General features: G+C 42.7%; 1 long non-coding RNA gene across 4 annotated transcripts; it reads right to left on the reverse strand.

Moving 5' to 3' along the window:
* Positions 1-18,938: 18,938 nt before the first annotated feature.
* LOC124658478 lies at positions 18,939-24,566 on the reverse strand. Of its 4 annotated transcripts, none has more exons than XR_006989211.1 (3): positions 19,520-24,566; positions 19,242-19,437; positions 18,939-19,109 (listed from the first exon to the last, which is right to left on the reverse strand). It is a non-coding gene; the product is annotated as an uncharacterized LOC124658478 (long non-coding RNA). The 4 variants fall into 4 exon arrangements; XR_006989209.1 differs by lacking the exon at positions 18,939-19,109 and having other exon boundaries at positions 19,116-19,437; positions 19,520-20,194; positions 22,093-24,566; XR_006989212.1 differs by lacking the exon at positions 18,939-19,109 and having other exon boundaries at positions 19,116-19,437; positions 19,520-19,659; positions 20,098-24,566.
* Positions 24,567-72,089: the final 47,523 nt, after the last annotated feature.

Here is a 72,089-nt window from a genome sequence, read left to right on the forward strand (position 1 = left end):
ATGATTCCCCTCTCCGGCAGGGTGCCGGAGGCGATCTCCTCGAATCCCCCGAGATGGGATTGGCGGCGGCGGCGTCTCCGGAAGGTTTTCCGTATCGTGGCTCTCGATGTGGGGGTTTCGCGACGAAGGCTTTAAGTAGGCGGAAGGGTAGGTTTAGGGGCGACGCGAGGGGCCCACACGCTAGGGCGGCGCGGCCCCACCCTTGGCCGCGCGGCCCTGGTGTGGCGGCGCCTCGTCGCCCCACTTCGTTTCCCTTTCGGTCTTCTGGAAGCTTCGTGGAAAAATAAGACCCTGGGCGTTGATTTCGTCTAATTCCGAGAATATTTCCTTTGTATGATTTCTGAAACCAAAAACGACGAAAACAAGAATCGACTCTTCGGCATCTCGTCAATAGGTTAGTGCCGGAAAATGCATAATAATGACATATAATGTGTATAAAACATGTGAGTATCATCATAAAAGTAGCATGGAACATAAGAAATTATAGATACGTTTGAGACGTATCAGGAATAAATAGGCGAAGGGGCAGAGTCAGGGGGCACCCGAGGGGCCCACCCCATATGGCGACGCGGCCAGGGGTGGGGCCGCGCCCCCTATGGTGTGGCCGCCTCGCGTCCCCTCTTCGTCTCCTCTTCGGTGTTCTGGAAGGCTCCGTGGAAAATAAGACCGTGAGCTTTTGTTTCGTCCAATTCCGAGAATATTTCCTGTGTAGGATTTCTGAAACAAAAAACAGCAGAAAACAGGAACTGACGCTTCGGCATCTTGTTAATAGGTTAGTGCCGGAAAATGCATCAAAATGATGTAAAGTGTATATAAAACATGTGAGTATTGTCATATAACAAGCATGGAACATAAGAAATTATAGATACGTTTGAGACGTATCAATGAGAAACTCAATGCTTTCTTTCAAAAAGTGGGTATCACACATCATGTTTCCTGCCCTCATGCACACCAACAAAATGGTTCTGCTGAACAAAAACATCGTCATATAGTGGAAGTTGGTCTTTTCGTACTTGCAAATGCATCCATGCCACTTAAATATTGGGATGAAGCATTCCTTATTGCCACTTTTCTAATCAACTTACTTCCTAGCAAAGTTATTAATCTTGAGACTCCCACTGAGTGCCTACTTCATATTACACCAAACTATGATGCTCTTCGAACTTTTGGGTGTGCTTGGTGGCCCAACCTTCGTCTTTACAACACACGCAAACTTGCTTTTCGTTCCAAAGATGTGTGTTCATGGGTTATAGTACCCGTCACAAAGGTGTTAACTGCCTAGATATTTCCACAGGTTGTGTTTACATATCTAGAGATGTTAGTTTTGATGAGAATGTCTTCCCTTTTGCATCTCTCCATCCAAACGTTGGTCCTCTCCTTAGAAAAAAATTCTCCTTCTCCAAAAATCTCATGCGGGTGCACAATGTTGATGATCATATGACTGTTATTGTGCCTATAACAAATGTGCCGCGGGTTGAGAAAGCTCCTGCTGAAAATGATGCTGGTAACAACTCTAAAAATGAAGTTGAAATCAGTCACAAAATGATGAAACTAACGTTGATTCTAATGATGGTTCGCTGGGATATTCTCCTGGACACAATGATCTCGAGATGCAGGTTCCCGAGGCGGATCCTGCCTCCCCGTCCTCCGCATCGCCTCGTGGCGCCGACAGCGCGATGTCCCCGCATGCGGCCACCACACGCCTCTGACCAGCTCCACGCCTCCTAGCTCTCCCGCTGGATCCCTGTCGGCTACACCCTCCAGCGCCACAGGATCTTCTGTGCTGAGTACTGATGTGGGCGACACTGCTACATCTTCGGAAAATTCTGCACCACTATCAGTGGTTCATCCTCCGTCACCTCCACGTGCTCGCACTCGTCTTCAAAAAGGTATGCGTCATCCTAAAAAGTATACTGATGGCACTTTTTGGTATGTTATGCTTGCTACAACAGGAGAACCAGATAGACTTTCTGAAGCTCTACATGATGAAAATTGGCATGAAGCAATGAACGAAGGATATACTGCTTTATTTGAGAACAAGACCTGGCATCTTGTTCCTCCTAGCAATAACAAAAATAGCATTGATTGCAAGTGGGTATATCATATAAAGAGAAGCGCAGATGGCTCTAGTGATAGATACAAGGAACGGCTGGTTGCAAAAGGTTTCAAGCAAAGGTATATATGGTATTGATTATGAGGACACATTCAGTTCAGTGGTTAAAATTTCTACCATTAGGACTTTGGTTCTCTCTGTCTCTCGTGAATGGAGCTTACAGTAGCTATATGTCAAGAACGCGTTTCTTCATGGTGGTCTGGAAGATGAGGTCTACAAGAGGCAACCTCCAGGTTTTGAAAATCCCCACTCTCAACATCCTATTTGCAGACTTGACAAAGCATTGTATGGTCTAAAACAAGCACCAAGAGCATGGTATTCTAGGCTGAGTTCCAAGCGGTGTGATCTTGGTTTTACAACATCAAAGGCTGACACATCACTGTTTCTCTTCAACAATTCAGGTATAAGTATGTTTGTTCTGGTTCATCTTGATGATATCATAGTGACAAGTTTTTCTGATTATGTTGTGACTGCCCTTGTTCAAGATTTGAATAAGAATTTTGCTACCAAAAATCTAGGTGACTTGCATTTCTTTCTTGGTATTGAAGTAAAAAAGATACTGAATGGGTTACTCGTACGGGTTCACTTGATAAGGTTGGTATGTGCAGCTGTAAGTCTGCTCCAACACCATTGTCTTCCTCGGAACAGTTGTCTCTCAAAGATGGTACACCTCTTAGCTCTAAGGACATCACTCAATTCAGAAGCATTGTTGGAACTCTACAATACTTGACTTTGACACGCCCAAACATGTCCTTCTATATAAACAAGGTATACCAGTATCTTCATGCTCCAACTAGAGAACATTGGACAGCTGCAAAACATATTCTTAGATATGTCAAGAATAATCTGAAACTTGGAATCACTTTTATACAGTCCCTCATCCACTTTTCTTAATGCTTTCTCTGATGCAGATTGGGCAGGCTGTCTTGATGACAAACGTTTCACAGCTGGATTTGCTATATTTGTTTGATCAAACTTAGTCTCGTGGAGTACCAGGAAGCAAGCAACAATGCCTCGATCTAGTACTGAGGCTGAATATAAGGCTCTAACTAATGCCACGACTGAGATGGTTTGGGTTGAGGCTCTTCTCGTTGAAGTTGGTGTCAAGTTGAAGGAAAAACCAAGTCTTTGGTGTGACAACTTGGGTGATACCTATTTATCCGCCAATTCAATATTTCATGCCAGAACTAAGCACATTGAAATTGATTTTTATTTTGTGAGGGAAAGAGTTGCAAATAATCAGTTGGCTATTCGGTTTGTTTCAAGCAATGATCAGGTTGTAGATAGGTTTACAAAAGCACTTCTAGTCAAAAAGCTAGATAAATTCAAGCGTAATCTCAACATGTTTGCAGGCTGAGGCAAACAGGCTGAGATTAAGGGAGGGTTTTAGACAATGTAATAGGTTGTTGGTTTATACCTTTTGTATGCGTATACCATACGCTCTTGTGTATTGGATACGACCTACATACGATGTACTCTCTACACTATATAACATGCAACCCTTACCAGCTCCATGTACGGTTCCCTCACAAACAATAACCGTCCCTTCACTGTCGGAATGGCCACTTGGAAGAGGAGAAGACCCTCAGTTGTCTCCGCAGTCGTGTCTTTCAAATCTCAAACTGACCTGGCAACAGATGCAACACGTAAAAAGAGAGGACACAACCTACGAGGCCCAGGGCGAAGCTCTCCTTTGGGAAAGGAAGGGAAGCCACCCTAAGTTGATTTTTGGTGAATGTATTTAGGTGCACATGTTTTTTCTGAACAATTTAAGTGGTCATACATCGAAAATGAACATCGTATGAAAAAGTTATACATTTTTTAGTAGTGAACATTGCGTAAAACTGATTTCGAACCGAAAAAGAACGTATAAAAAAAATAGGCTCATAGGTTAAGTGTGAATAAGATTGCTTGACTTGCAGGAATTTACAATAAACCTTACTATATATAAGATAACATTGAGCTATTTGTTATTCATACAAGGAGAATGGGCGGCTTAAAGATTTCTGGAGGCACGTTATGTTTCCACTGGTGACATTATCAGCTCATTGAATTAGATTTGCTTTTACCAGTGACCCAGGCTGCGCGTTCGGTTATTATGGTTAATTCGGTTCGGTAAATACGGTTTTACGGTAAAATACAGTTTCTATACTTCGGTAAATACAGTTTCATATAAAAATACGGTTCGGTTTCGGTAATAACTATATTAATTCGGTTCAGTTTTGATAATAACCAAAATAACCAAAGTTGACGCGAATTTTTATATAACACCTATTTTTTATGGACATATATTTCGTTTCTATATTTTTAAAGGCCAAAGTGATTATGTTACAAGAGACAGAAATGATAAATAATGAAAATACGGCCAAAATAAAAAAAATGCTGCACATTACACACTTGAAACAATGAGAATGTGGCCAAATAAAAAAAATGCATATTACAGACTTTAAAAAATGAGAATGCGACCAAATTGAAAAAATGATGCAGGTCAAGTACTTGAACTCAAGACCTGCCAAGCATTTTACGTAAAGTACCACATACAAACCACCACGATGTGGCACCTCTATTATGTATTATGCACTTGTAAACAAATATAAACGTTTTACATGAATTAGGGATGGCCTGCAAAGAAAAATTCATTGTTGGGCTAGGCTGTTCGGTTTTCTTCGGTTAACCGCGGTTGTTCCGGTTTTAAACCGAATTAACCGAGTTGTGTATGGTTATCACTTTTGCTAACTGTAACCTAACCATAAAACCATAAAAACTGAAATTCGGTTTCGGTTAGTTTTTTCGGTTCGGTTTTTGGTTTCAGTTCGGTTATGTGCAGTCGAACCAGTGACGATGATAAGAACTGAGATGTATTTCTCGATGACAAAGATCATCAAGGCTGAGTTACGCATGGATCAAGGGATATTCAGAAGTCCTGATCGGTAGGATTATAGAGGATTTACAAAAAACCATTGAGATTATAATTTGATATGTTGGTAGGTTCTACTTATAATCAAATATATTTTTATTTTTATTGTTCTAAAAGATTGTGTTAGAATCATATATAACATTACATTAATGTTTAACACAGGTAAAAACACGAATCAGAAAAGATATATATGCTATTCAAATTATACCATTGGTTTTCGTAGGTATAATTTTAGTGCCACATATCTCGTATTACAGTATTATATTGACTAAATTATACCATTCTCGCCGTGGGTATTACATAATAAACCGGAGTTAATTCAAAAAGACCCACCATATTACGACACAAAGTTCGCAAACCAACCATTATTCAGCGAAATTGCAAAAAAAAAAAAAAAAACCGGTATCACGAGAATCTGTTGCAATATTCACTGATACGTGTTTTTAGGCATGTTAACCCCAAAACTGACAGCTTGACGTGGCGGAGGATATGACGATCGAGGATGACCAACGTGAGGCATATAGCTTTTAGGAGTTTTTCTGTAATTTTTTTTTGGAACAGGCTCCTCTTTCCTATATTTTCCAATGTACTTTTTATTTTTTTTTAAATTTTTTATTGTTATTTTCGTACCGTCTCCTCTCTTGCTCGTCCTGGAATTCCGGCAGAAAGGCCCGAGCTCACCGCGCACGCCCCGGAGCCGCCGGCCGCCTCCACCGTCACCGCCGCGCCCGCACCTAGGAAACTTGCCCGAGCCCACCCGCCCGCCATCTCTATAACCCTCCCCTGCACCTGCACCTGCCTCTCCCCATCCCCATCTCTGCCGGCAAGTCCAGCAGCATCCGAACCGCCGCGAGCTCGAGTAGTTAGGTGCAATAGCGTCGTCGGCGAGGGCAATGGCGGCGGTCGCGAGATTTCTACTGCTCATCCTCTTGGCGGCGGCCGTGTCCGTGGCCCGCTCTGACGGCGCGCCTCCGCTGCTCCAACTCGCCGAAGCCCGCCCGCGCCAGGCCCCTGCCGGAGCGCGCCGCGCCAGCTCCGCGCGCCCTTCCCGCCCGCCCCAGGCCCCACGCCAGGCCCCTGCCGGAGCGCGCCGCGCCAGCCACTGCCGGAGCGCGCTCGTGGCCGCCATTCCGGACCTCACATGTGGCCAGGATAATAAGTCAATGAGGCAGAGAAAAATAAGATAAACGGAGGGAGAAAGAAGAAGGAGCTGACAAATGGAACCCTTTAATTACAAAAAGTACCCAATAGTTAGATCTGCCTCCGTTGTAAGGCCTCTTCTTTGCCACGTCATCTAGGTCCTGCTGTCAGTTTTTGTCTTAACATGGCTAAAAATGCGAAACAGTGGACATTGCAACAAATTCTCGCAATAGCAGTGTTTTTTTGCAATTTCGTTGAATAATGGTGGGTGTGCGAGTTTCGGGCGGTAATGTGGTGGGTTTTTAACATTAACCGAATGAAATAGTACTTCCTCTGTCTTACAAATATTGTCTTAGATTCGGCCTCCACAAACTGAAAATGCGGGAGATTTTTTTACCCAAATTTAGACAAATTCAAAACAAGTTTAACGGGAGGGTGGGAGTAGAATGGATTGTCCATATCTATGGGATGTATCACCTCCATCCTAAAATTTAAGGCTTATATTATTTTTGGAAAGTCAAACTATGTCAAGTTTGGCTTACATGCAAAATACAAAATTAATATCATTAAATAGATAATAAAATATATTGTGTACTGTACCTATAAAATATTATATTTATTGATGGATTTTTCTAAAAATTTAGTTAAACTTTACTTGGTTGAAGTTTTCAAAAAATATAAGGTTTAAGCTTTAAAATGGAGGTAGTAGTGTAAAAGAGAGTGGGCAGTGCCGGCAGTTAAATTATCACGCACTATATTCAGTAAGTATAAATGGTATTGAAGAGAACGAGCGCACACTTTGCCCCTGCTTGCGGTACGGCCTGCTAATCAGGCTTCGTCAACGTGCTCCAGAGATGGATGGATATACCCCTGTGTAGGAGATGATTGGGTCGCGCGGTCGGGTATCGGCAGTGAGCCATGTTGATCCAAGGATCTTTCTGCTGGCTTTCCGGTGTCAGCGCTGCTCTGGTATCGGCAGTGAGCCATGTTGATCCAAGGATATTTCTGCTGAAGGATCTTTCTGCTGGTTTTCCGGTGTCAGCGCTGCTCTCGTTTCAGGAAAAGGTCAAAGATCATCTGGACCTACCATAGCCAGCTTCCTCTTCGACTATACTGCAAGCAAAGCATGCTAAAGCAGAACATCACAAAAAGAGAAGGAACAGGCACACACACACAACCTACGGGCATCACACACACTAATGTACTTCTTAGTTTCCGCGAAATAAAAAGGATCGACTAGGCTAGGCCATCTCGCTGGTTGATCTAAACGGATGAAGATGATTCAAACGTGTGCGCGCGGACATATAGCATGGCCTAGAGGTACGACCAAAGCTGTCCGAGTGTTGCGGACCAGTCCGCGAGAACCCATTTCCAGCCTAAATTTGGGTTGGAAATAAGGTCGCGCGAGGTCGTATCCGCGCGCACTCCCCTCATGTCATCTTCGGCCCCTCCAGTCACATGCATATAATCCACTCCACTCCCAAATCAACCTCTCCCTCACCATCGCGTTGTTCCACTCCATCGTCGGAGCCGCCCACATCGGACGCTATTTACCGGACGCCAGTCCTCTTGTCGGCATTGCTCATGCGCCCTGGCCCCATCATCGTCCCATGTCTTCATCATGGTCGCCACCACCACCTCAGTCCATGCAGTGGTGGAGCCAGGAATTAAACTTAGCCGGGTCGAACAAATAAGTTCTGGAAAAATTTAGGCACAAAAGCAAGTGTATTCAACAAAAGAAAGGTCCTAACAGATTCAGTTTCATACAATGTTTAGAAAATCGGCAATCGTTAACTGTTCGGTCAGCTTGAGTTTAGGAATTAATCGAAAATCGGCCTATTATCTAATTTAATCGGTAGACTATTAATCAGCGAGGTTTTTTTAAAATTGTACTGTAGGCTCTAAGTATTTAAATATGACATATTACACATGTAAAATTTGTAAAAGAGCACAAGAGCAATATCTAACAGAAGTATTACCTTTATTGTATAAGGGAGCGTGACAAAGCTACAGAACGAAAACCATAAAGATTGAACTACTGGTTTAACATAGACACTAGACAAAAAAAAGCTAGACAATGATCTGCGGACACTAGACTACTAGTTTAATACTACTTGATAATAACCGTGGCGCGGACTGGGTTTAAAACGCTTGAACCACGGAGGTCGGAGGAGTTCCTGGAGGTTTTGCGCCGGACTGCCACTGGATCGACGAGCAAGGAAGCCGACGGAGAGAGGAGGCGCACACGCGGGTGGAGCCTGGCGGGGGCGGGTAGTGGGTTTGCCGGGTGGGCCGTGGCACCGGCCGGCGGGGGCGCGACGAGGACGGCTGGGCGAGATTTGCGGCGGCGCGGCGTGGGGAGTCGGGGAAAAGGAGCCTGGAGGGATTCTTATGCGTCTTTTTTTTCGCTGGGTCAGGACTCAGGAGGGACTCGGCCACTCATCTGCTTTTTTTTTTTTTTTGCCGATCAGGAGCCGGGTCGAACGACTCCCTACTGGCGCCGCCGTTGAGTCCATGCCTTCGTTATGTATGGTTGCCTCTTGCGGCTGTCTTCACAATTCCGACCAGGACATGCCGACTTTATCAGTTGTAGGCTCGAAAGCGCCCAAGATTTGTTTGGCCATTTTCACGGCCGAATTTATGGTACGAACTTGGCCTCTATGTTCGGGCTCATATGTGCCAGCATAGACAATGATCTATTGACCATTTATATGATCATTGTCCTTTATTTTGTACATAGATGGCCTTTAGTAGCTCGATTGAGTTTTTCAAACCTCATTTCATGGATACATCGTCGAACAATGAGCACGACCGTAATATCAGTGTTTTGATGGATGTGGCAACTCTCATCCATGAACACATCGAGAAACAACTGCCAAGGTTCATGGGCTCGATGAGGCCACATAAGAAATTTGAAGCGTAACCGAGAAGCCGGTAATGTCCGACTCTACAACAACTACTCCCATCATACCGACCCACTATTGTTGGAAAACACTTTCTGGTGCCGCTTTTGGATGTTAAGAAAAATTTTTGTGACTATTCTCTATGTCGTGAGGGATAACGATCCGTACATTGAATGCAAGAACGATGCCACCAGTAAGATTGGATTCGCTTCATACCAAAACTACTCTTCATCTACTCGCATGCTTGCATATGTAGTACATGCGCACGAGCAAGACCACATGCCTTGACTCGTTGTACAAGTTCTACAAGACAGTTGTTGAGATGTTCGACAAATTTTACCTGAGAAAACCAAATGTTAATCAGCAAGTCAATATGGTTTCCTTGGATGCTTGGAACCATAGATTGCATGCATTCGGAGACGAAGAACTGCTCTTTTCCTTGGCAGGGGTATACAATCATTGTTGAGGCTGTTACATCCCAAGATCTATGGATCTGTTTCTTCCGTATGGCAAGTTCTAACAATGACATCAACATGCTCTAGTGCTCCCCATATTTCTCTTGGCTTGTGATACTCAATTTTCTAGTGGTTCACTCTGAGATCAATTTTCATGTATACCACAAGAGGTACTATCTAGTTGATGGTATCTATTATGCGGGTATACATTTGGGAAAACAATCTGCAACCCTGGAGAAGAGAAATATCATAGGTCTACGAAAGAACAAGAGGCTTGTATGAAGGATGTGGAGCAGATATTTGGCATTTGGTGTCCTCCAATCTCGGTGGTCTATTGTTCGCCCCCCGAAACATGGCCATGTGGGAGTTGATGACTGCTTTGTGTGTTTATGCACAACATAATCGTTGAGAATAAGCGTGATGATAACCTGTTTGACCAAGCCTAGCAATTTCAGGGTCAATAAGTTGAGCCGACGCCTAGGCTAGCATCGTTTCAATAGTCCCTCCATGTGCATCATGAGATCTGTGATAGGGACACTGGCAATTAATTTCAAGAGGATTTGATTGGGCTTGTGTGGGCTCACGCAGAAAACATCTAGTCATCTCCTCTTTTTTTATTGTATCTGTCTGTAAACTATGTTTGATTATCAACTATGGTAATTAATTGATTGCGAGCTATTAAATTTTTGATTGTAAACTACTCCCTCTGTCCTAGAGTGTAAGTCACATTCCCGTTTTCAGATTGTCCCGCGTATAAGGCAAATAAGGCACAATTTTGCATTAATTGGAGTTAATTAGCGCATGCATGCAGCCCCCACCTTTCTCTCCTCCACATGCAGCCATGCGGGAGACTCACTCTACCATGCATGCAATAATTATGGGGTTGTTTTTATTTTGCAGTTACGAAACATCACAATTCGACCTAATTAGTCACAATTTCTGCCCCAATCACGTTATGCCTTGGGCCAAGAGATTAGATGATTGTGACTTACACTCTAAGACGGAGGGAGTACATTATTATATAGTTAAAATTTTCCAAATGGTGAAATGAGGAGAAATGGTGCAATATGTCTAGCGTGGATAAAATGGGATGCCTTCTGGGTTCACCCGCGAGCCACACAAAGCAGGTGAGGACACGGCCTCTTTTCTGTACGGGGATAACCTTAACGAATGAAATGGACCGGCTTGCTGGAGACGCACTTATAATTAAAATCTTGTACACTTGTGAATTCTATCAAGGGGCAACCCAAATTACAAGTTGGATCTGGTGTCTACTTTCGCCCTCTCGAGAGTCGCTCCGATGTCTTGTTACCCGTCTCCTCGGTCCCTTGTACAATAGTACTCCCTCCGTCCGTTAATAGATGTCCAGTGGTTCGTCTAAATTTAAATGTATCTATGCCTAAAAAATGTCTAGATACATTCGAATTTATACAAATTTTTGACATCTAAAAATGGACAGAGGTATTAGGTTTAGATCTATCAGTAGGCTTCCCTAGTGGAGTTTGGCGGCATGCAAGGGAAGTGGCCATTGGAGCACGCGGGTTGCAGCTGGTGGCTGGTGATTATGCTTCTCCTCGCCATGGTGCTTTAGAGGTTCAAGACGAAGATGGAGGGAGTTATGCTCGTTCCCTTCCCAAAGAATAAGCTCGTGGTTTCAGATCGGAGTTTTTCTTCTTGTTTCCTTGTCTCCTCCTGCCGGTGAGGTGTTAGCCTTGAGGTGACGCCGCAACAGGGCTTGAGGGTCTAGAGAGGCGCCCCTTCGATCTGGGCCTCCTTGCACCGGATCTGGAGTGGATGTAGCAAATCTTTGCACCAATCAGCTATAACAGCTTCTGTGGATTTGAGATTCGCCCAAGAGAGCTTTGGTGATGGATGGTCATCTCCTTTTCTTCTACATCCACGCGATTATGCCAAAACGGAGGTAGGACACCAATGTCCTGACGTTTGCGACTACCTTGGCGTTGGCTTGAGGCGGTCTTGCAGCGGTTGCGGTGAGCCAAGTGGTTTGCCCCCGACATCAACTCAACTGGTTCATGGCAAAAGGTGCATTGAAGACGAAGGATAGATTGTTGTTTACAATCCTTTTTCAGGGTCCTTTGTGTAATGTCTAGGGACCTGTGTGCAATTTTATATTTCTTTGGGGTCTTCCCATGTTGTGTGCAGTTCTTAATGAACGGGTAAGCGGCACCAGGGTTTCAAAATAAAATTGCAAGTTGAAGATAAGACCAGCGGGAGCTGCGTGAAAACTGCTCTCCAACTATTATACTACCTATACGGAGTAGGAGGCTTGTCCAAATTTAAATATATCTAGACGCTCTTTAGTGTATGTAAATATATTCAAATTTAAATAAACTTTAACATTTTTTTAAGTTGGAAGGAGTAGTATTATTATGAGAAGGAGCGTGATTTAACAACAGAAAGGAGTCACAGCAAAGATATTGTGCACGACATATATTTTTTACGAGTTCCTTTATTGGCTTCCCCGCAAAAAAAAGAGTTCCTTTATTGGCCACGCGACGATTTGCACGACTTATTAATTAGGCTAGTCCGATGCAGAGAATGTGACGTTATGTAGGGCCGTGTAGTCAGCCACGGTCCAACTGGCACCGACCTGCGCTGCGCATCCAACACCACGTACTCTTGTCTATGCAGATGTAGGGGCCACCAAATCTATTTCAGTGACGGACCAATAGAAAGAAAGAAAGAGATGCGTTTGGTAAAGCCTAGCTAGAGTCTAGTAGCACTCCTGCAGCGGACAGCTCACCCCTATGAAACTCGCATTTTGCCCGTGTAACTTTCTGTGTTGATCGAGGCTGTAACTGCTTTTTTTTTTGTCACCAACGCGATCGCTTTCTTTGAACTAGCATTTCAGACTTTTCTTATGAACATACAGATCAATTTAAAATGCTAAAAAATCCGAAAAAATCAATATTTTGCGTGCAGTGGCGGAGCCAGAACCAGGGAAGGGAGGTGCTAGCTTATAGCCACATCAGTGCTTCGAATTTAGTATCGGGGCTGCCATTGTAATCTTTGCATTTACATTAAAAATCTAAAATCTAGTACTCCCTTCGTCCGTTAATAGATGTCCAGTGGTTCATCTAAATTTGAATGTATCTATACCTAAAAAATGCCTAGATACATTCGAATTTAGACAAATTTTTAACATCTAAAAATGGACAGACGTAGTACATATTCTGTTTGGCTAGTCAGTTGGACCGGTGCTATAGCCCAGGTAGCACGGGCCGTAGCTCTGCCCCTGTTTTCATGCCCCGTGTGAAAAGGATAAAAAATCGGTACTTAAAAACTCCGGAGGACGTATTTGTTTATCTTTTTTTACACATGGCATAGAAAATGTCGTTTTTCGTGAAACTTGGCGTGAACACATAGAACATCGAGATGTACGGGCGAAAGTTTTGTTCGTTTTTTTAGATGGAAGACTCAAAATGAGCCCGGCTTTGAATTAACGAAGTCATTAACCGGCTAGGAGAATTACAACACACACCTGCTGGGGTTACCAACTACAGAATACAAGCGCATCGAGCAACACAAGGCTACAAAAGGAAAAGAAACAAGCAAAGAAACAAAGGCCATCGCTTGAATCCATCGGGAGGTCCGCGTGTTGGTTGCTCGGGGGCGGCTTCGATATGATCCAAATCAATAGAACTCACTCACACCGCAACTACCTCCATCGGGGTCCCAAGCATGAATAAGAGCCATACATAATGCAAAAGTCTAAATGCAGGGCCTTCACAGGACGCCTCCAAGGACGAACCAAGCTCGTGCAGGGCTTTCGCCCAAGCTCCAAAACACCATCCCCATTTAATTTTTTTTGATATTTTAAAATATGTTTTCCAATGATGGTAGGAGCATATGCACCAAAGATCAAAAGTGGATTTGTGATGGTGGTTTATATGTACTCTAAAGCCTGAAAAGATAATGCTCATTAATTTGGTAGTAGGAGAGTTGTGAGGAGAAACTAGGCACTGAATGCAGCAAAAATAACTATGACACACAAATACGATCGAGTGCTACGGCTATTCGTGTAGAAAAAAGAAGTAAATACGTATATATACCCACCCTGCTCTGTAACACCTGCCACGCAATGCATGGTTCGTACGATCACGAAGCATCGTTTACCCCCGCAAAAAAAAAAACGAAGCATCGTTTACCATAGATAGTCCGATCGAGAGAATGTCGGGTGCTTCGTGCGCAGGAAACGCGAACAAAACTTTCGCCCGAACATGCGCCCACCTGTGCATCTGTCTGACACCACCTACGTACGGTGAAGGGAGAGGCCTCCGTCGTCGCCAGCACGAGCAAAAGAAGGGCCGGCCGGGCCCACAAAATCGCGTAGAAAGAAATTAAGAGAGAGGCAGCAGCAGAACGGCAGAGCCTAGAGCCTAGCCTGACATACCCCCTGGTTTGCAGGCCATGATGCGGCTCCACTTGCTCATGACAACTCACCCGACTTCCTAATTCCTTTGGGCTTCGTACCAACGTGATCACCTTCTGACCTTAACCTTTTGTGTTTTCATCAACACAACTCCACGATGTACCGGAGATCCCTGCATACGCCTTTTAGTTTGCTGTGTTTAAATAACACAAGGTTTGCGTATATATATACTCCTAAGTTCCAAAAAGATGATGTTGATTTTTTTTTTACTTACTTACAAGAGTTGTCATGACAAAACTGATACTAAATGGAGCAAAAGAAAGTACTATAACAACACACATATAGCGTTCTATGTCTAGCCTAAACATGTCAACTGGACCGGAACCACTATATATAGATTGATTAGGCGAAACCAAATATCGGCGCAAACCAAGAGATGTCAAACATAATATAATTTTTAGGGACATGTTTATGAAGATATCTAAGTCACGTGGTCGTTGTTGAATCCAGCAAGGAATCTTCGATCGGATCAGCGTAGACACGTAGTTCACCCTATATATAATGGCCTATGAAAACAAAATCATAGAGTTTCACCTAGAAAAAAGATGCATGTACTCTATGATATAGCCATAACACAACACCTCTGCTCGAATATATCCAACCAATGGACAGGCTAGATTGTTGATGGGGTCCACTGAAATGACTATAAGCACCACTGTGTGTTGTCGCAAATACGTGCCTCTACATGTACTTGCGGCATACAAGTCCAGCCTCAAAATGTGGGATGCACACCATTTAGCAAAATGAGGGAGACAAACATCCTATATATGGCACCCAAATTCGACAGCCATTAGGTCATCACAATCTGGTTACTTATCCAAAGAGCGATGAAAACCAATCAAGTACGACTACCCGGGAAGACCAACCATACCTACTACGTGGCATTCACTGGCGAAGGAGGAAATAAAAGGAAACACGCTAAGAGGGCCGCATGTTCCCCTCCTTCCCCTAGTAACACATTGGACCTTATGGGCGGTGGCGGAGAGGACTAGAGACACAATGAGTCCAACATTAAGGATCCATATTCGATGATAACCGAATTGACGTCGACTTTCAAGTGAGGCTAGACTATCGTTAGCCTATTCCAAAGGGGAATGAGATACTACCATGCATGTAGCCATCTCCAACGGCGGGTTATATATGACCAACCACGGTCCTAAAGAGTGATGCACGTGGCAAAGGAGTCGTCCCTCCTCTGCACATTTGATGTGTGGACGGACCCGACGCCACCATGGCAGCGAGAGTAAGAAACTTTTGGTGGCCGATGGGGTCCAGAGTTTTGCTCTTGATGCCTCTTTATAAGAAATGCACATATATTGACTTGTGAATTTTGAGCTTGCAATTATTTTAGTACCTACCCTTATGGTGTTTGGGGGCGCCAATAAATTGATCAGGAACAACAATAGGACTACCTTTCACATAAGAAGACAAAGGTGTTTCAATATTTTCCGCTAAAAAAAAGGTGTTTCAATATTTAGGACGGAAGCCCAATGGTATTTTGCGCTCATAATCCTGAGTAGTAGTAGTGATTTTAGAGGAATGGATTTGCATGTGACATCGCAAGCCGAGTTAGATTAGGTGCTTCTTGTAATAAGTAAGTAAATGAGTTACAGGAAGATGAGTCCTAACTAGTTGTCTTATTGCCGTGGAGACTACCTTTCATTCCGTAAAAAAAAAAAAAAAAAAAATAACAGAATTCTCAAATGGCAGAACTAGCTGCTCCTCCTTCTCTCCCTCGTTCTTCTTCTCCAGCTCCAAGTCGGTACCACCGCCTCAACTGAAATCCCTGCTTCCATAAACGCGTGTTGCCAAAAGCCTCTCCTCCCAAACCTCTCTCCACCCGGTCGTGTGAAAGGGCGAGGGGAAGCAGCAACCACCGGCCGCCGGACGCCACAACTCGGGCCGCAGGAAGACCGCAGCGGCTCCGAGCGAGCGCAGCGCCGACGATCATCTCGCCAACTCCATGATGGCGCCCGAAGATGCTGGGGTTTCCGTCCACGGGAAGGAGGCCCCCGCCGAAGGAACCCACAGCAGCGCGGGCGCGCACCCCGTCTCCTCCACGGTGCCGCCCGGCGTCGCCGTCGACGGGAAGACGGCCACCTCCGACGAGCACGTCGACGGAAGCCGCACCAGCGCGGGGACGACGGTGCTCGGAGGAGATAGCCGCGTCGCCGTCCACGGGAAGGAGCCCGCGGCCGACGAGCACGGCGGCGGAAGCGAGAGCAGCGCGGCGATGAGTCTCGCGCGTGCGCCCCACGTGTCCTCCACCGTGCTCGGAGGAGATGGCCGCGTCGCCGTCAACGGGAAGGAGCCCGCGGCCGACGAGCAGGGCGGCGGAAGCGAGAGCAGCGCGGCGAAGGGCCTCGCGCGTGCGCGCCACGTGTCCTCCACCGTTCTCGGAGGAGATGGCCGCGTCGCCGTCCACGGGAAGGAGCCCGCCGCCGACGAGCACGACGACGGAAGCGAGAGCAGAGCGCCGATGGGCCTCGCACGCCCACACCACGTGTCCTCCATGTCGCTGGGAGGAGATCCCCGCGTGGACGTCCACGGGAAGAAGCCCGCCGCTGACGAGCACGGCGGCGGAAGCGAGAGCAGCGCGGCGATGGGTCTCGCGCGTGCGCGCCACGTGTCCTCCACCGTGCTCGGAGGAGACGGCCGCGTCGCCGTCCACGCGAAGGAGCCCGCCGCTGACGAGCACGGCGAGGGAAGCGACACCAGCGCGGCGTTGGGCCTGACGCGCGTGGGCCCCGTCTCCTCAACGGTGCTCGGAGGTCATGCCCGCGTCGCCGTGCAAGGAGCCGCCGATGGGGACGTCGTCGAAAGCCGCCGCAACAGCAGCAGCAGCAGCAGCGCGGCGTTGGGCCTGATGCGCGCCGACCCCGTCTCCTCAACGGTGCTCGGAGGAGAGCGGATGCGCCGCGCTTCCCAAGGCGCCAATGACGGCGGCGAACGTGCTGCACAACAGAGCATACCCCGAGCGCCCCTCACGCTGAAGAATGTCCGTGACCAATGCCGCGACATTGCTCGTGTGGTGTTGGAGACCGGCTGCAACGCACGGGCGGCCACCTCCGCCGTGGCCCTGGCTCAAGAGTATCCTCAGTACTCCTTCACCAACAATCTGGCTGGTGGTCTCTGTCTGACGATTGGAGCAGACATTGCGCTGCAGTTATACGAAAGGATCAATCAGAAGGAATTCGATCTGTTCAATGCCGTGGTTACATACTATGCTTTGGCAAGAGACTTCCACACCAATGCTGCAACCCTTGCCCCTCAATGCATCGGCACTGCGGTGCGTCGAAGCAATGCGCTCATACGGTACGAAAATCTGGCTTCCATCAACTACCGGAGCCAGTTCAGGGCAGCGGATTTCGGACCTGGGGAGGCGGAGCTCCGCCGGGCAATCGACATGGTTAATCCTTCTGATCCCGCGTTAAGCAACGTTTGCTATGAAGCTCAGGCCCAGGCCAGTACACAGCGTAGCGGACGCTCCACCGCAAGGATAAGGATTCTGCTCGCACGAAATGAAGCAAAACAAGAGCTAGCCAACTTCAGGGACATGATTTGCACGAGCTATATTCCACGAGAAGCTGAATGGCTCTGGAATCGGAACAAATCAGAAGTGGACTATGATGGCCGGTCCTTTGCTCTTGCACAGCGGTTCGTCGAGCTATATCCTTACTGCCCTCGTGCACGCACTCTAATTGCTCGCCTAATGCTCAAGCGGGCTACTGATATGGAGGAGCAACAGGGGCAAGAACAGGAGGGGCAGACACTCAGTGACATTCAGGCTTTTGTGCAAGAATCAGCAAGGTGTTTTCCACAGTCAATCGTGATCATGCTAGTCTCTGCTGAGGTTGCTTTCATGTTAAGTCAATTTGAAGACACAACTCAGTTGTGCGTCCATGGCCTAAGCATGCACAATGCAACAGATCCGTGGAATGAAGACATTCCGGTGCATTCTACAGATGGCTCAGATACTAACTCAAGAATATCCAGCATCAAGCGTTCGCTCAAGGAATTGAGCACTGAGGCTGCCTCAAGGTACCTTGCTGGTAAGACGAAAATCACTATTCCCCTCTGTCTTTCTATTGCTTAAAGTGTGAACTGTTGAATTAGTGATTATTATGTAGACTTTCTGTTGCTCCTTGCTTGCTGTTGCTCGAATGCTAGTTGATGCATTATTACGTAGACTAGATACAAACTAAAAGAAGTGAACTTACACACTATAAGTAGACTAGATGCAAACAAATGTGGGTGGATCTATGAAATGGGCAAAATCTTATATTCCTCAATCTGAATGTAACGGCTTTCACTCTGTATATGGGTAGTCACTCCACCGGCCACCATCACAGAGAGTTCAGAAGAAGCTGCCGAGAGTAGTACTAAAGGTACCAAGCATGCACAGGATAACAGTCTGAAGTATGCTTTCCGTTATGGATTTAGAAAGAAGAAGAAGGATCCCACTCAAGCCCCTCTTCAGTTTAACCTGCCAGCAACACAAAGGGCGCCAACAGTCACATTCCCTGTATATGTAAGAATCGACGTCTCCTTCTATTCACTTAGCAATGTGTGCACACTACCAACACACTTTTTTTTTGTTTCAGCGCGTGAAAGGTGAGTTTGTTCCACAGGAAACGGTTAACTTGTTCAAGGATTACTGTGCCACTCTTGCACAGTGTTCAAGCAATAAAACGCCCTGCCACCTGTGCTGCTTCGAGGGCGCGTGGTGTGTGGTCGTGCCCAAGGACAGGGTATATATCTATCTAGCTAGCCCTTACTTAGTTTATATCCACTGCAATTCAATACCAACAATAATACTTTCTTCTGACACAGATAATGCTTCACTACTACACCAATCACCCCTCCCCGGACAAAGAAGAATCAATAGGGTGCATACCGTGCAAGGAGACTGACTGCTACGCTCGCCTCCGGTCTATCAAAGAGCTTCGTCACCATATGCACTTCGTTCATAGGTTGCCTTTCAAATGGTGGGATACCAAGTAGGGAAGCAACTCCACTTTTACCATCTACTTTGAGATGCAGAATGGAGAAGACCAAGTAGACCAAGTAGGGCAGCAAAACTGGAGTAGAACTTTGCATCTACATAGTTCTATACTCGTTGATGTTCCTGTATGATAACAACCTCTCTTACGATAAGGAAGTTAAAATCGTAAACTGAATGCAGCTGTTGATAATGCAACGGAATGTCTTGAAATGGTGCCTGGAAGTTCAGTTAGTGCCTGGATCAGCAGGAATTGACCTGAATTTTCCTGATTTAGTGATCTTGCAGGCAGTAAATTTGATTAGTACTTGCATTGTTCAATTTTCTCGAATGCAGCGGGTGATGGTTTCTTGGTACAGCTTGGGCAGCAGGCTTGTCGCCATTGTCAGGATCTCTGGCTCAGTTTCTTGGTAGTGACGTACATGGATTTTGATAGGCTCTTAGGAAGCATCACCTAACAGATGGGCGGCATCATTAGATTTAACAGTCACTGAAGAATATCGCTATGCATGCTAAAATATTCATCAATTACTCACTGTGTGGTCAAGTTCGGAGACAAAACAATCTGTTTGTCCGATGCTCTCCTCCTTGCCTGCATGCCTCCCCTATCGATTGTCCTCCTCCTTTCATGGTTGAAGTATCCATTTCTCCTCTCATTATCTACAAAATTCCTCCCCTGGAGCAAAGCAACACAATTATCATTTCTTACTCTTGCTTGTATTTCTTTTACCTTTCAAATTTAATCGTACTATCCAATCTTAACTATTACAAGCAGCTCATCTCGAAAAGAATCACACTAATGAACCATAAAGACTAGTCTCGAATTTGAAATTGAAAAATGAATCACTCTCAATATCAAAATGAAAATGAGTCCACACTCAAAATTATATTCAGAGATTACCTAATTACAGGAAGGTGTCAGAGTGGATCAGACCTACTCACAGAGAAATGATATGATCCATTTTAATTTGGACTTTACATCGATCTGAATTCTGAATTGAAATGGCATGCTTATATATATGATAACAACTTTCTAGAGATACTGCATAACCGTGTAACCATGTACAAAAATAGAGAAATTAGTACCAACACCAAATTAATTCCTTACAACTACCAATGTGCATTTCCCCTCTTTTAGTTAGGAAAAGGAGATTGGTGACGCCCCTGCCATGGCGACCGCTGCAACCTGCTGAGCTCCTTGGCGGCGGCGCCTGCAAGCCGTGGCCAAATTACAAAATCGTTAAATCCACCTTGTCATAGTTGACTGGAATACTGTATTGACAACATAGCACAGATATTTCACAAGCATATCTCAAGTTCTGTGGATGAGGATGGATCTAGGAACAGTTCGCTGGTAGGAGAATATCTAGATCCAAGGGTGGTAAAAAGATCACATAGAGATAACCAGGGTGAATGGGCCTGTGGCATGTTAGTGGCAGTAAAGATCACATAGAGATAACCATCAACTGCCCCCATCAAAGGAGCTGCTCTAGACCTCGAATCACCATTTCCATTATTACCAGCCATCTGAATTGAATATCCAAAATGCAAAACATAGATTTAGAGATAGTATCTGCATATTCAATTGGGACAGTAAGATCAGACCAACTAATATGCCTGCTCTGTTAACCTGCATTCTACTCCAAACACTTGTGTGGATATAAGTACACATTTTGACACTCAAGGTGTACAGTCATACTGCAAAAGGACTAAGTTTTAAACAGCGGAATTGACAAGAATCAATAATCCAGATATCTACAACTCTAAATGGTTACAGCACGCCCTTGTTCTTTGTGCATTTAAGTATTAGAAATTTAAAGTCTCTCATGCCTTCCATGAAATTATTATTAAGCATATTATGGACACCTAATATCTAAAGGAGGTGAATTAGCTTATGAAGAATCCATATTAATCTTACTCGAGCAAAAGAAACAATAAAAATATAATATGGATTTCATGCTGCTTATTTTCATATCATAAATCTTTGTTACTTGTTCAAATTATATAGGAGAAAAATGGTACACCAAAAATACAACACATGCGGCAACTAAATTGCAGGAAATCCATATACTCTCACTATATGGTGCCCCATAAGGTTGCTCCTCAGTAAGGAAATAAGGTCTCTTCAGTAACCATATCGGAACCATATGGTGCATGCCTCACATTGGGCATTTCACTCAGAACAACCATTTGTAGCAAAACTAAGTCAAAATGCTCACTTTGTATATACACAAAGAACCATATGTAAAACAAAGCACTTTGTTTTGCATGGAATACACTCTGTTCTACAGCAGACATATGATCTAGCTGGCTAAAATAACACACAACCTGTGATGTCAGTCTAGGCCTATATTCCATTGTGTATGGAAAAAAATTCGCGGCTTTGTTCAATTTTGTTCTCCTTCACGTGACAATATAAAGTGTCAACCAGAAGGCATCACTCTCAAAGACAAAAAAAAATTCAAACCGTAGACAATGTCATGAATCTGCATATGTACTACGAGAGATGTGACTGTCGAAACACTTGACAGAATGTCCTTAAACTCTAGGCCAGAATGCAAGGATTTCATGTCTACATGGAACTACCAAATCAGAGAAGCGGAAAAGGTTATCTGGTGGAGAAATGAACTTGTGCACGACAATTGGCGCTCCCAGTAGTGGTACATACTTCTAAGGCATATTTGCCCTTTAGAGAGAAAGTTTAGGCATACACAATCATCCAAGAAAAGGATGTGCCAGTTCACTGCGAAATGCTGCAATTGTTCAGAACCAGCATGTCTAAAATAGATATCTTCAAAAATTATACATCAGTTTATTTATTTTATTTAACTCTAATCATGTTCCATAGAGACAACGATCTGTTAATGTTATATACTGCATGTATCTTCACTTGTAGGATGAAAAATGGTATAGATATACGAGAGAATGCATATGAACAATATAGCCTAGGGTGTATTAACAATAGAAGTATAGATGTGGCTTTTCGCACTAAAATTAGCAGATTGATGAACCTGACCCAACACAGTATACATGACACACAAAGAACATTGACCTTCAGAACAACAGCCGCTCATCAGAGCTAAGTTTGGAGCATGAGATAGAAAATTACCCCATTCTCTTCCATTGCCCTCTAGACAAGAGGATCACCAAGAAACCCCTCTCCTTCATAGTCTTCTCACCCTGCAAAACAAATAAAAGTCTCATTTAAGCATCTCGTCTTAGTAAAAATAGCATGCATGCATCGACCACACCTGCACGCTGTCCGGTTAGGCGGTACGGACATTTATATTGCAACCGGAAGCTTTTAGTCTGCATCCGAAGATAATATGATTATATTCAATTTTCTTTGTTAAGGACAATTTCTATTCAGTTTGTAGCTTTCAAATTTAATATATTACTCCACACAAGGTTTAAAATATTTAACTCCCAGTTTGACGGACGAAATTTGATCTCGATCTCACAAATAAATAGGTATAAGTATGTACAGAGAATCTCAACAACTCAAAATATGTACAAATAATCAGAGAAAGGATTAATTGTTTAAAAATATATCAGAAAAACTGATCTCAAAAAGATAAAGTCAGAACCTGAGATATAGATTGTGCTACGAAACAGAAACGGGTTAGTTGACTTAAGTCTGAGAAAGATGCAGTCAGGCCTGAGCCTACAAACTGATCTCATAAACAAGTATAGACTGAAACCAACATTGGCTTTACATTTGCACAAAATAAAGAAGAGAAATAGTGGATGATAACAAATCAATGTGTCCAAGATATATTGTATCAACTATAGTTATAACAAGCAAGTCGCATATTGAATAATGTATCAACTATAGAGTCATAATATTGCACCATCCAGAAATAAATCTCTACTGATTTGATCTTTCACAACAAATTATGTCTATAAAAGTAGAAAGCCTAACAATGCGTGGAATAAAAACTTGAGACTAAGCTTGTCCAATAAAGGATATATGCCTAGGACTATTGGAAATATGAATCTGGCCTTAGAACCTCCACAAATACAATGCTGGTGCTATATATTCCACTGTCAATATGAACTAAAATAAGAACCAGAGTATCAAATCAATCACTCCAGAAATGAAGAACATATTTATATATCTTCAAAAATCCCACAATTCTAACTTGTTGTTGCTGAAGATAGCGACACTGCAGAGGTATCAGTATGAAGTATTTCTGAATTATTAATTCTACTTGATGAAGTAGGACAAGCGCTCATTGCCTAGAGCTACTTCTTTCTCAGGCTACAATTTCTTAGCGTTCCAAAGAAGTCTCACCTTGTTTGTCTTCACATGCATGCTTTCATCCATGGAAAGCCGAGCGATACAAACACCAGCAAAGAAATAATAGAGCAAACATTTGGTATATATTACCATCAAAAGGCTGCTGCAGCATAATTTAGTTTATTACCATAGTGAGCTGCAGAGAAAATAATTTGGAAACTTCAGGATAGAAAGAAGAATCTACAAATAAGCAAATAGCACCCATTAGGAACCAACTTCATCGATTCCATAGCAGGCCTAGCAACTGGAGACATAGCAAGCTCACACTAAACTTAGACATGCCCACTCAGTCTCATAGGCAGCCTGCACCACAACAAGATAAAACACATTAATCTAGACAATTTATCAAACCCTACCTCTCTTGCAGCAGCAAAACAGATCAAACATGGGAGAGCACATCCAAAGCTACAGTGGCTGCCCAAATGCAGCAGCACCACTTTCTGCTGCTTGTCCTACCTTTCGTGATTTTGCTGATGAGGCCCTGGAGCAGAGGTGGCACCACAACCGTCGTCCATTCAACAAGCACCACCACTCGCGCCCGCTTCTCCGGCTTCCTGAGCGGTTCTTCGTCACTACTGTGGTGAGCGGGAGCACTGCTGCCAGCGTCCGCTTCTCCACCTTCCAAACGGTTTGCCACCATGGTACTCAGGAGACTTCTACTGCTCATGTTGATAAATAAATTGTGCATGTCCCAGGTCCTATTGCTCATGTTGTTTTTACTGATTGTACACACTAGAGAGTTTCAGGCAGAGTTACTATACCACCCAACAACGCTTAAGTTTTCAGACAAGTATGTATAAATTGTGCCTTTTGGTAAACACCAAAAAACCTTAACTTTCGTCAGATCTAAACAGGAACCACAGATGGGGTTCAGTTTCAAGGTTCAGAAAACCACATGCAAGCATTGATGGAAGTGAAATCCATCTGCTACAAAAATCTACCATTTCAGTACAGAGTAAGAAGCTATATAAACTAATAAGCAGGGAGCATCTCAGTGTTGTGATTAGTTATTCTACCACCAACATAATGTCTCTGCTAGAACCAAAGCTAGGTAATCGAACAGGAATATCTCAATTGATTATTGGGAGACGACCAAGGATTGAACACATTACCTAGGCTTGGACGACGGCCGATGGGAGAGGAAAGTCCGAGTGTGGAGAGGCCGGCACGGGGAGAGCCGCTACTTGAGAAGGAGGATAGGGGACGGCGTGAGCTCGGCGCTCTCCCCGGCTGCCAGCGCTTCAGGCACTGTTCCGATGGGCGGCAAGTTGCCCTGCTCCGGCGGTCGGGGTGACTTGGAGAATACCGAAAAAAAGGCGACGGAGGAGACACCAGGGGCGGTGCCGGCGGCTTGCCAGCTCCTGCGGCGGCGGCGTCCGTCTCCGGAGACTAGAGGCGCAGTTAGAGGCTTAGAGCATCTCCACACGGACCAACGGCTTAGAGCATCTCTAACCGAAATATAAATTTTTCAGAAAAACCTCCCTAAACTTAACTTTCTATATTTTCTTCTCTAAATTTTGCGCCGTAGAACTGAACCTCAAAAAGTTAGAGGAGCAAATTTCTTTTCTCAACATAATTTGTAAATTTAGGCACATTCATACAAGACAACATAACATAAGATGATCCATAATACATATAAAGTCACGCAAATTGATAGCATCTAAACCTAATAAATTGGAGTTTTCAAATACAAATTGATAGCACTAGTCATCATCTTCACCACAAGTCATCATCTTCTCAAACCTCCTCCACTAGTCATCTTTTACCTCAAACCTTGACTAGAGCCGACCACCTACTCGCTATAGATGGCAAGGATCGACCATCTCCACTTGTTCTTTGATTGAAGTAGACATGGATCCCTTCCCAAAATTTCTTGAACGGCTGCTTATCTCCAATAAGTGTTTAATCATGACATGTAAAGTATAAATCGTTGTCCTCATCCTCAGTCCCTTTTCCATGTCTCTTCTTCTTGCTATAAATTTAAACGAACAAACCTCTTGTTCATCCGCCGAAATTCACCAAATTTCCCAAACAAAAAGGGGTTGAAAAGCATACCTTAGCGGGTCGGGTATTAAAGGATCATCTTCTTTATCCGTCGGTGCCAGTGCTGGAACTAGGGCAGGGACAATGGATGCAGCCAACGCCAGAGGTGATGGTGGTGCCAGAGCTGGTGCCGATGTGGTTGCTGCCGCCGGTGCTCGCATGAGGTCCTTCAACCCTAAATACGGCGAACTACGGCAGCGCGAGGACGATGAAGGCATACCGTAGGTGCCGGGTCACGTTAATCCGGCTGTTCCTCGACGAATCCCGGTGGATTTGCTTGAGGTTGCGCCGCCCGATTCGGTCGATATAGGCTGTCGACGGCTATGCAGAGAAGGTAGGAGGGTTGGGGGATCCTACGCGGAGTTGGCGACAGACAGCTCTTGTCGCCGGATTGGTCGAGGAGCAGCCGGCCGCGGCGCTTAGGGGGGGGGGTATGGGGACGGAGGTGAAGGTGGAGGATAAAAAATTGGGGAGCAGCCGCGGAGGAGGATATTTAGGAGCCGCGGAGGCCGACAAGCAAAAAAATTGCTCCTCTAAAGCCGTTACCATTTCAGCTAGAGTCAGTTCCGGCAGTTAGCGGTGCAAATTTTCTCCTCTAAATCCTTTTTTGGCTTCGGTTGGAGATGCCCTTAGGGACTACTGGCCCAAAAAATGTCGCCCCAATTTTGTTTTGGTACCAAATAGGTCCAACTTGTAATCCGGCAACCTATGCGAGTTGGCGGAAATGAGGCGGGAAAGAACGTACGTGCGGAGCGTCCAGTTGTCGTTGGCTAGTGTTGTCAGCGGCTCTGAACCGATCATTCTCTTCCTCGCCTTCGGCTCCGTGTTAATGGCATGCTCGTCTTCAGTGCCAGCCTTTGCAACCGGCGGCAACATTGATGTGTCCTATCGATAGGACACGCGTCGGTGTTAATTGCGGCCAACATGTCTCCTTCCCCCACTATAAAAACCACACCGTCGCCGCCATTTCTTCCTCATCTAGCCCTTCCTCTTTACTGAGCCCACCACCGAGCATAACGTCGAGCGAACCCACCCTTTTGCCGTCACGCCATGTGACGCTACAAAGGTGACGGCGCCACTGATGTCTACGTGTGCTTCTATTCTTGTAGACAGTGTTGGGCCTCCAAGAGCAGAGGTTTGTAGAACAGCAGCAAGTTTCCCTTAAGTGAATCACCCAAGGTTTATCGAACTCAGGGAGGTAGAGGTCAAAGATATCCCTCTCAAGCAACCTTGCAATTACGATACAAGAAGCCTCTTGTGTCCCCAACACACCTAATACACTTGTCAGATGTATAGGTGCACTAGTTCGGCGAAGAGATAGTGAAATACAAGTGATATGGATGGATATGAGTGGTAATAACAATCTGAAATAATATGGCAGCAAGTAAACATGTAGCAGAACTTGATGAAAACGGTGTTTCAATGCTTAGAAACAAGGCCTAGGGATCATACTTTCACTAGTGGACACTCTCAACATTGATCACATAACTGAATAAATAAATGCTACTTTCTACACTCTCTTGTTGGATAACTGATACGTCTCAAACGTATCAATAATTTCTTATGTTCCATGCTACTTTTATGATGATACTCACATGTTTTATACACATTATATGTCATTATTATGCATTTTCCGGCACTAACCTATTGACGAGATGCCGAAGAGCCAGTTGCTGTTTTTGGTTTCAGAAATCCTACAAAGGAAATATTCTCGGAATTGGACGAAATTAACGCCCAGGGTCTAATTTTTCCACGAAGCTTCCAGAAGACCAAAAGGATAACGAAGTGGGGCGACGAGGCGCCGCCACGCCAGGGCCGCGCGGCCAGGGCTAGGCCCGCGCCGCCCTAGCGTGTGGGGCCCCTGTCAGCCCTCCGACTCCGCCCTTCCGCCTACTTAAAGCCTTCGTCGCGAAACCCTCTGTACCGAGAGCCACGATTCGAAAAACCTTACTGTGACGCCACCGCCCCCAATCCCATCTCGGGGGATTCAGGAGATCGCCTCCGGCACCCTGCCGGAGAGGGGAATCATCTCCCGGAGGACTCTTCATCGCCATGATCGCCTCCGGATCGATGTGTGAGTAGTTCACCCCTGGACTATGGGTCCATAGCAGTAGCTAGATGTAGGGATTCGTTGCATAGAAAACAAAAATTTTCCTACCGCGAGAACGCAATCCAAGCCAAGATGCAATCTAGAAGACGGGAGCAACGAGGGGATGATCAAGACTCACCCTTGAAGATTTCCAAAGCCTACAAGAGTAGGCTCTTGTTGCTGCGGTAGACGATCACTTGCCGCTTGCAAAAGCGCGTAGAAGATCTTGATCACGGCGCCACGAACGGGCAGCACCTCCGTACTCGGTCACACGTTCGGTTGTTGATGAAGACGACGTCCACCTCCCCGTTCCGAGCGGGCAGCGGAAGTAGTAGCTCCTCTTGAATCGACGAGCACGACGGCGTGGTGTCGGTGGCGGTGGAGAATCCCGGCGGAGCTTCGCTAAGCGTGCGGGGAAGAAGGAGGAGTGCGGCGGCTAGGGTTTGGGGAGAGGGGGGCGCCGGCCATCTAGGTGGTGCGGCCACCTTGTTGTGTTGGGGTGGCCGGCCCCCTCCCCTTGGCCCTCATTAAATAGGTGGAAGCCCCAAGTGTTGGACTACAAGTCTTCGAATAAGACCCCAACCCAAAACCTTCCATGTGTAGGGAAACCTACCCAAGGTGGGAATCCCACTTGGGGTGGGATTCCCCCCTTCCATGAGGGGTTGGCCGGCCACCTTGGTGGAGCCCAAGGTGGACTCCCCCCTCTAGGGTTGGCCGGCCATAGGGAGGTGGAGTCCCTCCGGGACTCCTCCTTCCTTAGTGATTTCTTCCGGACTTTTCTAGAACCTTCTAGAACCTTCCGTAGAACCTTCCGGATCATTTTAAATCTTTATAAAATGACTTCCTATATATGAATCTTATTCTCCGGACCATTCCGGAACTCCTCGTGATGTCCGGGATCTCATCCAAGACTTCGAACAAATCTTCGAACTCCATTCCTTTTTCAAGTTCTACCATTTCAACATCAAACCTTAAGTGTGTCACCCTACGGTTCGTGAACTATGCGGACATGGTTGAGTACTCTCTCCGACCAATAACCAATAGCGGGATCTGGAGATCCATAATGGCTCCCACATATTCAACGATGACTTCGGTGATCGAATGAACCATTCACATACGATACCAATTCCCTTTGTCACGCGATATTTTACTTGTCCGAGGTTTGATCATCGGTATCACTCTATACCTTGTTCAACCTCGTCTCTCCGACAAGTACTCTTTACTCGTACCGTGGTATGTGGTCTCTTATGAACTTATTCATATGCTTGCAAGACATTAGACGACATTCCACCGAGAGGGCCCAGAGTATATCTATCCGTCATCGGGATGGACAAATCCCACTGTTGATCCATATGCCTCAACTCATACTTTCCGGATACTTAATCCCACCTTCCATGTGTAGGGAAACCTACCCAAGGTGGGAATCCCACTGTTGATCCATATGCCTCAATTCATTTGCGTCTTCACGCATCACTCATTTTCCAAATGAGTTGGCATTAAATATGTTTGGTCTTCTGGTGGAACCTTAATTCCGCGGTCTGAAATATGTCACTAATATTGTCACACACAATATAGCTTCAAAGTTCTGACACTATCGGAACTACACCAAGTTCTCAAAGAACTTTTTGACTTAACATCCTCAATCATTGTCAAAACAATGACATACTCTCCCTTCTTTTGTAGAATCCGTCACAATATTTAGAACTCTTCTAAATCTAGCATTGTGCTACCTTTTAAACAACACTTAGCCTAATTGAGATTTGAAATTAATTTTTATATGTGACCAAACAAATATCGGTGCAACACTTTACAGCGATTTGTTTGTTATTACCCCATACAAATATATATATATATATATATATATATATATATATATATATATATATATATATATATATATATCCTTGGTTCTTCTAAAGCACACAGGGATATACTTACTGTTTGTCCAATGATCATCACATGAATCATTCTGGTATATGCTCCTAACCTTTTAGAGCACAGGACATCTGATTTTGTACATATTATTTGTAATCTAAAACCACTCATGTGTTTTTACTCATCGAGTGTCAAATACACTCAAGTCTTGTTAAACCTTTGCATGAAAAGAACACCTTCTTAATATTTCTATATTGAACTACTTCAATATCCATTCTATGTACTTTGACTTAAACTTATTATGTGTTTCGATCTATCTTCATAGATCTTGACACTAAATATGTTTCTGTCCATATTCTTCCATTGAAGTTAATTCTCAATGAAACCTTTTATAATCAAGTATATGATTACATAATTTATAACCAACTATATGTCATCTACATAAAGTATTATAAATATGTCTCAGCGCTCCCACTTAATTTCTTGAAAATGCAAGCATCTTCATCGTTTCTGATGAAATCCAAAACTCTTTGACTATTTCATCCGGTGAAGATTCCAACTCCGCAATACTCACTTCACCCAATTGAAGTTTGTATACCTATCTAGTATTCCACGGACTAGCAAAACAATTGGTTGTATCTTGTATACACCTTTAATACACATTTCTGTTAAGTAATGTATTTTGCCATCCTACTATCATATCTCATGAAAGAAATATGTAGCGATTACTAGAATAATCCACATAGACTATAAGCATTGCTACGGAAGATCTAATCTTATCGTAGTCAACTCTTTGAACTTTGTCGTAAACAACTTTTCGACAAGTCGAGCTTATTCAAGGATATTCCATCCAAGTCCATCAATTTTATAGATCCATTTACTTTCAAAAAGTATTCATCTATCTTGGATTTCATGGCGTATAGCCATTTTAACGAAGTCAGGGCCCATCATAACTTCTTTGTATGTAGTTGGTTTATCTTTGTTCAAAAACAATCCTTTGTTCACAAATCATTTATTTGATCACAAAGTAAACCATACCTACAAGGTTCAATAAGTATTTCGATCTCCATGACTATAACATGGGAGCCATGATCGTCGTGGCCGCTTCCGGAACCAATTCCGATGCTGCGCTACTCTGATCATTATGCTCAGGTTCATAAACCTTATCAAGTTCTATTGTCCTCCCACTCAAAAACTTCGCTAAAAACAATTTCTTGGAAATAAGTAAGAAACATCGACAAACACTTTTGTCTTTGTTTCCATAGTGGAAAGAATTCCCAATCAATTCTGTGGGATAACCAACAAAGACATTCATCTGATTTTGGTTGTAAACTTATTTACTTTATGCTATGCATACCAAAATTTAAGAAAGGACTATTAGGGTTCATACCCATGCCATAACTGGTATGGTGTCATTTCAACGGATCATGATGATGCTCTATTCAGTGTAAAAGCGGTAGTCTCTAAAGCATAATCCACAAAAATATAATGGCTTCATTTTATTTTATCTCATCATTAATCCAACAAGGTTTGGATACGTCTCTCGGATACTTCATCATCACTATGATACTCCAAGAAACGTGAGTTGTAGAACAACTTCATAACTCTCTTAGATGTTCGCTAAAACTCGTAATTCAAATATTTCCACTATGATCCAATCATAGATATTTGACTTTTCTATTACAATGATTTCCACTTCATGCTGAAATTTATTTGAATCTATTCAAATAATTCAAACTTCTTCCTTATCGAATATATCCACATATATATACTCAATTCATTGTTGGAAGTTTTCATGAAATAGAAGAATCTCCCGCACACAACTATGCCCAGTGAACCACATATATCATCATGTATGTTTCCACTAAGTTAGTTTCCTGTTCAACTCTTGACCTATGAACGGTATTTCAGTCATTCTCTTTAGAAAAGATTTGCAAGCACCAAACGATTCAAAAATCGAATGACTCCAAAATTCCATTTGCATGGAGTTCCTTCATGCGTTCCTTTCTAACATCACCTAAATGGCGGTTCCATAAATAAGTGGAATTCAAATCATTTGCCTTATGGCATTTTAGCGTCAGTGTTATGTATGTGTATTTCACCATTAAGATTTATAATAACTTATCCACCATACATGGAGTAATGTCATAATTTGAACAACTCATTGTTTTCATTTGACCAGAGCAAAATAACAATAATTAAGTTCTTTATTATAAATTCTAAGGGCTAGATAGAATGCCAACGACTAACATAATAACACTTTATTTTTGTTCCAGACGTGCATTCCTATCATATTCCTTGTCAGTCACTTAGGCCATTGTATTCTTGTATTGCGTTGTTTTGTATGACACTTCATACCAACCAATATGGTACAAATACCCAAGAATTTCATTGTGTGACAAAACTAGGAATACAACCATAACATGTATATCATGTATATACACCTGAGCTAGACTTTCTAGTCTTTTCTTTCTGCCAAAATATCTTTTGTAGTTTTTCTTTTAGCTTTCCTCATTCTCAGAAAACACTTCACCTTCAATAACTTCTAGGTTTGTTGGTCAAAATACCAATAACTTTGAGGTTCTTATTTTGAAGTTGATCATCATATGACAAGTATTTCAGATTTCACTATTAGTAACCTTTTAATATGATGAACAATTTCACTCATAATTTTATCCATCATATCATGACGACTTTTCCGAGACCATGTCTGTACATGCTAGGCTCGTAAAGTTTAACCTCAGTGTTCGCATGTGCAAATCTGGCTTGCACCCGTTGTATGCACACGTAGAATCTATAACACCCGATCATCACATGATGCTTCGAAACGACGAGTCTTAGCAACGGTGCATACTAAGGACGATCACTTTATGGATATGCGAATATTGTTAGTGCCCCAATAGTTGGAGGATTGGGACGCCTTGCGTCTTCAACCTTCCTACATTCCCATAAAACTTATGAGTTTATGTAGTCTCACCAAATTATATTCTATCATCTTGCAATAAGGTCTTAGATATCACATATATCTCATACCTTGATTATTTCTGAAAACAAAATTTTCAGCTCCTTACTTTTCAAACAGATTTGAACTTCAAGTTTCACGGAGACAAGATAACTTTAGGTACTAATTGAAACATAGCTCTTTGAATCAACAATGTGAGGTTTACTAAAAGTTTGCAATAGGACTTAATCATTTCTTGATTCTTTAACAATACGGTACTAGTCCGTAAAGTTCCTTGTCAGATTTTAACAGTATTTCTATCTCAATTACAAGACTAGCGCATGGTAGAAAACGGATGCCAATACTACAAAATTAATTCAAAATACTACTCAGACTATGTTTATGATAATTAGTTCATGTTTTAATCTAATTACTAATGAACTCCCACTTAATACAACATCCCTCATAGTTGTTAAGTGGTACACGATCCACATCCACTACACCAAAACCGATCATCACGTGAGATGATGTAGCTTCAATGGTGAACATCAACATGTTGATCATATCATCCATATGACTCATGTTCAACCTTTCGGTTTCCGTTGTCCCGAGGCCATGTCTGTACATGCTAGGCTCGTCAAGCAAACCCAAGTATTCCGCGTGTGCAACATGGCTTACACCCGTTGTATGTGAACGTTGAGTCTATCACATCCGATCATCATGAGATGCTTCGAAACGACGAACTGCGCAACGGTGCATACGAGGGAAGAACACTTTATTATCTTGATATTAATGTGAGGGATCATCTTATAATGCTACCGTCGCGTTCTAAGCAAAATAAGATGCATAAAGGATTAACATCACATGCAATTCATATGTGATATGATATGGCCCTTTAGTCTTTGTGCCTTCGATCTTCATCTCCAAAGCACGGACATGATCTCCATCATTAACGGGCATGATCTCCATCATCGTCGGCGTAGCGTCAAGGTCCATGGCGCCGTCTTCATGGTTGTTCACTTCATGTAGCAACTATTACAACTACTTTGAAATACTACTCAACATGAAATTTTAAAGACAACCATAAGGCTCCTGCCGGTTGCCACAATACAATAATGATCATCTCATACATATTCATCATCACATCATGGCCATATCACATCACCAAACCCTGCAAAAACAAGTTAGACGTCTCTAATTTGGTTTGAATATTTTACGTGGTTTAGGGTTTTCGAGTGAGATCTAATCTACCTACGAACATGAACCACAACGGTGATACTAGTGTTGTCAATAGAAGAGTAAATTGAATCTTCACTATAGTAGGAGAGACAGACACCCGCAAAGCCACTTGAATCCGACAGCACGACGGCGTGGTGTCGGTGGCGGTGGAGAATCCCGGCGGAGCTTCGCTAAGCGTGCGGGGAAGAAGGAGGAGTGCGGCGGCTAGGGTTTGGGGAGAGGGGGGCGCCGGCCATCTAGGTGGTGCGGCCACCTTGTTGTGTTGGGGTGGCCGGCCCCCTCCCCTTGGCCCTCATTAAATAGGTGGAAGCCCCAAGTGTTGGACTACAAGTCTTCGAATAAGACCCCAACCCAAAACCTTCCATGTGTAGGGAAACCTACCCAAGGTGGGAATCCCACTTGGGGTGGGATTCCCCCCTTCCATGAGGGGGGTTGGCCGGCCACCTTGGTGGAGCCCAAGGTGGACTCCCCCCTCTAGGGTTGGCCGGCCATAGGGAGGTGGAGTCCCTCCGGGACTCCTCCTTCCTTAGTGATTTCTTCCGGACTTTTCTAGAACCTTCTAGAACCTTCCGTAGAACCTTCCGGATCATTTTAAATCTTTATAAAATGACTTCCTATATATGAATCTTATTCTCCGGACCATTCCGGAACTCCTCGTGATGTCCGGGATCTCATCCGAGACTTCGAACAAATCTTCGAACTCCATTCCTTTTCAAGTTCTACCATTTCAACATCAAACCTTAAGTGTGTCACCCTACGGTTCGTGAACTATGCGGACATGGTTGAGTACTCTCTCCGACCAATAACCAATAGCGGGATCTGGAGATCCATAATGGCTCCCACATATTCAACGATGACTTCGGTGATCGAATGAACCATTCACATACGATACCAATTCCCTTTGTCACGCGATATTTTACTTGTCCGAGGTTTGATCATCGGTATCACTCTATACCTTGTTCAACCTCGTCTCCCGACAAGTACTCTTTACTCGTACCGTGGTATGTGGTCTCTTATGAACTTATTCATATGCTTGCAAGACATTAGACGACATTCCACCGAGAGGTCCCGAGTATATCTATCCGTCATCGGGATGGACAAATCCCACTCGTTGATCCATATGCCTCAACTCATACTTTCCGGATACTTAATCCCACCTTTATAACCACCCATTTACGCAGTGGCGTTTGATGTAATCAAAGTACCTTTCCGGTATAAGTGATTTATATGATCTCATGGTCATAAGGACTAGGTAACTATGTATCGAAAGCTTATAGCAAATAACTTAATGACGTGATCTTATGCTACGCTTAATTGGGTGTGTCCATTACATCATTCATACAATGATATAACCTTGTTATTAATAACATCCAATGTTCATGATTATGAAACTAATCATCCATTAATCAACAAGCTAGTTAAGAGGCATACTAGGGACTCTTTGTTGTTCACATAACACACATGTATCAATGTTTCGGTTAATACAATTATAGCATGGTATGTAAATATTATCATAAACACAAAGATGTATTATAATAACCTTTTTATTATTGCCTCTTGGGCATATCTCCAACACTAGATGGTTGTCTTCTCCTCGTTGTGCTATCATGTTAGATCTTGTGAGCTGCCTATCATGTTCAAGATCATCTATTTGTAATGCTACATGTTGTGTTTGTTGGGATCCGATGAATATTGAATACTATGTTAAGTTGATTATCAATCTATCATATATGTTGTTTATGTTCTTGCATGCTCTCCGTTGCTAGTAGAGGCTCTGGCCAAGTTGATACTTGTAACTCCAAGAGGGAGTATTTATGCTCGATAGTGGGTTCATGCCTCCATTGAATCTGGGACAGTGACGGAAAGTTCTAAGGTTGTGGATGTGCTGTTGTCACTAGGGATAAAACATCGATGCTTTGTCTAAGGATATTTATGTTGATTACATTACACACCATACTTAATGCAATTGTCTGTTGCTTGCAACTTAATACCGGAAGGGGTTCGGATGCTAACCTGAAAGTGGACTTTTTAGGCATAGATGCATGCTGGATAGCGGTCTATGTACTTTGTCGTAATGCCCTGATTAAATCTCATAGTACTCATCATGATATAGAGTGTGGATTTGCTACACACATGGGTAGCTGCGCACGCACTCCTTATCGTTGGATTGGCCTTCAGATTCGCTCCGCGCCACGAGAAGCTCACGGTCATCAAACGGACGTGAAATCTAATTTTATGCCTTTGTGCTAGCTGTTCTGCACTGTAGGACCCAATCTCGCTGTGCGCTGTCTCTCCTTCCCAATGGATAAAAATATCCCTGCAAAATCTCTCTGCGTGCTCTCTTTCTCGTATAGAATTAACTAAGAAATAAATCGCCTTTCACGATATTGCTATATAAACAAAGATTAGAATGTTTCTGCCATCGAAACAGAAAGCACGCACGAGCCAGAACAGCAGTGGTGGACACCTCTGGCTCCTCCTCATCGGCGTCACCCGGTAACCGATGCCGCGCGGATGGCCGATCGCCCGACGTCGCCCAACTGGTCCTGCAAAACGGCGTCACTTGGACCGGGGCCACCGCCTCCGGCCTCGCCTAGACCGGCGACCCAGATTCCGGCCAAGCCTTGACCGGCGCCAGCTCCTCCGGCCTCAGCTCACCCGGGCTCCATACGATACGAGCGTCTCCCGACGGAAATTGGTGGAAGGGCCGAAGAATTTAGCCACGGAGGGGATCAGAACAAGAGGAGTCCGGTGCGCATCGCATTCCGCCGCCGCGGAGATCGTGGCTGCGCTCCGACTCCCGCCGTCGCGGAGCTCGTTGCTGCTCTCTGCCTCTTCACTAATGAAAAAATTAGAAGACGGGAATGGAACAATCAGCAAATCGAAAAAAATTAGAAGCCAGCAATGGAGCTCCCCGTCCATCAACTAGTACTGTAGAATACATTAGCTCACCAGCGCAGTAGCCTCTGGCGTCTCCGACCGGGCCGTGGCGCAGAGGGAAGCCGAGGTGCACCAGCAGGGCCACAAAGAGGCGCAACCATGAATTGAGAATTCTTCATGTTACCAAATCTGGAGCTCGCCAAATCTCCGGCGCTAATTAACTAAACAACAGATACTTCAACCAAAACAAAACAAGGAAGTGCTGCGTAATCATTCAAGACTAAATCGAGTTTCTTCTCCAAAACAAACCATGACAAACGAGCTGATACAGGCCTCTATGAATCAAGACTGAGGCTGTCGATCTGTGTCTCCCATGGTCGCTACTCCAGAGGACGAGCAGCGCTCGAGCGGGACCACAAAGAGGGCGGCGCGCATCAGAGTCTAGATCAATTACGAGCGGGGCCACTGCCTCCGGCCTCGCCTAGACTGGCGAACGTGCCAGCGCCGCCGGCCTCGGCTCAGCTCGGCTCCGCGCGCGATGTTGAGGATGCGTATGGAAGCGTCGCGTCCCGTTCCCCACCATCCCACCTTCTCATAGGAGGGCGGCGCTGTCGATCCGTGTCTCCCATGGTCGGAACAACAGAGCAGCTGCGAAAGAGCTCGAGGCAGGGGAGGCCGGGGGCTGAGGAGTTGCAGCCTGTAGCAGAGGACCAAGTGAGGTTGGAGAGACGGTGACCATGCCCGGCGTGGTGCTGCACGGTGGCAGCAACGGGGGAGAGGATCAGGTGTGGATAAGTGCAGATGAGGTGAGACGGATAGGAGCGAGAAGATAGAAGAGGTTGGACAGCAGGACAGGGAGTCCCTCGTGGTGGGTTAGTGGGGTCGTGCGGCCATGGGGATTGAAAGATTCTACCAAACGGACAAACAGACGGGCGTTAGACACGTGTCAGATATACAACGCGTGCTCACGTACCCATATGATCACCGAGATTCTTCCGTCATGATATATGTATGTGCATTGTTATGCCTTCTTTATTTGTCAATTGCCCAACTGTAATTCGTTCACCCAACATGCTATTTATCTTATGGGAGAGACACCACTAGTGAACTGTGGACCCCGGTCCATTCTTTACATCTGAAATACAATCTACTGCAATACTTGTTCTTTACTGTTCTTCGCAAACAAACATCATCTTCCACACTATACGGTTAATCCTTTGTTTTCAACAAGCCGGTGAGATTGACAACCTCACTGTTACGATGGGGCAAAGTACTTTGATTGTGTTGTGCAGGTTCCACGTTGGCACCGGAATCCCTGGTGTTGCGCCACTACACTCCGTCACCAACAACCTTCACGTGATCCTTGACTCCTACTGGTTCGATAAACCTTGGTTTCATAGTGAGGGAAAACTTGCTTCTATACGCATCACACCTTCCTCTTGGGGTTCCCAACGGACGTGTGTTAACTGCACGCATCAAGCACTTTTTCTGGCGCCGTTGCCGGGGAGATCAAGACACGCTGCAAGGGGAGTCTCCCACTTCCAATCTCTTTACTTTGTTTTTGTATTGCTTTGCTTTACTTTATTTACTGCTTTATTTGTTCTCTATATCAAAAACACAAAAATATCCCTCTCAAGCAACCCTGCAATTAAGATACAAGAAGTCTCTTGTGTCCCCAACACACCTAATACACTTGTCAGATGTATAGGTGCACTAGTTCGGCGAAGAGATAGTGAAATACAAGTAATATGGATGATTATAAGTAGTAATTGCAATCTGAAATAAAAATGGCAGCAATCGAACATGTAGCAGAACTTGTTGGAAACGGTGTTTCAATGCTTAGAAACAAGGCCTAGGGATCATACTTTCACTAGTGAACACTCTCAACAATGATCACATAATTGAATAAATAAATGCTACTCTCAAACACTCTCTTGTTGGATGACAAACATCATTCATTGTGTAGGGCTACAAGAGCACACCTCAAGCCGGAGTAAACAAGCTCCACAACGTCATAAAGGAATCACACACGATGCGCACACTGTCACCGTCACACCGTGGAGAGTAACTCCGGCGTTCATATTAAAGTAACCTCTAGAGTGCATAATAGACAAGAGTAACATCTACATATTCAACTAGATTACAAAGCTCATGATCACATAAAGATCACACAATGGGAGAGAGAGATGAACCACATAGCTACCGGTAGAGCCCTTAGCCTCGGGGGAGAACTACTCCCTCCTCATCATGGGAGACAGCAACGACGATGAAGATGGCGGTGGATGGCGGCGGCTACGGAACTCTTTGTGGAATATGACTGTTGCCTTTAGGGTTTTCGCATTTGGGAGAATATATAGGCGGAAGGGCGGCCTCGGAGGGGCCCCAGGGTGCCCTCCCCACCTGGTGGCGCGGCCAGGGGTGGCCCCGCGCCCCCCTATGGTGTGGGGGCCCCTTGGCCCCCCTCTGGCCCTTCTCTGGCTCTCTGGGTCCATCTCGGTAAAACAGTGACTTCTGTCTTCGTGGGGTCCAATTCCGAGAATATTTCCTGTGTAGAATTTCTGAAACCAAAAACAGCGGAAAACGAGAGCCGGCGCTTCGGCATCTTGTTAATAGGTTAGTCCCAGAAAATGCATAAAAATGATATAAATTATGAGCAAAACATGTAGGTATTCTCATAAAACTAGCATGGAACATAAGAAATTATAGATACGTTGGAGACGTATCAAGCATCCCCAAGCTTAGTTCCTACTCGCCCTCGAGTAGGTAAACGATAAAAACAATAATTTCTGAAGTGACATGCTACCAACATAATCTTGATCAATACTATTGTAAAGCCTATGAAATGAATGAAGTGATTCAAAGCAATGGTATATAGTTTTGCTAACAAAAAGATAATGACTAAACAACTGAATCATATAGCAAAAACCTTTCATGAATAGTACTTTCAAGACAAGCATCAAAAGTCTTGCATAAGAGTTAACTCATAAAGCAATAGATTCAAAGTAGAAGGCATTGAAGCAACACAAAGGATGATTAAGTTTCAGCAATCGCTTTCAACTTTCAACATGTATTTCTCATGGATAATTGTTAACACAAAGTAATATAATAAGTGCAATAAGTAAACATGTAAGAATCAACGCACACAGTTGACACAAGTGTTTGCTTCTAAGATAGAAAGAAGTAGGTAAACTGAATCAACATAAAGTAAAAGAAAGGCCCTTCGCAGAGGGAAGCAGGGATTACTCATGTGCTAGAGCTTTTTATTTTGAAAACATGGAAACAATTGTGTCAACTGTAGTAATAATTCATATGTGTTATTGATACGTCTCCGACGTATCGATAATTTCTTATGTTCCATGCCACATTATTGATGATATCTACATGTTTTATGCACACTTTATGTCATATTCGTGCATTTTCTGGAACTAACCTATTAACAAGATGCCGAAGAGCCGATTCTTTGTTTTCTGCTGTTTTTGGTTTCGAAATCCTAGTAACGAAATATTCTCGGAATTGGACGAAATCAACGCCCAGGGTCCTATTTTGCCACGAAGCTTCCAGAAGACCGAAGAGGAGTCGAAGTGGGGCCACGAGGCGCCGCCACACTAGGGCGGCGTGGCCCAAGCCCTGGCCGCGCCGACCTATGGTGTGGGGCTCTCGTGTGGCCCCCCGCGTTGCCCTTCCGCCTACTTAAAGCCTCCATCGCGAAACCCCCAGTACCGAGAGCCACGATACGGAAAACCTTCCAGAGACGCCGCCGCCGCCAATCCCATCTCGGGGGATTACGGAGATCTCCTCCGGCACCCTGCCGGAGAGGGGATTCATCTCCCGGAGGACTCTTCACCGCCATGGTCGCCTCCGGAGTGATGAGTGAGTAGTTCACCCCTGGACTATGGGTCCATAGCAGTAGCTAGATGGTTGTCTTCTCCTCATTGTGCTTCATTGTCGGATCTTGTGAGCTGCCTAACATGATCAAGATCATCTATCTGTAATACTATATGTTGTGTTTGTCGGGATCCGATGGATAGAGAATACTATGTTATGTTAATTATCAAGTTATTACCTATGTGTTGTTTATGATCTTGCATGCTCTCCGTTATTAGTAGAGGCTCTGGCCAAGTTTTTGCTCTTAACTCCAAGAGGGAGTATTTATGCTCGATAGTGGGTTCATGCCTCCATTGATATCTGGGACAGTGACAAAAAGTTCTAAGGTTGTGGATGTGCTGTTGCCACTAGGGATAAAACGTTGATGCTATGTCTAAAGATGTAGTTGTTGATTACATTACGCACCATACTTAATGCAATTGTCTGTTGTTTTGCAACTTAATACTGGAAGGGGTTCGGATGATAACCTGAAGGTGGACTTTTTAGGCATAGATGCATGCTGGATGGCGGTCTATGTACTTTGTCGTAATGCCCAATTAAATCTCACTATACTTATCATGACATGTATGTGCATTGGTATGCCCTCTCTATTTGTCAATTGCCCGATCTGTAATTTGTTCACCCAACATGCTTTTATCTTATGGGAGAGACACCTCTAGTGAACTGTGGACCCCGGTCCATTCTTTTATACTTGAAATACAAATCTGCTGCAATACTTGTTTTACTTGTTTTCTTGCAAACAATCATCTTCCACACAATACGGTTAACCCTTTGTTACAGCAAGCCGGTGAGATTGACAACCTCATCTGTTTCGTTGGGGCAAAGTACTTTGGTTGTGTTGTGAAGGTTCCACGTTGGCGCCGGAATCTCCGGTGTTGCGCCGCACTACATCCCGCCGCCATCAACCTTCAACGTGCTTCTTGACTCCTACTTGGTTCGATTAAACCTTGGTTTCTTGCGAGGGAAACTTGCCGCTGTGCGCATCACACCTTCCTCTTGGGGTTCCCAACGGACGTGTCAGCTACACGCATCAAGCAAATTTCTGGCGCCGTTGCCGGGGAACTGAAGAAAAGCTACACCACAAAGATTTCTAACTCCCACGTCAATTACACGCCAGCAATAAATTTCTGGCGCCGTTGCCGGGGAGATCAAGACACGCTGCAAGGGGAGTCTCCACTTCCCAATCTCTTTACTTTGTTTTTGTCTTGCTTTATTTTATTTACTACTTTGTTTTCTGCATTATATCAAAACACAAAAAAATTAGTTGCTAGCTTTACTTTATTTATTGTCTTGCACTCTATATCAAAAACACACAAAAATTAGTTACTTGCATTTATTTTATCTAGTTTGTTTTATTTACTACTGCTAAAATGGCCACCCCTGAAAATACTAAGTTGTGTGACTTCACAACCACAAACAATAATGATTTCCTATGCACACCTATTGCTCCACCTGCTACTACAGCAGAATTCTTTGAAATTAAACCTGCTTTACTGAATCTTGTCATGAGAGAGCAATTTTTTGGTGTTAGTTCGATGATGCTCGCTGCCCATCTTAATAATTTTGTTGAATTGTGTGAAATGCAAAAGTATAAAGATGTAGATGGTGACATTATTAAATTGAAATTGTTTCCTTTCTCATTAAGAGGAAGAGCTAAAGATTGGTTGCTATCTCTGCCTAAGAATAGTATTGATTCCTGGACTAAATGCAAGGATGCTTTTATTGGTAGATATTATCCCCCTGCTAAAATTATATCTTTGAGGAGTAGCATAATGAATTTTAAACAATTGGATAATGAACATGATTCTCAAGCTTGGGAAAGAATGAAATCTTTGGTTAAAAATTGCCCAACCCATGGACTGACTACTTGGATGATCATCCAAACCTTCTATGCAGGACTAAATTTTTCTTCGCGGAATTTATTGGATTCAGCTGCTTGGAGGTACCTTTATGTCCATCACCTTGGGGGCGGCTACAAAGCTTCTTGATGATATGATGATTAATTACTCCGAATGGCACACGGAAAGAGCTCCACAAGGTAAGAAGGTAAATTCCGTTGAAGAATCCTCTTCCTTGAATGATAAGATTGATGCTATTATGTCTATGCTTGTGAATGATAGGACTAATGTTGATCCTAATAATGTTCCGTTAGCTTCATTGGTTGCCCAAGAAGAACATGTTGATGTAAACTTCATTAAAAATAATAATTTCAACAACAATGCTTATCGGAACAATTCTAGTAATAACTATAGGCCATATCCTTATAATAATGGTAATGGTTATGCTAATTCTTATGGGAATTCTTACAACAATAATAGGAACACACCCCCTGGACTTGAAGCTATGCTTAAAGAATTTATTAGTACACAAACTGCCTTTAACAAATCTGTGGAGGAAAAGCTCAATAAAATTGATATTCTCGCTTCTAAGGTTGATAGTCTTGCCTCTGATGTTGATCTTTTGAAATCAAAAGTTATGCCTAATAGGGATATTGAAAATAAAATTGTTACTACACAAAATGCCATCCAAGTTAGAATTAATGAGAATATAAGATTAATGGCTGAACTGCGTGCTAGGTGGGATAGAGAAGAAAACGAAAAACTAGCTAAAGAGGAAAATGTAGCTAAAGTTTGGACTATTACCACCACTAGCAATGCTAATGATTCACATGTTGCTGCACCTCCTACTATCAATGGTAAAATAATTGGTGTTGGCGATGTTTCTACTCCTAGTACAAAGCGCGCAAAATTACCTGAAACTGCTAAAACTGCTTGAAACCGCTCTGTGATAAAACCGCTGAAATTTTTTCCAACCTTGGGGATGATAATCCCATTGCTTTAGATTGTAATGATTTAGATTTTGATGATTGCCACATCTCTGAAGTTATAAAGTTCTTACAAAAACTTGCTAAGAGTCCCAATGCTAGCGTTGTAAACTTGGCTTTCACAAAACATATTACAAATGCCCTCATAAAAGCTAGAGAAGAGAAACTAAAACTTGAAACTTCTATTCCTAGAAAGCTAGAGGATGGTTGGGAGCCCATCATTAAAATGAGGGTCAAAGATTTTGATTGTAATGCTTGATGTGATCTTGGTGCAAGTATTTCTGTTATGCCTAAGAAAGTCTATGATATGCTTGACTTGGCACCATTGAAAAACTGTTATCTGGATGTTAATCTCGTTGATAATGCTAAAAAGAAACCTTTGGGGAAAGTTGATAATGTTCATATTATGGTTAACAATAACCTTGTCCCCGTTGATTTTGTTGTCTTGGATATTGAATGCAATGCATCTTGTCCCATTATATTGGGAAGACCTTTTCTTCGAACCATTGGTGCTACTATTGATATGAAGGAAGGTAATATTAAATATCAATTTCCTCTCAAGAAAGGTATGGAACACTTCCCTAGAAAGAGAATGAAGTTACCTTTTGATTCTATTATTATAACAAATTATGATGTTGATGCTTCGTCTCTTGATGTTACTTGATATACACTTTCTGCGCCTAGCTGAAAGGCGTTAAAGAAAAGCGCTTATGGGAGACAACCCATGTTTTTACTACAGTACTTTTGTTTTATATTTGAGTCTTGGAAGTTGTTTACTACTGTAGCAACCTCTCCTTATCTTAGTTTTATGTTTTGTTGTGCCAAGTAAAGTCTTTGATAGTAAAGTAAATACTAGATTTGGATTATCGCGCGAAACATGATTTCTTTGTCTGTCACGAATCTGGGTCTAATTCTCTGTAGGTAACTCAGAAAATTAAGCCAATTTACGTGAGTGATCCTCAGATATGTACGCAACTTTCATTCAATTTGGGAATTTTCATTTGAGCAAATCTGGTGCCTTAATAAAATCCATCTTTACGGACTGTTCTGTTTTGACAGATTCTGCCTTTTATTTCGCATTGCCTCTTTTGCTATGTTGGATGAATTTCTTTGATCCATTAATGTCCAGTAGCTTTATGCAATGTCCAGAAGTGTTAAGAATGATTGTGTCACCTCTGAACATGTTAATTTTTATTGTGCACTAACCCTCTAATGAGTTGTTTCGAGTTTGGTGTGGAGGAAGTTTTCAAGGATCAAGAGAGGAGTATGATACAATATGATCAAGGAGAGTGAAAGCTCTAAGCTTGGGGATGCCTCGGTGGTTCACCCCTGCATATTCTAAGAAGACTCAAGCGTCTAAGCTTGGGGATGCCCAAGGCATCCCCTTCTTCATCAACAACATTATCGGGTTCCTCCCCGAAACTATATTTTTATTCGGCCACATCTTATGTACTTTGCTTGGAGCGTCGGTTTGTTTTTGTTTTTGTTTTGTTTGAATAAAATGGATCCTAGCATTCACTGTATGGGAGAGAGACACGCTCCTCTCGTAGCATATGGACAAGTATGTCCTTAGGCTTTACTCATAGTATTCATGGCAAAGTTTCTTCTTCGTTAAATTGTTATATGGTTGGAATTGGAAAATGCTACATGTAGTAATTCTAAAATGTCTTGAATAATTTGATACTTGGCAATTGTTGTGCTCATGTTTAAGCTTTTGCATCATATACTTTGCACCCATTAATGAAGAAACACCTAGATCTTGCTAATTTGGTTTGCATATTTGGTTTCTCTAGAGTCTAGATAATATCTAGTATTGAGTTTTGAACAACAAGGAAGATGGTGTAGAGTCTTATAATGTTTACAATATGTCTTTTATGTGAGTTTTGCTGCACCGTTCATCCTTGTGTTTGTTTCAAATAACCTTGCTATCCTAAACCTTGTATCGAGAGGGAATACTTCTCATGCATCCAAAATCCTTGAGCCAACCACTATGCCATTTGTGTCCACCATACCTACCTACTACATGGTATTTATCCGCCATTCCAAAGTAAATTGCTTGAGTGCTACCTTTAAAATTCCATCATTCACCTTTGCAATATATAGCTCATGGGACAAATAGCTTAAAAACTATTGTGGTATTGAATATGTACTTATGCACTTTATCTCTTATTAAGTTGCTTGTTGTGCGATAACCATGTTTCGGGGACGCCATCAACTATTCTTTGTTGAATATCATGTGAGTTGCTATGCATGTCCGTCTTGTCCGAAGTAAGAGAGATCTACCACCTTAATGGTTGGAGCATACATATTGTTAGAGAAGAACATTGGGCCGCTAACTAAAGCCATGATTCATGGTGGAAGTTTCAGTTTTGGACATATATCCTCAATCTCATATGAGAATAATAATTGTTGCCACATGCTTATGCATTAAAGAGGAGTCCATTATCCGTTGTCCATGTTATCCCGGTATGGATGTCTAAGTTGAGAATAATCAAAAGCGAGAAATCCAAAATGCGATCTTTCTCCTTAGACCTTTGTACGAGCGGCATGGAGGTACCCCATTGTGACACTTGGTTAAAACATGTGTATTGCGATGATCCGGTAGTCCAAGCTAATTAGGACAAGGTGCGGGCACTATTAGTATACTATGCATGAGGCTTGCAACTTGTAAGATATAATTTTCATAACTCATATGCTTTATTACTACCGTTGACAAAATTGTTTCATGTTTTCAAAATAAAAGCTCTAGCACAAATATAGCAATCGATGCTTTCCTCTTTGAAGGACCATTCTTTTTACTTTTATGTTGAGTCGGTTCACCTATCTCTCTCCACCTCAAGAAGCAAACACTTGTGTGAACTGTGCATTGATTCCTACATACTTGCATATTGCACTTATTATATTACTCTATGTTGACATTATCCATGAGATATACATGTTACAAGTTGAAAACAACCGCTGAAACTTAATCTTCCTTTGTGTTGCTTCAATACCTTTACTTTGATTTATTGCTTTATGAGTTAACTCTTATGCAAGACTTATTGATGCTTGTCTTAAAGTACTATTCATGAAAAGTCTTTGCTTTATGATTCACTTGTTTACTCATGTCATTACCATTGTTTTGATCGCTGCATTCATTACATATGTTTACAAATAGTATGATCAAGGTTATGATGGCATGTCACTTCAGAAATTATCTTTGTTATCGTTTTACCTCGCTCGGGACGAGCGGAACTAAGCTTGGGGATGCGATACGTCTCCGACGTATCGATAATTTCTTATGTTCCATGCCACATTATTGATGATATCTACATGTTTTATGCACACTTTATGTCATATTCGTGCATTTTCCGGAACTAACCTATTAACAAGATGCCGAAGAGCCGATGTCGTTGTTCTCGCTATTTTTGGTTTCAGAAATCCTAGTAACGAAATATTCTCGAATTGGACGAAATCAACGCCCGTGGTCCTATTTTGCCACGAAGCTTCCGGAAGACCGAAGAGGAGTCGAAGTGGGGCCACGAGGCGCCGCCACACTAGGGGCGGCGCGGCCCAAGCCCTAGCCGCGCCGACCTATGGTGTGGGGCCCTCGTGTGGCCCCCGCGTTGCCCTTCCGCCTACTTAAAGCCTCCGTCGCGAAACCCCCGGCACCGAGAGCCACGATACGGAAAACCTTCCGGAGACGCCGCCGCCGCCAATCCCATCTCGGGGGATTCTCGGAGATCTCCTCCGGCACCCCGCCGGAGAGGGGATTCATCTCCCGGAGGACTCTTCACCGCCATGGTCGCCTCCGGAGTGATGAGTGAGTAGTTCACCCTCGGACTATGGGTCCATAGCAGTAGCTAGATGGTTGTCTTCTCCTCATTGTGCTTCATTGTCGGATCTTGTGAGCTGCCTAACATGATCAAGATCATCTATCCGTAATACTATATGTTGTGTTTGTCGGGATCCGATGGATAGAGAATACTATGTTATGTTAATTATCAAGTTATTACCTATGTGTTGTTTATGATCTTGCATGCTCTCCGTTATTAGTAGAGGCTCGCGGCCAAGTTTTTGCTCTTAACTCCAAGAGGGAGTATTTATGCTCGATAGTGGGTTCATGCCTCCATTGATATCCGGGACGAGTGACGGAAAGTTCTAAGGTTGTGGATGTGCTGTTGCCACTAGGGATAAAACATTGATGCTATGTCTAAGGATGTAGTTGTTGATTACATTACGCACCATACTTAATGCAATTGTCCGTTGTTTTGCAACTTAATACCGGAAGGGGTTCGGATGATAACTCCGAAGGTGGACTTTTTAGGCATAGATGCATGCTTGGATGGCGGTCTATGTACTTTGTCGTAATGCCCAATTAAATCTCACTATACTTATCATGACATGTATGTGCATTGTTATGCCCTCTCTATTTGTCAATTGCCCGACTGTAATTTGTTCACCCAACATGCTTTTATCTTATGGGAGAGACACCTCTAGTGAACTGTGGACCCCGGTCCATTCTTTTATACTTGAAATACAAATCTCGTTGCAATACTTGTTTTACCGTTTTCTTGCAAACAATCATCTTCCACACAATACGGTTAACCCTTTGTTACAGCAAGCTTCGGTGAGATTGACAACCTCACCGTTTCGTTGGGGCAAAGTACTTTGGTTGTGTTGTGCGAGTTCCACGTTGGCGCCGGAATCTCCGGTGTTGCGCCGCACTACATCCCGCCGCCATCAACCTTCAACGTGCTTCTTGACTCCTACTCGGTTCGATTAAACCTTGGTTTCTTACTGAGGGAAACTTGCCGCTGTGCGCATCACACCTTCCTCTTGGGGTTCCCAACGGACGTGTCAGCTACACGCATCAGTTATGCATAAAACCTCTTATAAGTTGCAAGCCTCATGCATCGAATACCAATAGTGCCCGCACCTTGTCCTAATTAGCTCGGATTTCCATGTATTATCATTGCATTACATATGTTTCAACCAAGTGTCACAAAGGGGTACCTCTATGCCACCTGTACAAAGGTCCAAGGAGATAAATCGCAATTGATTTCTCGATTTTGATAGATCTCAACTTGAGAACATCCATACCGGGACAACATAGAAAACTGATAATGGACTCCTCTTTTATGCTTTAAGCATTCAACAACAAGAATATTCTCATAAGAGATTCTGAGGATTAATGTCCAAGCTGAAACTTCCACCATGATACATGGCTTTGGTTGGCGGCCCAATGTTCTTCTCTAACAATATGCATACTCAAACCATTTAATCATGAGAAATCTCCCTTACTTCAGACAAGACGAACATGCATAGCAACTCACATGATATTCAACAAAGGTGTGACAGGTTGATGGCGTCTACAGAAACATGGTTACCGCTCAACAAGCAACTTATAAGAACTAAGATACATAAGCAACATATTCATTACCACAATAGTTTTTAGGCTACTTGATACGTCTCAAACGTATCTATAATTTCTTATGTTCCATGCTAGTTATATGACAATACTCACATGTTTTATATACACTTTACATCATTTTGATGCATTTTCCGGCACTAACCTATTAACAAGATGCCGAAGCGCCGGCTCTCGTTTTCTCGCTGTTTTTGGTTTCGAAATCCTACACGAGAAATATTCTCGGAATTGGACGAAACAAAAGCCCACGGTCTTATTTTCCATGGAGCCTTCCAGAAGTCCGAAGAGGAGACGAAGAGGGGCGACGAGGCGGCCACACCCTAGGGGGGCGCGGCCCCACCCCTAGGTGCGCCGCCCTATGGGGTGGGCCCCTCGGGCGCCTCCCGACTCGCCCTTCGCCTATATATTCTCTCCGTCGCGAAAACCCTATCACCGAGAGCCACGATACGAGAAAAGTTCCAGAGACGCCGCCGCCGCCAATCCCATCTCGGGGGATTCAGGAGATCGCCTCCGGCACCCTACCGGAGAAGGGAATCATCACCGGAGGGCTCTACATCACCATGCCCGCCTCCGGACTGATGCGTGAGTAGTTCATCCTTGGACTATGGGTCCATAGCAGTAGCTAGATGGTTGTCTTCTCCTCTTGTGCTATCATGTTTAAATCTTGTGAGCTGCCTATCATGATCAAGATCATCTATTTGTAATGCTACATGTTGTGTTTGTTGGGATCCGATGAATATGGAATACTATGTCAAGTTTATTATTGATCTATCATATATGTGTTGTTTATGTTCTTGCATGCTCTCCGTTGCTAGTAGAGGCTCTGCCAAGTTGATACTTGTAACTCCAAGAGGGAGTATTTATGCTCGATAGTGGGTTCATGCCTCCATTGAATGCGGGACGGTGACAAAAAGTTCTAAGGTTATGGATGTGCTTGTTGCCACTAGGGATAAAACATCAATGCTTTGTCTAAGGATATTTGTGTTGATTACATTACGCACAATACTTAATGCAATTGTCTCGTTGTTTGCAACTTAATACTGGAAGGGGTGCGGATGCTAACCCGAAGGTGGACTTTTTAGGCATAGATGCATGCTGGATAGCGGTCTATGTTCTTTGTCGTAATGCCCTAAGTAAAATCTCATAGTAGTCATCATGATATGTATATGCATCTCTATTTGTCAATTGCCCAACTGTAATTTGTTCACCCAACATGCGATTTATCTTATTGGAGAGACACCACTAGTGAACTGTGGACCCCGGTCCATTCTTTTACATCTGAAATACAATCTACTGCAGTCTCTGTTCTCTCGTTGTTCTTCGCAAACAAACATCATTCTCCACACCATACGTTTAATCTTTTGTTTACGAGCAAGCCAGGTGAGATTGACAACCTCACTCGTTAAGTTGGGGCAAAGTATTGTGATTGTGTTGTGCAGGTTCCACATTGGCGCCGGAATCACTGGTGTTGCGCCGCACTACACTCCTCCACCAACAACCTTCACGTGGCCTTCATCTCCTACTGGTTCGATAACCTTGGTTTCTTTCTGAGGGAAAACTTACTGCTGTGCGCATCACACCTTCCTCTTGGGGTTCCCAACGGACGTGTGCATCACGCGCCATGAAGATTGTTTTCTGGCACCGTTGCCGGGGAGATCAAGACACGCTGCAAGGGGAGTCTCTCACATCCAATCTCTTTACTTTGTTTATTGTCTTGCTTTATTTTATTTTCTTGTCTTGTTTGCTTTCTTTATATCAAAAACACAAAAAAATTAGTTACTTGTTTTACTTTATTTAATTCGGTTTGCTTTATTACTGTTAAAATGAATACTCCTGAGAACACTAAGTTGTGTGACTTCACTAGTTAGGCTTAATGGAAAACAACAAAAAAATTTAGAGATCTTTATGAACTTTATATTGAATTAGGACATGATGTGTTTGAAGAGAGAATTAAAAAACCCATGGAACTTTGTTTGCAAAATAGTTGTAGCAATGTTTTTAGCATGAATTCTTTGAACACTATTATTTTTAATGCTATGGAAAAGTCTAAGCTTGGGGAAGCTGGTTGTGATATTTTTAGTCCCCCAAGCATGGAGGAGAAAATTTACTTTGATAATACTTTACCTCCTATATATGATGATCACAATGATGACTATCATATTTTCAGTCCACCTACTATTGAGAAGAAAATTAATTATGATTACAATATGCCTCCTATATATGATGATTATGGTGATGAGAATAATAATGATAGCTATCTTATTGAATTTGCTCCCACTACAATTAATAGTAATGACTATGCTTATGTGGAGAGTAATAGTTTTATGCACGTAGCTCATGATAAGAATGTTTCATGTGATAGTTATATTTTTGAGTTTGTTCATGATGCTACTGAAAATCTTTATGAGAGAGGACAATATGGCTGTAGGGATTTTCATGTTACTAAAACACCTCTCTTTTTTGCTTAAAATCTTGAAGTTGTGCTTGTCTTGTTTTCCTATGCTTATTGCATTATGCTTACATGACTTGTTTATTTACAAGATTTCCTTTTCATAGGAGGTGGGTTAGACTTAAAAGTGTTTCTTATTTGCTTTTGATGCTCTCTTTTGCTTCAACTCTTATTTCTTGCGAGAGCATCATTAAAATTACTGAGCCCATCTTAATGGCTATAAAGAAAGCGCTTATGGGAGACAACCCATTTTCTTACTTCTGCAATTTTTGTTTTATATTTGAGTCAAGGTGCTTGTTACTACTTTAGCAATACCTTTGTATCTTTATTTTCTTGCATTGTTGTGCCAAGTAAAGTCTCTGATAGAAAAGTTGATACTAGATTTGGATTTCTGCGCAGAAACAGATTTTTAGCTGTCACGAATTTGAGTTGATCTCTCTGTAGGAAACTCGTAAAATCTTGAAAAAATTCATGCGTGATCCTCAGATATGTGCACAACTTTCGTTCAATTTGAGCTTTTTCATCTGAGCCTGTTAAGTGCCTCGAACAAATTCGTCTTTACGGACTGTTCTGTTTTGATAGATTCTGCCTTTTATTTCACATTGCCTCCTTTACTGTGTTTGAATGGATTTCTTTGCTCCATTAACTTTCATTAGCCTTGGGTAATGTCCAGAAGTGTTAAGAATGATTGTGTCCTCTCTGAACATGTGAATTTTTGATTATGCACTGATGCGTGCAGTTAACACACGTCCGTTGGGAACCCCAAGAAGAAGATGTGATGCGTATAGAAGCAAGTTTTCCCTCAGTATGAAACCAAGGTTTATCGAACCAGTAGGAGTCAAGGATCACGTGAAGGTCGTTGGTGACGGAGTGTAGTGCGGCGCAACACCAGGGATTCCGGCGCCAACGTGGAACCTGCACAACATAATCAAAGTACTTTGCCCCAACGTAACAGTGAGGTTGTCAATCTCACCGGCTTGCTGAAAACAAATGATTAACCGTATAGTGTGGAAGATGATGTTTGTTTGCGAAGAACAGTAAAGAACAATTGCAGTAGATTGTATTTCAGATGTAAAGAATGGACCGGGGTCCACAATTCACTAGTGGTGTCTCTCCCATAAGATAAATAGCATGTTGGGTGAACGAATTACAGTTGGGCAATTGACAAATAAAGAAGGCATAAAAATGCACATATATATATATATCATGATGAGTACTATGAGATTTAATCAGGGCATTACGACAAAGTACATAGACCGCTATCCAGCATGCATCTATGCCTAAAAAGTCCACTTTCAGGTTATCATCCGAACCCCTTCCGGTATTAAGTTGCAAGCAACAGACAATTGCATTAAGTATGGTGCATAATGTAATCAACACAAATATCCTTAGACAAAGCATCGATGTTTTATCCCTAGTGGCAACAGCACATCCACAACCTTAGAACTTTACGTCACTTCGTCCCGCATTCAATGGAGGCATGGACCCACTATCGAGCATAAATACTCCCTCTTGGAGTTACAAGTATCAACTTGGCCGAGCCTCTACTAGCAACGAGAGAGCATGCAAGAACATAAACAACATATATGATAGATTGATAATCAACTTGACATAGTATTCAATATTCATCGGATCCCAACAAACACAACATGTAGCATTACAAATAGATGATCTTGATCATGATAGGCAGCTCACAAGATCTAACATGATAGCACAATGAGGAGAAGACAACCATCTAGCTACTGCTATGGACCCATAGTACAGGGGTGAACTACTCACACATCGATCCGGAGGCGATCATGGCGATGAAGAGTCCTCCGGGAGATGATTCCCCTCTCCGGCAGGGTGCCGGAGGCGATCTCCTGAATCCCCCGAGATGGGATTGACGGCGGCGGCGTCACTGTAAGGTTTTCCGTATCGTGGCTCTCGGTACAGAGGGTTTCGCGACGAAGGCTTTAAGTAGGCGGAAGGGCGGAGTCGGAGGGCTGACAGGGGCCCCACACGCTAGGGCGGCGCGGGCCCCCCTATGCCGCGCGGCCCTAGTGTGGCGGCGCCTCGTCGCCCCACTTCGTTATCCTTTCGGTCTTCTGGAAGCTTCGTGGAAAAATAAGACCCTGGGCGTTGATTTCATCCAATTCCGAGAATATTTCCTTTGTAGCATTTCTGAAACCAAAAACAGCAGAAAACAGCAACTGGCTCTTCGGCATCTCGTCAATAGGTTAGTGCCGGAAAATGCATAATAATGACATATAATGTGTATAAAACATATGAGTATCATCATAAAAGTAGCATGGAACATAAGAAATTATGGATACATTTGAGACGTATCAAGCATCCCCAAGCTTAGTTCCTACTCGCCCTCGAGTAGGTAAACGATAACAAGGATAATTTCTGAAGTGACATGCTATCATAATCTTGATCAATACTATTGTAAAGCACATGAGATGAATGCAGCTATTCGAAGCAATGATGAAGACAATGAGTAAACAAATGAATCATATAGCAAAGACGTTTCATGAATAACTTTCAAGACAAGCATCAATAAGACTTGCATAAGAGTTACTCATAAAGCAATAAATTCTTAGTAGAAAGCTTTGAAGCAACACAAAGGAAGATATAAGTTTCAGTGGTTGCTTTCAACTTCAACATGTATATCTCATGGATAATTGTCAACATAAAGCAATATAACAAGTGCAATATGTAAACATGTAAGAATCAATGCACACAGTTTACACAAGTGTTTGCTTCTAAGATAGAAAGAATAGGTAAACTGACTCAACAATAAAGTAGAAGAATGGCCCTTCGCAGAGGGAAGCATTGATTACTATTTTTGTGCTAGAGCTTTTCATTTTGAAAACATAGAAACAATTTTGTCAACGGTAGTAATAAATCATATGTGTTATGTATAAGATATCCTATAAGTTGCAAGCCTCATGCATAGAATACTAATAGTGCCCGCACCTTGTCCTAATTAGCTTGGATTAACACGGATTATCATTGCATAACATATGTTTCAACCAAATGTCACAAAGGGGTACCTCTATGCCGCTTTGTACAAGGGTCTAAGGAGAAAGTTCGCATTGGATTTCTCGCTTTTGATCATTCTCAACTTAGACACCCATACCGCGACAACATAGACAACAGATAATGGACTCCTCTTTTTAATGCTTAAGCATTTAACAACGAATAATATTCTCATAAGAGATTGAGGATTTGTGTCCAAACTGAAACTTCCACCATGATTCATGGCTTTAGTTAGCGGCCCAATGTTCTTCTCTAACAATATGAATACTCAAACCATTTGATCATGAAAATCGCCCTTACTTCAGACAAAACGAACATGCATAGCAACTCACATGATATTCAACAAAGGTAAAAGTTGATGGCGTCCCCAGAAACATGGTTACCGCTCAACAAGCAACTTATTAAGAAATAAGATACATAAGTATATATTCTTCACCACAATAGTTTTTAAGGCTATTTTCCCATGAGCTATATATTGCAAAGGCAAAGAATAGAATTTTAAAGGTAGCACTCAAGTAATGTACTTTGGAATGGCAGAGAAATACCATGTGGTAGGTAGATATGGTGGACACAATTGGCATGGATTTTGGCTCAAGGATTTGGATGCACGAGAAGTAATCCCTCTCAATACAAGGCTAGGCTAGCAAGGTTGTTTGAAGCAAACTCAAGTATTAAAATGGTGCAGCAAGACTCACATATGAACATATTGTAAGCATTATAAGACTTTACATCGTCTCCTTGTTGTTCAAACACCTTAACCAGAAAATATCTAGACTCTAGAGACCAATCATGCAAACCAAATTTTAACAAGCTCTATGTAGTTCTTCATTAATAGGTGCAAAGTACATGATGCAAGAGCTTAAACATGATCTATATGAGCACAACAATTGCCAAATATCAAATTATTCAAGACATTATACCAATTACCACATGCGGTATTTTCCGTTTCCAACCATATATCAATGAACGAAGTAGTTCAACCTTCGCAATGAACATTAAGAATAAAGCTAAGAACATATGTGTTCATACGAAACAGCGGAGCGTGTCTCTCTCCCAAACAAAGAATGCTAGGATCCGATTTTATTCAAACAAAAATAAAAATAAAAGCAAACAGACGCTCCAAGTAAAGCACATAAGATGTGACTGAATAAAAATATAGTTTCACTAGAGGTGACCTGATAAGTTGTTGATGAAGAAGGGGATGCCTTGGGCATCCCCAAGCTTAGATGCTTGAGTCTTCTTAATTAAAATATGCAGGGATGAACCACGGGGGCATCCCCAAGCTTAGAATTTTCACTCCTCTTGATCATATTGTATCATCCTCCTCTCTCGACCCTTGAAAACTTCCTCCACACCAAACTCGAAACAAACTCATTAGAGGGTTAGTGCATAATTGAAAATTCATATATTCAGAGGTGACATAATCATTCTTAACACTTCTGGACATTGCACAAAGTTACTGAAAGTTAATGGAACAAAGAAATCCATCAAACATAGCAAAACAGGCAATGCGAAATAAAAGGCAGAATCTGTCAAAACAGAACAGTCCGTAAAGACGAATTTTTCTGGGGCACTTAACTTGCTCAGATGAAAATGCTCAAATTGAATGAAAGTTGCATACATATCTGTTTATCACGCACGTAAATTGGCAGAATTTTATGAGTTATATACAGACGGGGCTGCTCAATTCGGTGACAGTAAGAAATCTGTTTCTGCGCAGTAATCCAAATCTAGTATCAACATTACTATCAAAGACTTTACTTGGCACAACAATGCAATAAAATAAAGATAAGGAGAGGTTGCTACAGTAGTAACAACTTCCAAGACTAAAATTTAAAACAAAAGTGCTGTAGTAAAAACATACATGGGTTATCTCCCAAGAAGTGCTTTTCTTTAACGCCTTTCAGCTAGGCGCAGAAAGTGTGAATCAAGTATTATCAAGAGATGAAGCATCAACATCATAATTTGTTCTAATAATAGAATCATAAGCTAACTTCATTCTCTTTCTAGGGAAGTGTTCCATACCTTTCTTGAGAGGAAATTGATATTTAATATTAATTTCCTTCATATCAATAATAGCACCAACAGTTCGAAGAAAAGGTCTTCCCAATATAATGAGACAAGATGCATTGCATTCAATATCCAAGACAACAAAATCAACGGGGACAAGGTTATTGTTAACCGTAATGCGAACATTATCAATCCTCCCCAAAGGTTTCTTTATAGAATGATCAGCAAGATTAACATCCAAATAACAATTTTTCAATGGTAGCAAGTCAAGCATATCATAGAGTTTCTTAGGCATAACAGAAATACTTGCACCAAGATCACATAAAGCATTACAATCAAAATCATTTACTTTCATCTTAATGATGGGCTCCCAACCATCTTCCAACTTCCTAGGAATAGAAGCTTCAAGTTTTAATTTCTCTTCTCTAGCTTTAATGAGAGCATTTGTAATATGTTTTGTAAAGGCTAAATTTATAGCACTAGCATTAGGACTTCTAGCAAGTTTTTGAAAGAACTTTATAACTTCAGAGATATGTGATACGTCTCAAACGTATCTATAATTTCTTATGTTCCATGCTAGTTTTATGACAATACCTACATGTTTTGTTCACATTTTATATCGTTTTTATGCATTTTCCGGAACTAACCTATTAACGAGATGCCGAAGTACCAGCTGTTTTCTGCTGTTTTTGGTTTCAGAAATCCTAGTAAGGAAATATTCTCGGAATTGGACGAAATCAACGCCCAGCATCTTATAATTGCACGAAGCTTCCAGAGAGTCAGAGAGGCACCAGAGGGGAGCCCTGGGGGGCCCACCCCACAGGGCGGCGCGGCCTGGACCCTGGGCGCGCCATCCTATGGGGGGCCACACCCTGGCTCCTCCGAGGCTGCCTCTTCGCCTATTTAAAGTCTCCGTCGCGAAAACCCTAAACGGAAAAGCCACGGTACGAGAAACCTTCCAGAGCCGCCGCCATCGCGAAGCCAAGATCTGGGGGACAGGTGTCTCTGTTCCGGCACGCCGCCGGGACAGGGAAGTGCCCCCGGAAGGCTTCTCCATCGACACCACCGCCATCTTCATCGCCGCTGCTGTCTCCCATGATGAGGAGGGAGTAATTCTCCCCCGAGGCTGAGGGCTCTACCGTAGCTATGTGGTTCATCTCTATCTTTGTGATCTAGTTGAATATCATCTATGTGTTACTCTGGTGATGTTATTAAAGTAGTCTATTCCTCCTCCATGATGTAATGTTGACGAGTGTGTGCATCATGAAGTACTTGGTATAGGTTATGATTGTGATCTCTTGTAGATTATGAAGTTAACTATTACTATGATAGTATTGATGTGATATATTCCCCCTTTCATAGCTGATGTTGACGAGTGTGCATGCTATGTTAGTACTCGGTATAATTGCGTTGGTCTATCATGCACTCTAAGGTTATTTAAATATGAACATCGAATGTTGTGGAGCTTGTTAACTCCGGCATTGAGGTGCTCTTGTAGCCCTACACAATGAATGGTGTTTGTCATCCAACAAGAGAGTGTAGAGAAAGTAGTATTTGTTTATTCAATTATGTGATCAATGTTGAGAGTGTTGCGTATGAACACATGTGTTCTTAGCTTTACTCTTAATGTTCATTGCAAAGGTTGAACTACCTCATTCATCGATATATGGTTGGAAACGGAAAATGCCGCATGTGGTAATTGGTATAATGTCTTGAATAATTTGATACTTGGCAATTGTTGTGCTCATATTGCTCATATAGATCATGTTTAAGCTCTTTCATCATGTACCTTGCACCTATTAATGGAGAACTACATAGAGCTTGTTAAAATTTGGTTTGCATGATTGGTCTCTCTAAGTCTAGATATTTTCTGGTTGAGGTGTTTGAACAACAAGGAGACGATGTAAAGTCTTATAATGCTTACAATATGTTCATATGTGAGTCTTGTCTGCACCGTTTTATACTTGAGTTTGCTTCAAACAACCTTGCTAGCCTAGCCTTGTATTGAGAGGGATTCTTCTCGTGCATCCAAATCCTTGAGCCAAAAACTATGCCATTTGTGTCCACCATACCTACCTACTACATGGTATTTCTCCGCCATTCCAAAGTAAATTGCTTGAGTGCTATCTTTAAACAATTCAAAAGTTATTACCTCTTATTTGTGTCAATGTTTTATAGCTCATGAGGAAGTATGTGGTGTTTATCTTTCAATCTTGTTGGGCAACTTTCACCAATGGACTAGTGGCTTCATCCGCTTATCCAATAATTTTGCCAAAAGAGCTGGCAATGGGGTTCCCAACCCCGAATTAATTAACTTTCATAAAGTTACAAATAGACACTCCTCCATGGTATGTGATTGTTGGTCGGCACCCGAGGATTCGGTTAGCCATGGCTTGAGAAAGCAAAGGTGGGGAGGAGTGTCATCTAAATAAAACTAAAATAAAAGGGCACTCCTTCATGGTATGAGATTGTTGGCAGGCACCCGAGGATTCGGTTAGCCATGGTTTGTGAAAGCAAGGTTGGAAGGAGTGCCACCCAAAAATAAAATTTCATGGGAGCCGCTCTTTGAAAGTCTGTCTGGCAAGGGGGTTAGAGTGCCCACTACCATTCGTTGATAACAACAAACACCGCTCAAAACTTTACTTTTTATGCTCTCTTTATGTTTTCAAAATAAAAGCTCTAGCACAAATATAGCAATCAATGCTTCCCTCTGCGAAGGGCCATTCTTTTACTTTATTGTTGAGTCAGTTTACCTATTCTTTCCATCTTAGAAGCAAACACTTGTGTCAACTGTGTGCATTGATTCTTACATGTTTACCTATTGCACTTGTTATATTACTTTATGTTGACAACTATCCATGAGATATACATGTTACAAGTTGAAAGCAATTGCTGAAACTTAATCATCCTTTGTGTTGCTTCAATGCCTTCTACTAAGAATTTATTGCTTATGAGTTACTCCCTCCATCCCATGGCTTAGGGCGTAATATTTTTTTCGTTTTTTCATCAAGGCTTAAGGCGCACATGCCATAGAAATGTCAACTTCTCAAATCTACCCCTGCCTCAGCCGGCTGTTGATTGGCTCCGCATGCTGTAACTTTCGTGGGTTGGCTGTGTGTGGCTGGCCTTAAAACAAGGAGGTGCATGCAACAAATTGGTGAGAGAGATACTAACCGTGCTAGCTATTTAATAGGGGCACGACTGACCAAAAATTAAGCTGCATGGCTCTTCTTAATCCCTGTGCTGGAAATTTTACGCCTTGAGCCATGGGATGGAGGGAGTAACTGTTATGCAAGTCTTATTGATGCTTGTCTTGAAAGTACTATTCATGAAAAGTCTTTGCTATATGATTCAGTTGTTTAATCATCATCTTTACCATAGCTTTGAATCACTTCATTCATCTCATATGTTTTACAATAATGTTGATCAAGATTATGTTGGTAGCATGTCACTTAAGAAATTATCATTGTTATCGTTTACCTACTCGAGGGCGAGTAGGAACTAAGCTTGGGGATGCTTGATACGTCTCAAATGTATCTATAATTTCTTATGTTCCATGCTAGTTTTATGACAATACCTACATGTTTTGTTCACATTTTATATCGTTTTGATGCATTTTCTGGAACTAACCTATTAACGAGATGCCGAAGTGCCAGTTCTTGTTTTCTGCTGTTTTTGGTTTCAGAAATCCCAGTAAGGAAATATTCTCGGAATTGGACGAAATCAACGCCCAACATCTTATAATTGCACGAAGCTTCCAGAGAGTCAGAGAGGCACCAGAGGGGAGCCCTGGGGGCCCCACCCCACAGGGCGGCGCGGCCTGGACCCTGGGCGCGCCAGCCTATGGGGGGGCCACCCCCTGGCTCCTCCGAGGCCGCCTCTTCGCCTATTTAAAGTCTCCATCGCGAAAACCCTAAACGGAAAAGCCATGGTACGAGAAACCTTCCAGAACCGCCGCCATCGCGAAGCCAAGATCTGGGGGACAGGAGTCTCTGTTCCGGCACGCCGCCGGGACGGGGAAGTGCCCCCGGAAGGCTTCTCCATCGACACCACCGCCATCTTCATCGCCTCTGCTGTCTCCCATGATGAGGAGGGAGTAATTCTCCCCCGAGGCTGAGGGCTCTACCGTAGCTATGTGGTTCATCTCTGTCTTTGTGATCTAGTTGAATATCATCTATGTGTTACTCTCGGTGATGTTATTAAAGTAGTCTATTCCTCCTCCATGATGTAATGTTGACAAGTGTGTGCATCATGAAGTACTTGGTATAGGTTATGATTGTGATCTCTTGTAGATTATGAAGTTAACTATTACTATGATAGTATTGATGTGATATATTCCCCCTTTCATAGCTGATGTTGATAGTGTGCATGCTATGTTAGTACTCGGTATAATTGCGTTGGTCTATCATGCACTCTAAGGTTATTTAAATATGAACATCGAATGTTGTGGAGCTTGTTAACTCCGGCATTGAGGTGCTCTTGTAGCCCTACACAATGAATGGTGTTTGTCATCCAACAAGAGAGTGTAGAGAAAGTAGTATTTGTTGATTCAGTTATGTGATCAATGTTGAGAGTGTCCACTAGTGAAAGTATGATCCCTAGGCCTTGTTTCCAAGCACTGAAACTCCGTTTATTTACCTGTTCCGTTGCATGTTTACTCGCTGCCATCTTTATTTCAGATTGCTATTACCACTCATATTCATCCATATTACTTGTATTTCACTATCTCTTCGTCGAACTAGTGCACCTATACATCCGACAAGTGTATTAGGTGTGTTGGGGACACAAGAGACTTCTTGTATCGTGATTGCAGGGTTGCTTGAGAGGGATATCTTTGACCTCTTCCTCCCTGAGTTCGATAAACCTTGGGTGATCCACTTAAGGGAAACTTGCTGCTGTTCTACAAACCTCTGCTCTTGGAGGCCCAACACTGTCTACAGGAATCGAAGCACACGTAGGCATCAATATGACAATCATCAAAATCTAAACCATTATGATCTACAGCAATGGGATCATTGTCCCCAATATTTTGAAAAAATTTAGCAGTTTTATCACAAACAGTTTCAGCAGTTTTAGCAGTTTCAGATAATTTTGCACGCTTTGCACTAGGAGTAGAAACATTGCCAACACCAATTATTTTACCATTGATAGTAGGAGGTGTAGCAACATGTGAAGCATTATCATTACTAGTGGTGGTAATAGTCCAAACTTTAGCTACATTATTCTCTTTAGCAAGTTTTTCGTTTTCTTCTCTATCCCACCTAGCATGCAATTCAGCCATCAATCTAATATTTTCATTAATACGAACTTGGATGGAGTTTGCTGTAGCAAATAACTTAGTATCTTTATCTTCATTAGGCATAACTTTCAATTTTAAAAGATCAACATCAGAGGCAAGACTATCAACCTTAGAAGCAAGAATATCAATTTTACCAAGCTTTTCTTCAACATATTTGTTAAAAGCAGTTTGTGTACTAATAAATTCTTTAAGCATGGCTTCAAGACCAGAGGGTACATTCCTATTATTGTTATAAGAATTCCCATAAGAATTACCATAACCATTACCATTATTAGAGGGATATGGCCTATAGTTGTTACCAGAATTATTCCTATAAGCATTGTTGTTGAAATTATTATTTTTAATGAAGTTCACATCAACATTCTCTTCTTGGGCAACCAATGAAGCTAAAGGAACATTATTTGGATCAACATTAGATCTACCATTCACAAGCATAGACATAATCACATCAATCTTATCACTCAAGGAGGAGGTTTCTTCAACAGAATTTACCTTCTTACCTTGTGGAGCCCTTTCAGTGTGCCATTCAGAGTAATTTATCATCATATCATCAAGAAGCTTGGTTGCCGCTCCCAAAGTAACGGACATAAAGGTACCTCCAGCAGCTGAATCCAATAGGTTCTGCGAAGAAAAATTCAATCCTGCATAAAAGGTTTGGATGATCATCCAAGTAGTTAGTCCATGGGTTGGGCAATTCTTCACCAAAGATTTCATTCTCTCCCATGCTTGAGCAGCATGTTCATTATCTAATTGCTTAAAATTCATTATGCTACTTCTCAAAGATATAATTTTAGCGGGAGGATAATATCTACCAATAAAAGCATCCTTACATTTAGTTCATGAATCAATACTATTCTTAGGCAAAGATAGCAACCAATCTTTAGCTCTTCCTCTTAAGGAGAAAGGAAACAATTTCAATTTTATAATATCACCATCTACATCTTTATACTTTTGCATTTCACAAAGTTCAACAAAATTATTAAGATGGGCAGCAAGCATCATCGTAACTAACACTAGAAAATTGCTCTCTCATAACAAGATTCAAGAAAGTAGGTTTAATTTCAAAGAATTCTGCTCGTAGTAGCGAGGTGGAGCAATAGGTGTGCATAGGAAATCATTATTATTTGTGCTAGTGAAGTCACACAACTTAGTGTTTTCAGGAGTATTCATTTTAACAGTAGTAAATAAAGCAAACTAAATAAAGTAAATGCAAGTAACTAATTTTTTTTGTGTTTTTAATATAGAGAACGCAAACAAGACAAGAATAAAGTAACTATTTTTTTTGTATTTTTGATATAAAGAACAAACAAAGCAGTAAATAAAGTAAAGTAAAGCAAGACAAAAACAAAGTAAAGAGATTGGAAGTGGGAGACTCCCCTTGCAGCGGTGTCTTGATCTCCCCGGCAACGGCGCCAGAAAAAGTGCTTGATGCGTGCAGTTAACACACGTCCGTTGGGAACCCCAAGAGGAAGGTGTGATGCGTATAGAAGCAAGTTTTCCCTCAGTATGAAACCAAGGTTTATCGAACCAAGTAGGAGTCAAGGATCACGTGAAGGTCGTTGGTGACGGAGTGTAGTGCGGCGCAACACCGGGATTCTCGGCGCCAACGTGGAACCCGCACAACACAATCAAAGTACTTTGCCCCAACGTAACAATGAGGTTGTCAATCTCACCGGCTTGCCGAAAACAAAGGATTAACCGTATAGTGTGGAAGATGATGTTTGTTTGCGAAGAACAAGTAAAGAACAATTGCAGTAGATTGTATTTCAGATGTAAAGAATGGACTGGGGTCCACAGTTCACTAGTGGTGTCTCTCCCATAAGATAAATAGCATGTTGGGTGAACGAATTACAGTTGGGCAATTGACAAATAAAGAAGGCATAACAATGCACATACATATATATATCATGATGAGTACTATGAGATTTAATCAGGGCATTACGACAAAGTACATAGACCGCTATCCAGCATGCATCTATGCCTAAAAAGTCCACTTTCAGGTTATCATCCGAACCCCTTCCGGTATCAAGCAACATGATACAATTGCATTAAGTATGGTGCGTAATGTAATCAACACAAATATCCTTAGACAAAGCATCGATGTTTTATCCCTAGTGGCAACAAGCACATCCACAACCTTAGAACTTTCTCGTCATCGTCCCGCATTCAATCGAGGCATGAACCCACTATCGAGCATAAATACTCCCTCTTGGAGTTACAAGTATCAACTTGGCCAGAGCCTCTACTAGCAACGGAGAGCATGCAAGAACATAAACAACATATATGATAGATTGATAATCAACTTGACATAGTATTCAATATTCATCGGATCCCAACAAACACAACATGTAGCATTACAAATACTTGATCTTGATCATGATAGGCAGCTCACAAGATCTAACATGATAGCACAATGAGGAGAAGACAACCATCTAGCTACTGCTATGGACCCATAGTCCAGGGGTGAACTACTCACACATCGATCCGGAGGCGATCATGGCGATGAAGAGTCCTCCAGGAGATGATTCCCCTCTCCGGCAGGGTGCCGAAGGCGATCTCCTGAATCCCCCGAGATGGGATTGGTGGCGGCGGCATCACAGTAAGGTTTTCCGTATCGTGGCTCTCGGTACAGAGGGTTTCACGATGAAGGCTTTAAGTAGGCGGAAGGGCGGAGTCGGAGGGCTGACAGGGGCCCCACACGCTAGGGCGGCGCGAGCCCCCCTAGGCCGCGCGGCCCTAGTGTGGCGGCGCCTCGTCGCCCCACTTCGTTATCCTTTCGGTCTTCTGGAAGCTTCGTGGAAAAATAAGACCCTGGGCGTTGATTTCGTCCAATTCTGAGAATATTTCCTTTGTAGGATTTCTCGAAACCAAAACAGCGTAAAACAAAGAATCGGCTCTTCGGCATCTCGTCAATAGGTTAGTGCCGGAAAATGCATAATAATGACATATAATGTGTATAAAACATGTGAGTATCATCATAAAAGTAGCATGGAACATAAGAAATTATGGATACGTTTGAGACGTATCATGCACTAACCCTCTAATGAGTTTGTTTTGAGTTTGGTGTGGAGGAAGTTTTCAAGGGTCAAGAGAGGAGGATGATATAATATGATCAAGAAGAGTGAAAAGTCTAAGCTTGGGGATGCCCCCGTGGTTCATCCCCGCATATTTCAAGAAGACTCAAGCATCTAAGCTTGGGGATGCCCAAGGCATCCCCTTCTTCATCGACAACTTATCGAGTCACCTCTAGTGAAACTATATTTTTATTCCGTCACATCTTATGTGCTTTACTTGGAGCGTCTGTTTGTTTTTGTTTTTGTTTTTGTTTTGTTTGAATAAAATCGGATCCTAGCATTCCTTGTGTTGGAGAAAGACACGCTCCGCTGTTTCATATGAACACTGGTGTTCTTAGCTTTACTTTAATGTTCATGGCAAAGTCGAAAACCGCTTCGTTGATTGCTATTTGGTTGGAAACAGAAAATACTTCATGTGGTAAATGGTATATTGTATCGAATAATTTGATACTTGGCAATTGTTTTGAGCTCTCATAGATCATGTTTAAGCTTTTGCATCATGTAGTTTGAACCTATTAGTGGAGAACTACTGTAGAGCTTGTTGAAATTTGGTTTGCATGATTGGTCTCTCTAAAAGTCTAGATATTTTCTCGGTAAAAGTGTTTGAGCAACAAGGAAGACAGATGTAGAGTCTTATAATGCTTGCAATATGTTCTTATGTAAGTTTTGTTGCATCCGGTTCATACTTGTGTTTGCTTCAAACAACCTTGCTAGCCAAAGCCTTGTACTGAGAGGAAATGCTTCTCGTGCATCCAAAACCTTGAGCCAAAACTCATGCCATTTGTGTCCACCATAACTACCTACTATGTGGTATTTCTCTGCCATTCCAAGTAAATTGCTTGCGTGCTACCTGATGACCCACAAGTATAGGGGATCGCAACAGTCTTCGAGGGAAGTAAAACCCAATTTATTGATTCGACACAAGGGGAGCCAAAGAATATTTGTAAGCCTTAACAGCGGAGTTGTCAATTCAGCCGCACTGGAAATAGACTTGCTCGCAAGAGTTTATCGAAGTAAGCAGCTTTATAGCAATGAGCGTAGTGAAATATCGCCAGCAGAGTAACAAAGACAAGCAAGTAGTGATTATAGTAAACAAAGCAGGATTAAAATACTGTAGGCACAGGGATGGATGAACGGGCATTGCATGGATGAGAGAAACTCATGTAACAATCAAGATAGAGCATTTGCAGATAATAATAAAACGGTATCCAAGTACTAATCAATCAATAGGCATGTGTTCCATATTTAGTCGTACGTGCTCGCAATGAGAAACTTGCACAACATCTTTTGTCCTACCAGCCTGTGGCAGCCGGGCCTCTAGGGAATCTACTGGAAATTAAGGTACTCCTTTTAATAGAGCACCGGAGCAAAGCATTAACACTCCGTGAACACATGTGATCCTCATATCACCGCCTTCCCTCCGGTTGTCCCAATTTCCGTCACTTTGGGGCCTCGGGTTCCGGATAGCGATATGTGTATACAACTTGCAGTGTAAGATCATAAAACAATGAATATCATCATGAAACAATAACATGTTCAGATCTGAGATCATGGCACTCGGGCCCTAGTGACAAGCATTAAGCATAACAAGTTGCAACAATATCATAAAAATACCAACTACGGATACTAGGCACTATGCCCTAACAATGTTATGCTATTACATGATCAATCTCATCCAATCCCTACCATCCCCTTCAGCCTACAGCGGGGGAATTACTCACACATGGATGGGGGAAACATGGCTGGTCGATGGAGTGGCGTCGGTGGTGATGATGGCGATGATCTCCTCCAATTCCCCGTCCCGGCGAGGTGCCAGAACGGAGTTTCTGGTCCCGAGACGGAATTTCGCGATGGCGGCGGTGTTCTGGATGTCTTCTGGCGATTTCGTCTAACCCCCCATGCGTTTTTAGGTCGAAACCCTTAAGTAGTCCAGAGGGGGGCGTCGGAGGCTGGCCGAGGTGGCCACACCATAAGGCAGCGCGCCCCCCTCCTAGGTCGCGCCGACCTATGGCCTGGAGGCCGTGGGCCTCCCCCTGGCCTGCCCTTCTGGCTCCGTGATTCTTCTGGGAAAATAGGCCCTTCGACATTAATTCCGGGGATTTTCCTGAAAGTTGAGTTTCTGCACAAAAACGAGACACCAGAGATTTTCTGCTGAAAACATCGTTAGTCCGTGTTAGTTGTATCCAAAATACACAAATTAGAGGCAAAATAATAGCAAAAGTGTTCGGGAAAGTAGATACGTTTTGGACGTATCACTACCTTTAAAATTTCATTCCTTGTCTTTGCAATACATAGCTCAGGGGAAAATAGCTTAAAAACTATTGTGGTATTGAATATGTTGCTTATGTATCTTATTTCTTATAAGTTGCTTGTTGAGCGGTAACCATGTTTCGGGGACGCCATCAACTTTTTACACCTTTGTTGAATATCATGTGAGTTGCTATGCATGTTCGTCTTGTCCGAAGTAAGGGTGATTTATCATGATTAAATTGTTTGAGTATGCATATTGTTAGGAGAAGAACATTGGGCCGCCAACCAAAGCCATGTATCATGGTGGAAGTTTCAGCTTGGACATTAATCCTCAATCTCTTATGAGAATATTATCTCATTGTTGAATGCTTAAGCATTAAAGAGGAGTCCATTATCTGTTTTCTATGTTGTCCCGGTGTGGATGTCCTTAAGTTGAGATCTATCAAAACTGAGAAATCAAATGCGATCTATCTCCTTGGACCTTTGTACAGGTGGCATAGAGGTACCCATTTGTGACACTTGGTTGAAACATATGTAATGCAATGATAATCCATGGAAATCCGAGCTAATTAGGACAAGGTGCGGGCACTATTGGCATTCGATGCATGAGGCTTGCAACTTATAGGAGGTCTTATGCATAACACATATGAATTATTACTACCGTTGACAAAATTGTTTCCATGTTTTCAAAATAAAAAGCTCTAGCACATGAGTAATCCATGCTTCCCTCTCGCGAAGGGCCTTTCTTTTACTTTATGTTGAGTCGGTTTACCTACTTCTTTCTATCTTAGAAGCAAACACTTGTGTCAACTCGTGTGCAATGATTCTTACATGTTTACCTATTGCACTTGTTATATTGCTTTATGTTGACAACTATCCATGAGATATACATGTTACAAGTTGAAAGCAATTGCTGAAACTTAATCATCCTTTGTGTTGCTTCAAAACCTTCTATTAAGAATCTATTGCTTTATGAGTTAACTCTTATGCAAGACTTATTGATGCTTGACTTGAAAGTACTATTCATGAAAAGTCTTTGCTATATGATTCAGTTGTTTAGTCATTATCTTTACCATTGCTTCGAATCACTTCATTCATCTCATATGCTTTACAATAGTATTGATCAAGATTATGATAGTAGCATGTCACTTCAGAAATTATCCTTGTTATCGTTTACCTACTCGAGGGCGAGTAGGAACTAAGCTTGGGGATGCTTGATACGTCTCAAACGTATCTATAATTTCTTATGTTCCATGCTAGTTATATGAAAATACTCACATGTTTTATATACACTTTACATCATTTTGATGCATTTTCCGGCACTAACCTATTAATAAGATGCCGAAGCGCCAGTTCCTGTTTTCTGCTGTTTTTGGTTTCAGAAATCCTACACAGGAAATATTCTCGGAATTTGACGAAACAAAAGCCCATGGTCTTATTTTCCACGGAGCCTTCCAGAAGTCTGAAGAGGAGACGAGGCGGCCACACCATAGGGGGGTGCGGCCCCACCCCTGGGCGCGCCGCCCTATGGGGTGGGCCCCTCGGGAGCCTCCCGACTCTGCCCCTTCGCCTATATATTCTCTCCGTCGCGAAAACCCTATCACCGAGAGCCACGATACGAGCAAAGTTCCAGAGACGCCGCCGCCGCCAATCTCATCTCGGGGGATTCAGGAGATCGCCTCCGGCACCCTGCCGGAGATGGGAATCATCACCGGAGTGCTCTACATCACCATGCCCGCCTCCGGACTGATGCGTGAGTAGTTCATCCTTGGACTATGGGTCCATAGCAGTAGCTAGATGGTTGTCTTCTCCTCTTGTGCTATCATGTTTAGATCTTGTGAGCTGCCTATCATGATCAAGATCATCTATTTGTAATGCTACATGTTGTGTTTGTTGGGATCCGATGAATATGGAATACTATGTCAAGTTGATTATTGATCTATCATATATGTGTTGTTTATGTTCTTGCATGCTCTCCGTTGCTAGTAGAGGCTCTGGCCAAGTTGATACTTGTAACTCCAAGAGGGAGTATTTATGCTCGATAGTGGGTTCATGCCTCCATTGAATCTCGGGACAGGTGATGTAAAGTTCTAAGGTTATGGATGTTCTGTTGCCACTAGGGATAAAACATCAATGCTTTGTCTAAGGATATTTTTGTTGATTACATTACGCACAATACTTAATGCAATTGTCTGTTGTTTGCAACTTAATACTGGAAGGGGTGCGGATGCTAACCCGAAGGTGGACTTTTTAGGCATAGATGGATGCTGGATAGCGGTCTATGTTCTTTTTCGTAATGCCCTAAGTAAATGTCATAGTAGTCATCATGATATGTATATGCATCTCTATTTGTCAATTGCACAACTGTAATTTGTTCACCCAACATGCTATTTATCTTATTAGAGAGACACCACTAGTGAACTGTGGACCCCGGTCCATTCTTTTACATCTGAAATACAATCTACTGCAATCTCTGTTCTCTAATGTTCTTCGCAAACAAACATCATTCTCCACACCAGACGTTTAATCCTTTGTTTACAGCAAGCCGGTGAGATTGACAACCTCACTGTTAAGTTGGGGCAAAGTATTGTGATTGTGTTGTGCAGGTTCCATATTGGCGCCGGAATCACTGGTGTTGCGCCGCACTACACTCCTCCACCAACAACCTTCACGTGGCCTTCATCTCCTACTGGTTCGATAACCTTGGTTTCTTTCTGAGGGAAAACTTACTGCTGTGTGATACGTCTCCAACGTATCGATAATTTCTTATGTTCCATGCCACATTATTGATGTTATCTACATGTTTTATGCACACTTTATGTCATATTCGTGCATTTTCTGGAACTAACCTATTAACAAGATGCCAAAGTGCCGGCTCTCGTTTTCTCGCTGTTTTTGGTTTCGTAAATCCTAGTAACGAAATATTCTTGGAATCGGACGAAATCAACGCCCAAGTTCCTATTTTCACCGAAGCATCCGAACACCCGGAAGGACCGGAGGGGGGCACCGGGCCCCTGCACCATAGGCCGGCGCGGCCCAGGCCCTGGCCGCGCCGCCCTATGGTGTCGTCGCCCCTTCGACCCTCCTGCGCCGCCTCTTCGCCTATATAAAGCCCCTGGATCGAAAACCCTGAGGCATTCGACGAAAACCACAGAAACCTTCCAGAGCCGCCGCCATCGCGAAGCCAAGATCTGGGGGACAGGAGTCTCCGTTCCCGCACCCTGCCGGAGCGGGGAAGTGCCCCCGGAAGGCTTCTCCATCGACACCGCTGCCATCTCCACCGCCATCTTCATCACCGCCGCTGCTCCCATGAGGAGGGAGTAGTTCTCCATCGAGGCTCGGGGCTGTACCGGTAGCTATGTGGTTAATCTCTCTACTATGTACTTCAATACAATGATCTCATGAGCTGCTTTACATGATTGAGATTCATCTGAGTTTTGTATCACTACTATCTATGTGCTACTCTAGCAAAGTTATTAAAGTAGTTCTATTCCTCCTGCACGTGTGTAATGGTGACAAGTGTGTGCACCGTGTTAGTACTTGGTTTATGCTATGATCATGATCTCTTGTAGATTGAGAAGTTAACTATTGCTATGATAATATTGATGTGATCTATTCCTCCTACATATGCATGAAGGTGACAAGTGTGCATGCTATGCTAGTACTTGGTTTAGTCTCGTTGATCTATCTTACACTTAAGGTTACTAAAACATGAGCATTATTGTGGAGCTTGTTAACTCCGGCATTGAGGGTTCGTGTAATCCTACGCAATGTGTTCATCATCCAACAAAAGTGTAGAGTATGCATTTATCTATTCTGTTATGTGATCAATGTTGAGAGTGTCCACTAGTGAAAGTGTAATCCCTAGGCCTTGTTCCTAAATACCGCTGAGTTACTACTGCTTGTTTACTCGTTTTACTCGTGTTACTACTACCGCAATACTACCACCATCAACTACACGCCATCAAGCTATTTTCTCGCACCGTTGCTACATGCTCATATATATTCATACCACCCGTATTTCACTATCTCTTCGCCGAACTAGTGCACCTATTAGGTGTGTTGGGGACACAAGAGACTTCTTGCTTTGTGGTTGCGGGGTTGCATGAGAGGGATATCTTTGACCTCTTCCTCCCTGAGTTCGATAAACCTTGGGTATCCACTTAAGGGAAAACTTGCTGCTGTTCTACAAACCTCTGCTCTTGGAGGCCCAACACTGTCTACAGGAAAGGAGGGGGAACGTAGACATCACTGTGCGCATCACACCTTCCTCTTGGGGTTCCCAACGGACGTGTGCATCACACGCCATCACTACTTTCCCATGAGCTATGTATTGTAAAGACAAGGAATGCATTTTTAAAGGTAGCACGCAAGCAATTTACTTTGGAATGGCATAAAAATACCACATATAGGTAGTTATGGTGGACACAAATGGCATTGGTTTTGGCTCAAGGTTTTTGGATGCACGAGAAGCATTTCCTCTCAGTACAAGGCTTTGGCTAGCAAGGTTGTTTGAAGCAAACACAAGTAGGAACCGGTACAACAAAAACTTACACAAGAACATATTGCAAGCATTATAAGACTCTACACTGTCTTCCTTGTTGTTCAAACACTTTTACCAGAAAATATCTAGACCTTAGAGAGATCAATCATGCAATCCAAATATCAACAAGCTCTACGGTAGTTCTCCACTAATAGATTTAAACTACATGATGCAAGAGCTTAAACATGATCTATGAGAGCTCAAAACAATTGCCAAGTATCAAATTATTCAAGATAATATGAAGCATTTTCTGTTTCCAACCAAATAACAATAAGTATAAATGCTGCGGCTTTCAGCTTTCGCCATGAATATTAAAGTAAAATGAAGAACACAAGTGTTCAAATGAAAAAGCGGAGCGTGTCTCTCTCCAACACAAGGATTGCTAGGATCCGAATTTATTCAAACATAAACAAAAATAAAAGCAAACAGACGCTCCAAGTAAAGCACATAAGATGTGATGGAATTAAAATATAGTTTCACTAGAGGTGACCTGATAAGTTGTTGATGAAGAAGGGGATGCCTTGGGCATCCCCAAGCTTAGACGCTTGAGTCTTCTTGAAATATGCAGGGATGAACCACGGGGCATCCCCAAGCTTAGACTTTTCACTCTTCTTGATCATATCATATCATCCTCCTCTCTTGATCCTTGAAAACTTCCTCCACACCAAACTCAAAACAATCTCATTAGAGGGTTAGTGCATAATCAAAAATTCACATGTTCAGCAAGGACACAATCATTCCCAACACTTCTGGACATTACCCAAGGCTACTGAAAGTTAATGGAACAAAGAAATCCACTCAACACAGTAAAAGAGGCAATGCGAAATAAAAGGCAGAATCTGTCAAAACAGAACAGTCCGTAAAGACGAATTTTTTTGAGGCACTTAACTTACTCAGATGGAAAAGCTCAAAACTAATGAAAGTTGCTTACATATCTGAGGATCACGCAGGAATTTATTCAAGATTTTACG

Source organism: Lolium rigidum, chromosome 5 (genome assembly GCF_022539505.1).
Source record: "Lolium rigidum isolate FL_2022 chromosome 5, APGP_CSIRO_Lrig_0.1, whole genome shotgun sequence".
NCBI classification, from domain to species: domain Eukaryota; kingdom Viridiplantae; phylum Streptophyta; class Magnoliopsida; order Poales; family Poaceae; genus Lolium; species Lolium rigidum.